The sequence below is a fragment of the Cannabis sativa genome, chromosome 8 (assembly GCF_029168945.1).
Source record: "Cannabis sativa cultivar Pink pepper isolate KNU-18-1 chromosome 8, ASM2916894v1, whole genome shotgun sequence".
NCBI lineage: Eukaryota > Viridiplantae > Streptophyta > Magnoliopsida > Rosales > Cannabaceae > Cannabis > Cannabis sativa.
In genome coordinates, this window is record NC_083608.1 from 14,979,123 (window position 1) to 15,051,211 (window position 72,089).

Consider the following 72,089-nt stretch of genomic DNA (forward strand, 5'->3'; position numbering starts at 1 on the left):
GCTGATTTTTTTAGTTTTTGGTTAAAACAATTTCAATTTCAACGGTATTCTGTAGATCGGTTTTAACGATTTTTTCAATTTTTAAGATTTATATAACTAAAAAAGATAGAAAAACTTAATTTTCGTTGTTTAAAACGGGCAGGCCGCGTGGCGCCCATGTCTTTTAAGCATGCCCAGGAATTTCAAGATTTTTTGTGAAACCACATTTATATGAAATTCATCCAGTTTTCTTCTCATCTATTCAATACGATTAAAATTATCAAAAACATAAAAACTAACATTCACTGAACTTGCAAAATATATACAAAAATGCTCTTATCAACATCTCTAAAGAATTACAAAGTTTCAAGCTATTTGAGATGCTTGAGAATCTCCCCGAGTAAGCTTTACTCAATTTGTACAAATCAATTCTTATCTTATACAATTCACCAGCCCCTCTATTTTTATACTAAACATAATTAGCAGCTCTAAACCAACATATTAGGACAGCTTATTAATAGGAACTGCCGCCTCCGCCTTGCTGTTATTACAGTTAGTTTTCTTTGGCCTCTTAGAGTAGGTAAGCCTAATCGGGGTATATCATTTAGCTTCTAGAAGAATTGAGGAGTAAGGAGCAACATTGTAAGTGCTTCCAATGCCAGGTACTCCTTCCATGACAAAGTCATCAGGGGATTCAAGATTAGTGTCCACCTGCAGAATTTGGACAACGTTTGCAGTTAGTTTCATTATCTTCCTAATTATAACCAAACAATATTATCAATCATTATCTGCCAATATTTTAAATGTATAGAACAACTTGAAGATTTGTCTATTTGTCTTAGTTACAACGAAAATGAATCAAGTGAGGGTAGAACTAACCACTCGAAACCATCTCTTGTTCGACGGTGGTGGAGGTATAGTGACCTTGATAAAATAGTCATGCGCATTGAAAGCCATATAGATGTCTTCTCCCTCACTGTCATGGAATCTGCGAAAGGAATTATTCGGTTAAAAGTGCTTTTGAATTCTTCAATGTTAAATGAATTATTCAATTCTGAAATTCTTGGGCTCCATGTTATGCTTTAATTTCATTTTGGTTTTAGTATATTCTTCAGTACACTCGCATGGCTCTAGCATCATTTTTTTTTACCGCATGGTCTTATTTTATTTTTATCAACTCATAGTGAATATTACATGCTCAAAATGCTAAAGACAACATCATGTACAATTTTCAAAAGCACAACCATGTTTTCCTAAGTAAACACCAAGCATTCATAGAATATCGTAAATGCTTAGAAAATGAAAATGCGATGAGTAAATATTGACATGCCATTCTATTTTTGACAGGGATGACAAAATCTCTTATACATAACAATAATATAATACAGTAGGAGGATCATATATTATATTCAGTTGTTCAATATATTTACTTACGTAAATGCGAGAAATTTGCTCTCGTAGTTGTCCCAGTTGTCTTCATGCCATGTGACATCATTCTGCATAGATGATATATTGTATGAGTCTCTTCGTAAATAAATACTTGCATTAAATTAGTGATATATAACATAAAGAAATAGAAGTCAAGAATTATTACTTTGTTGAAAAAAGTATCACGTCTGAAGACACGTCGAGTGTGTCGAAATCTTATCACCTCTTTGAAAAATCTGAAGTGATTATTCCTCCGTGCTTCTAACTGGCTCACCAAAATAAATTATTAGAATTAAGTACTACAGGATTATATATTAAAAGGAATATCGTGAGAAATCAAAACCATACCAAGCCCCACTGGAAGTGATTAAGGGCAGCATCATGTCCATAACTGTTGTTATTTCCATAGCGAGTATGTGCATATTCATCCCCCATAAGCATCATTGGTGTTCCCTAGTCATATTCATTAAATAATAATATCAATAAGAGACATGGATCAAAGGATGTGGAAAAAAAAAGTTCAATAATATGTGACTTTGGCTATAATTAAATTTACCAAAGATATTATTAGTGCCAGGTGAAAATTTTTCATTTGTCGAGAGCGTAAAGCTTTGATGGAATTATCGTCAGTCTCTCCTGTTCAAATCAACACAATAAATGAATCACCAAAAAGTTCAAGTAAAAAGTAGCATAAACATTTGGACATACCTTCATAACCACAGTTCCAACTTAAGTTATCATTACTTCCATCATTACCACCTTCTCCATTAGCATCATTGTGCTACAGAACAAAAAATTAGAAAACATGCCAAATTTAGATGGATAAACAAATAAATTGACAAGGATAGGACAAATTAAATTTCGATGGATAAACAAATAAATTAACAAGAGTTTTTAAGTACCTTGAAATTGTACGAAACAAGATCATATAATGTGAAACCATCATGCGCAATCACAAAATTAATGCTGTGATAAGGTTTTCGTTTGTTAACCTGAAAAATGAACACATACAGCTTTTAATAATATTATAGCAATGACAGTATGATAATATTCATGCATTATGATGTAATTGATTAGTTTCAATAATAGAAAGCATAACAAACTCTAGTTGTCTTCCTATAAAAAGTTTGGACATCCACATGTTTTATTAATTCTGAAATATTATAAATGGTGGTCATGTTGCTAAACAAAATGGTAAGTAGAGATAAATATAAAGAGGCTTTCACCAAGTCAATACAATACTTGCAATACTACTTTGGTACTTAATCTTAAATCTGATTCATGCTTACTTTGTAAAGGTCAGCAGATCCAGAAACACGAGTAGCAAAACTTCCCTTCATCCCGCAGTCACCCTATATAAAGTAAGTTTAAAACAAAAGATTAAGATACAGAAAAGTGGCAACTAGTTGATAACAAACATTTTTCTTTTTCATAAACTAAGAAATATTATATTCAAATCAATGAATAACAAATTTAAAAAGCAAAAGAGAAAGAAGAAAAAAGAGCATGTTTCTTTTCTTTCTTCTTTTCCCTATATAAAGCGAATTCTGTTTCTCTATTATTTTTCATTAGTGAAATTTATTCATGTATTTTTGTGAAGATCTATTTAAAATCTGTTTTATAACAGGAGAAAAAGAGCATGTATTGAGTACTTCTATGAAAGAAGAAAAGAGAAAAGAAAACTAACGACCTTACAAACATTGTGTATATTCATAACATTTTCTTTAAGCCCTACCACATTCCAAGAGGAAAGAAAAGGTGGGAAGTCACAAATTACCTTTATAAATCTTCTCATGTCATCGCGATATTTTCCATTCCATTCGGCCCACCTGTATTGAAGAAATTTTTGAGGGAGGTGAGATGTGCAAAAACAATGTACTTAGAGAAATTAATATAGTTCCTACAAGATGTGAATGTCAATGGTGTTCAAGACAAATAAAATGAATATGTAAAGGAATTGGGAGTATTGAGGGAATTAATAAATAAAAATATAGCCACAACTAAGGGTGAGTAGCTCAAATGGTTAAGCGCTTGTTTTGCTCCCACAAGGTCTGAGATTTCGAAATGACAAGAATAAAAATATTGCCACACCAGAGACAAAGCATGCAATGCATCGTCGTATTTGTTAACTTTCCAAATTTACAAATTCTTTTATAATTCTAGTACTGCTAACCAAATTAAAATGAGACTAGATGGAAAATCATTTCAAAAAGAGGAGATCAATGGCAAATTGTCAATTGACCAAAAAATAAAGGGCCTCTCACAATAATATAGCAGGAATGCACATAACAACATCATCTCCATTTTCAGCAATTAAATAATTTTCCCCAAACATAAAAACATAATGAAGTAGAGTGTGTAAATTCTTTTCATTTAATTAATAAGGGAAAGTTGAATATTGTTACCTGTCCCAATTTGGGAAACTTCCAACAAGATAAAGGCCTCCACAATCCCAAGGTTCTGCAATAATCTTACACCTTGACAGAACAGTATCTTTAGCAATAGCCTGATTCAAGAGAGATAAATAAGTTAAGAAACACTATTCTATAATAGAACAATAAATAGAAAAAACCTGAAGGCTCCATACCCATAAGCCTAATGTGTAAATATAAATAAAAGAAACAGCCATACAAACATGCTTGCATGCTTCCCAGGATAAATGCCTCAACCCCTGGCTAATACAATCAAACCTATTACAATACTAGAAGAGAGATAATTGTACCTTAATAAGTGGGGGTGCACTAAGAGGAGTACCATCTGTTCCTCGACAAAGAACACTAGCAAGGTCAAATCGGAATCCATCCACGTGATACTCCAACACCCTATATATGAGCAAAAACAGAAATGGATCCCAATATAAGCATAATACACTTAGCAAATTATTAACTCCCCTCGTACAATACACTTCATAGATGTTTATACATTAAGGTCCATACCAGTGTCTTAAGCTATCCAATATGAGTTCCATGACAACAGGCTGATTACAGTTTAATGTGTTTCCTGGACAAGAATTTGAGATGATTATAAAATGAACTTAGAACCATTGTCAACTAAACATATAATGATTGTTATACACTTTGATACCAAAAAAAGAAAAAATCATAACATGTGATTGTACTTAAGAAACACTTAGCAAATTTATAACATAGTAATTAGATAAATACAATAAATTATTCTAAGTAATGTTACATCTCCATCTTTGTGAATTTTTTTAAGACTGTTTATCAGGAAAACATTTAGCCTCTTAGGTGAGAGAGCAAGTACCAAAAGAATAAATAAGTATATCTGTAGTGTTTAAAAGCTCGAATTCCATCTTTCACACAAGAACCCAGTAGCCATACAAAGTTGTCCCACATGCACTATTTACTATCTCCATATTAAAGACTTCTTTTATAAATGAATTATTGAAAGAAAAAAATATTCATATAGAAAGAGTTGTAAAGTTTGTTTAATGAAAACAAATAGAAAAGTAATGAAATTACCACATCCAGAAAAGTTAAGCAACTGGCCATTGTTCTTTTCATCCAGCATGTAATAAACCTATATGAAAATATGCATTAGAAATGACCAAACACCTTTTATTATGCATTAGAAATGACCAAACACCTTTTATTTATGAGACAGAAAACAAGATTCTCCACAATTATTCTAGAGCACACTTATGAAATTACCTTATTATCTATGCCTCGAAATGAGGTAGTATAAGAATTGGCATCATCAGCCTCATTGGTATGATTGTAGACAACATCTAAAATAACCTGTTGAAACACACATTACAAACACAAACATCTGAGAGTCCGAGAGAGAAATAAAACAAATACAATGAAGATCCGTTTAACACACCGTATTTTTTTTCTTTATTGAAAAAGAAACAAAGGTCAAATGTTTTTTATTTTATTTTTTTTTTATTAGTGATCCTCAATTCACACTTATTCCAGAGGAAAACCAAAAACATGTGCACCAAGTTTTATGTCTTAGTACTTTGTTTTGGTATTATATAGTACTACTGTACAATTCCATTAAATTGTATAACATAGTATTATATTGCATTATATTATATTATATAGTAAGATATTAAATTGTGTTATAGATCATATTTTTAGATTTTATATTATATATATATCTTATAATAGAATGCCTATAATACTATATAATACAATACATTGTACCAAACACACCCGGGAAGAATTGTGCATAAAGTCAGAAACATGGTTACCTCTATTCCAGCATCATGCAGAGCTTTAACCATTTGTTTGAATTCTTGAGAAGCTTTAAGTGGACCACCACCAGAACTAGCATAGCGGCTCATAGGAGCAAAGAAGTTTAATGTTGAGTAGCCCCATGTATTTATCTAAAAATAAAAAAATCCAAAACACAAATGGGTTCAAAAAGTACAGCTAATTAGACAAGAAGACCACCGAGAGAAATAAAAAATGAGATTAAGGTAAAATTAAAAAGAAGAAAAAGCATGAAATGAGTATAAGCAACAAAAGAAAATTGAGCATGCCAATACTATCCTGTCTATATCTCTGCACGACATTAATGTACAAATCAATTTCCTTCTAAATTCAAAATAAATCTAGTAAAAAGTTTCTAACCAATATATTTATAATCAGCTGTGAACCACAAATTCACAACCGACACAAACTAATTTGCACACATGTAACCATTTTGTGTTTGAGTAAACACAATAAAATATGATCTACTGTTACCTCATTGTGCACCTTGATTAATTAATATTGCTTTTACCAATCAAAGAAAAAGAGTTTGCAGACATCCAAATTGAAAGATCAAGAAATACAAAAGAAACTAAAAAATTAGCAGAATCAACACACAAATGTTTGAAGATATCCTTAACAAATGATACGTATTAATTTATCCATTTACAAATAATCTTTATTTACCATGTGATCTCTAGGGTTTGGTCGCCTTTGAAGCTCTAGCTCATCAAATTCAAAAACTGGCAGCAGCTCTACCGCATTGACACCAAGCTCTTGAAGATGTGGAATCTTTAATTGAAGAAAGCAAGGGAAAGGTCAGAAAAATTAAACACAAAAATTAATAAGATAATCACAATTACAAAATAATTATCACACAAGATGATATCTCAAACTTAAATAAAAGTTCTCAATTTGATGAATTTGTAACTTAAAAAAATAAAACTACAGATTCTAGTAAAACCATTTCAGTATTTTTTTTTCTTTAGGTGCATTCTTCTAATCGGTTCACTAGAATAATGAGTGACTAACTTCAATATAATGAATAGTTACCTTCTCAATCACACCAAGGTAGCTTCCGCGTATGTCTGGGTCCAACCCGCTGGATTCATCAGCCGTAAATGCACGAACATTCATTTCATAGACAACAAGATCTTTCTGAGAAACAACAAAACATAGATCAAATTACAATAGGACAAGTTAGCATATATTCACTATCATCTTGGTATGCATGAAAGATGTTGAAATTCTATTTGTAAGACAAAGTGGTGAGAGTGAGACAGACAAAAAGAAAGGTTATCAAACTTCCATAATATTTATTATTTTTTAAAATCAAAACAGCAAATAAGGTGACAAAGTACCTCAGGAATATCTGGAAACTTATAGTTGTCTCCCCAGTCAAAAGGTGAGCTATCAAAATCATAAGTTCCAAGAAATTTAGAGAACTTTTCGTTGACATCCCCAAAGTATTTGCGACCATCAACTAGCTTTGCATAAGGATCTACTAGCACAATGCTACTATCAAAACGATGGCCTTGATGCCAATCTTGTGGACCGTCAATGCGATAACCATAGTGAACATTGCTCTTCGGTAAATCCTGTAAAGATGATCATTCTTATTCTTGTGATACATTATATAAGAAGGAAAAACAAAAATCGAATATACCAAAAGTAAAGCTAAAAGAGACTTGATCATATTTATGCATAAACTAATATGTATTTTAGATTCAAATCCTAGCTATAAGGGTTGCTGGTCTTTTCAGTACACTATGTGGGGAAAAGAAATTCTTTAACAAAGACTTTAGTAGATGGTGAAAAGAAGATAGAATTAGGGAGATGGGAAGGGTATAAATTCATGATCAAATGAAGTGAAAAAATGGAACAAAGAGGTTTTTGGCAGTGGAGCTTTCTTCAAAAATGAAAAAGGCAATTGAAAAATACTATAGATCTAGACAACATTGCACATAGTGCTAGATGGAGTTAACAGTTCAAAGAAGATAAAGTTGAGGTAAATTCCAGCTAGAAACTGATACTTTTTGAGGAAGAAAGATCAATGAGAAAAAGTTCAAAATGGAAACAGGATTAAACTCTCTCACTTAAATCTAGTATGTGTATGGGAAAGTTTCCTGTGAAAACTTTAATGTTTGTTATTGATCGTCTGTATAGGCTTTTTTTGCGTGCGGCACTATTTTATTACAGCCAGGACTCCTTAAAAAAAAGTCAATGAGAATACCTTTACACATATGTGCCAGACATCTCCAGTTCTATTCTGGTGAGGATCCAACGCCAGCTCCACCATTTCACCATCCTCAATTCCATGTGCTTCCCTGAGAAAAGCATCAAAAGGTTTATAGTAGGAAAACAAGGGAAAGAAATCTTTGAAATCTTAATATAATAGGAATTGCAAGCAATTCTCCCAAAAGAAGATTTCTCTCAATAAACACGAAAGGATGTAACAACAACAGGTAGCTTCTCCTATTTAATCTTCATAGCAAGACAATATATATCAAACATCAGCATTAATGAATTTCCTTGGTTCTTCCCTAAACACAAAAAATATAAGAAGAGTAATAATGCTCAACAATAAGGCTTCAAACATGAATGAGAGAGATTAAGCAGAGTCACCTCTGTGGAAGTGATAAGCAAAGTGTGACTGCAGTAGCATGCTGAGAAAATATTGCAAAATTGATTCCATTATCAACTTCTGACACACCAAGAGGAAAATGTTGACCTGGTAAAGTTCTCAATGATGGGCTGTTGGTCTCAGAATCTTGAAGGGCACCCATCTTGAATTAAAACAGTTTTCATATTGACATGCATTTTGAATCAATATTATGCAAAATATTACAATGCAATAAGCAATAATCAATATTATTTATTAAATCTGTAAGAACAGATGTATCTTTGTGACTCGTACCCTTAGCATTTGTCTTTATTTATTTATTTCATTCAATAAAAACAAAAATAAAAAGAACAAATAAGTACATATTAATTGCAAAGGCTAGGCAAGTACCTGAATTACAGTCTCCTGCTGAAGGCGAGGGGCATTGGACATCATCCTACACTTGAGTCGATCCCCAGACTGTCAAAATTGGAGACAAATACTTATCATTCATTAATAATGAATTTAAAAATAAAATTGAAATTGAAATTATAAGCAAATGTAGAATAGAAGACATGCCTTACTAAACCAATGTAGCTGAAAAGGAAACGATGATGCTTGTTTAATCTTCAATCTAATAATAAAATTAAACAAAAAGATTTCTTTTCAGGCACATATATTCATTATATCTTAGTTAACAAAACAACATACAAATTGAAAATTAGAAAGAAAGAATAAGGAGAATAGAGAATGACGTTACCCCGGAGCAGAGAAAGGCGGAGATCGGTAAAGAGAAGGATTAGTTTGGAGAAAGTTAGCGGAGCGGAGCATGTTTGGTTCTCTGGCCAAGGATATAATCAAATGAATGAAAATAAATAAATAAATATTTTGGAAAGTTGAAGAGAGAAATGCTGGTTTCAATGTCTGCCACGTGAACGGACCCAAAGAGAAAGACTGAGCAAGTGAGATTTGAGAGTGATGATATCACGTTTTTCTCAACTCTTCTATTCTGATCTTTCAATATATAATGACTATATATAAATAAATATCGTCTACTCCTAATGTAAATATAACACATAAAATAAATATTTAAATTTAAATTTTCTATCCTTTTCTTTTTTTAATCTTGTTTAGCAAAAAAAAAAAAAAATTAAATAATATAATCTTGAATATAAATTTATGAGAATTTAACTAGGGAATAGTAATAATTATGATATATTTGTAATCTTTATTTTATGCTCGTTGAGATTAGATAATAATAAAAATAGTTTTTGTTTTAAAAAATTAAAGTTCTAATTCTATTGAAAATAGGTGTACTGACTATTGCATTTAATTTTTATCTTATTTGAATAAGTAGTGATATATACAATTAAAGAAAAAAACCGTAAATGTATACACATTAAAGAAAAAATATCTATGCCCTTCTTCTTTACTAATTTATTTTTCTTTTTTTTTTTCTCTTTTTATTTTTTAAAGGTACTCGTTAATATTCAGTTATTCACACTGTAATAGAAACTTAAGTAGTGTTATTTTTTCTCTTTATTCTGCTCTAATATTTTTCTCAATTTTTAATCACATTAAATATTAATTAATTCAATAACTAATAAAAAACTTTTTTAAAGAAAAAAACCTTCCACGTTTTTAAATTATTATTATTATTTTTTTTTATCACGAAGAAACTTTATTAATCAACTCAACTCAATACAACCAAATGAACTTCTACAAAGAGAAGCAACAAAAATATCACGTTTTGCTTTTTTTGTTTTTGGCTTTTTGGTTTTTTGTTTTTCTTTTTTTTTTTTAAAAACATAACATTTTTAAAAATATCATTTTCTAAAAATATCACATTTTGCCTTATTTGTTCTATTCTTAATTCTCTCATTTTTTTTATTTTTTATTCAATTTATAAATATTAATTAACTAATTTATTCTCTCATTTTGCCTTTTATTTTATCTCCACTTTTTAATTGGAGTATAAGAATTTTTTTGTTTTGTTTCATCATAAAATTCATCTTTCCCAAGTAAATTCTTAAATTTTATTTTTTTTTTCTTCACAAACTTAGATTTTTCTTTTATATAATTTTTGGTTGGAGCATATGGGTTTTGTTCATATTTTAAATTTAAGTTTTTGATTAGTGTAAGTTTTTGATTTAAATTTTATTTTATTTAGAGTAATTTGCGGCATAAATACTTAAGTTTAACTTTCAGTTACAAATAAATACATAAGTTTAATTTTTGACGGTAATAATACCTAAGTTATATTTCTAGAACTCTGTAGGTACCTAACCGTTAAATATTAAGCCATTAAATCCACGTGTCATTTTGTATTCGTATATTTGAATTAATTTTTTTAAAAATAATAAAAATTTAATGAGTTGGACCAATCAAAAATTGTCACGTGGCAATTTACTTAAGTAGGTACCTACCTAAGTTCTAAAATTATAACTTAGATATTATTACCGCCAAAAATTAAACTTATGTATTTATTTACAACTGGAAGTTAAACTTAGGTATTTATGCCGCAAATTACTCTAAATAAAATAAAATTTTTTGAGTTTTATTTTTAATAAATAATTCGTTAGTATAATTTTAAATTATTATATATTAAATTAAGTTTTTAAGTTATTATTTATTATTTTCATAAGTAATTTTTTTAATTATTATCTTAAAATAAAATTAAAATAGCCGCGCGAAGAGCAGCTATATTGCCTAGTTTTATTTTAATTTGTATAGTTTAACATAAGTTATTTATTTAAATTTTTTAATTAATCTAAAATAGAAATTAAAAAAGAAAATGAAAATAAAACCTCCTATACTCTCACTAAATCAGAAATTATATATACACTTAAATAAAAAAAATAAATATTTATATATACATATTTTATAAAAATATATTGAATACTAGTTAATTATAAAAACTCCACATAAGAATTAATTAAAATCCCATATATACTAAACTAAAATTAATTTTAGTTACAAAATTATATAAATTAACTATTAATCAAATAATTTGTCAAAAATATTTTAAATTATTACTAATATATTTTGTGGCATAAGTAGGCATTTATCTATGGTGTTTGTAATTGAGTATGTTATACTATCATTATCTTTATCAGCTTGTACCTAATATATGTTATCTTTTGAAAAATAGTCTCCAAAGTTACCAAACAGTTTTTCTATTGCCTAAAGTTAAAAAAAATATGGTGTTTTTTTAAACTTTAGAATGTTAAATTATATTTATGTTAATAATTACTGAAAAAAAAATAAAGATTTCGATAAATAAATTTATAAAAAAATAATAAAAATACGAAAAAACTAATAATTTTTATTGAGATGTAAACTTTATGAATAGAATTTAAAATATATATATTTCATGTAATCTATATGTATATATTATTTTTCATGTTTATAAAAATTAACTAAAATGAAATCTATATTTAACAAAATATATATTATTTTTTATGTTTATAAAAATTATTTTATAATTAATATTTTTAAAGACCTTTTGATTTTTTAATCTAAAAACAAATTAATAATTATAATAAAATAATAAAATAATGATGTTATATTTATAACTTGCATAGAGGTAATCTCGCATATAATATGTTTTTGGTATTGAAATTGTAAATATAATACCAAAATAAGAATTTTATTTTATAATTAATTTTTTAAAGACCTTTTGAATTTTTAAATCTAATGTCATCAAAATAATTATAGTAATTAAAAACTTTAAGACATGTCTTTTGAATTGTAAATCTAATACTGAAATAATAATTATAAAAATTAAAATAATTTAACACCAATTGAATTTGTAAATAAAATACCAAAATAATAATTATAATAGATTAATAATGCTATTTTTAATTCTAAATAAAAAAATAATAATACTATATTTATAGTTGGTATACAGTTAAAAAACTAATCATATTAGTAGACAACTTTTACATATACAGATACAACATTTTTTCTTGGCTAGCCTTTTTTCTTTAAAATGTTGAATTTGTAAATCTCTCGTCAAAATAATAATTATAATAAAAATATATGTAATGTAACAATATTTGTTAATTCAATTTATACAATAGTTATAGATTAAATAAATTTATATCAACAAAATAAAAATAAAAGCGCACTATTTTTTAAAAGTAAATATATATATACATATTAGATTAAATGTACGTATACTTAGTTATATATTTAATTTTTTTATAAAAATTTTACACTAAAACAAAAATTACAAACTATAAACTCAACAATAGTATTTTACTTCTTTTTTTGCAGTAAGTAAAGATTATTGAAATTAACACGACAAAAATAAAATTGTTAAAGAGTGATTTTACAAAATAATTTAACTTAAGTTTTTTTTTTCTAAATAATAAGTACTTTTGTATATTCTTAATTATAAACAACATAAATTTATAAAATTAAAAAGCAACAAAAAGCAAAGTCTTAGATTTTAATTTTCAATAAAGTAAAAATTAAAAACATAAAATAAAACTTATAGGTTGAATAAAGATTAATAATAGAACAAAGAAATATTAAACAGTAATAAATTCATAATTAATTAATTAATGAAAGTTATCCACCCACAATATAAAAAAAAAATACAACAGAAAAATTTAAAATCACTAAACAATATAATTATTATGAAAAAAAAAAACTAAAGATAGAAGAAATAAATATTTATTGGTTTCCCACCACAAGTTGAAAACTTTGTGACTATTAAACACTCATTCATGATCGATAATGGTTTAATGTTTCACTATAAAGCACATTTTATCATCTATCAATTAATCATGATTACAATGATTCCTTCAATAATATTTTTAGCTTCTAAGTTGAAGAAATAACGGTTAGATATTTATATGTATAAAGTGAAACATATGTATGTGTATATAACATGCGGAATAAATAAACATATACACTATATGAATATAGGATCAAAATGCCTCCAACCATTGAATCTTTGAGCTTTAGTTCCACATAAGCTTGATCTGCAAAATAAACCGATTGATGTGGATAATCGGGCTTCCTCGCTCTCTCAACTCTCTTTAGATAGAATTTGCTGTTATGAACAGAATGAGTGAGGAGCTCGGGGACCGAGACCCTATATTTATAGGTGAGATACTCCATCAAAATCTGTGCCACATTAATTGTCAGAATATTTTGACAATTAATTCAGGAAATCAAATCGGGTAATGAATATAGAAATCTGACCATAGAATATTACATAATTGATTTTGTCTAGATTCAATAAATATAAAATATTCATTTATCACAAATCAATACTTTATTTTATTTCCTTAATTAAAAATATTCTAATAATAACATGAATACCTTAGATATTTCCTCACCACATAAAAATAGATTGTTTGATAGCACTCCATGTTGGTTGTAGTATTGAAAGAATATTTGTTGCTCCATATTCCCACACTTGTATATATATTCTCTAAGGAATCTCTCTCTGAATTCTCTCTCTCATTCTACCTTACAAAAGTAAAAAGAGCAGTCTATATATAGGTATAACTCACACTAGAAAATAGGTGCATAACCGGTACCAACTAACTAACTAACATAACAGAAAGTTAGTTAAGTTAGTTGGTGTAGGTGAGTTAGTTCATAAGTTGGTTTAGAGGATCACTTCCAAAAATTGATCATATTAGAGTATGTTTACAAAATGTTATTCAAAAATTAGCTTAAAGAGGAGAAATGTATGTTTCTCTCAAATAGAAAAACATATATGGTTCTTCTAGTATAACCATTTCAAAGAGTTATATTAAATTATTTTATAGTGTATTCTAATATTATATGAGATGATTTTTCATAAATAGTTAGCTTCATATATATTACTTATTAAATTAGAATTATATTGAACATTGTATCAATAGTAGTATGGCATTTCATTTTAGTATTAGACATTAATGCATTTAACAATTCTCTTAAAAATTAATATTAATGACATGACTGATCATTTTTTAATACAAAGAGAGACCAAAAATGTAAATTCTATTCATCTGAAATATGAATATGTTATTGTAGTCATAATAGACCTTTGATAAATTTTCAAGAGATTATGAATAATTAACATTATCCACATCAAAATTTAAACAGTTTATAACACACTTCTTTATAGGCGGAAAATGATTTATTTTAGAACTCACGTGTACATAATAAATTAAGAAACAATAATGGAAAATGTTATTGGAAGATTAATTTTCACCATTTTTAATGTCATTTTGCAAAATATTAACTTTTTTTCAATTAATCTTTTGTAAAACGACCTAATGTAAGATGTAACCATTTTTAGTGTCAATTAAGATATATCAATTGTGTTTGGAATTAGTTTTTTTTTACAAGGAATTAATTAATTAAGAACAAAAGATTAAAGTGCATTTTTAAGAAAATAGCTATTATATTTATATCTATAGCATTGCTAGGGTTTTAAGATTCATTGGTTGGCAGACTCTCACACCACTGAAGCATTCTTGTGCAAGAATCTTATAAGCTGCTTCAGTCGTGTGAGCTGCATCAAAGAACACGTGTGAATTTCTGTCTTTGCAAGTCACTTTACTCGGATCGCACGTGCCGTATTGTGTAAGTCCACAACATGTATTTGTTCCATCTTCTAACCCTGAAAAAATAAAATAAAATAAAATAAATCACAAATTTAAATATGTCAATTTGTTGTAATAAAATAAATAAAACATAAAAGTAGTTTATTACCGTAGCTTTGAGGATTCTGTACCAAATTCAAGATGTGTTGATAATTATTGCCAAGAATGAATGCAGATGCTGGAAGTGTACGGCCTAATTCTTGAATTTTCAAGGCAAGTTTTCCATTGAATTTTTGGACCATAGAATTTAATTCATCCACACATTTTGAGTTTAATTCATTTTTCTGGTTTGTATATGAGGGTAAACAACCCATTGCTTCAATGTCGAACACCACAAATTTTCTGGCTCCCAAATTGTACAACTCCTACAAATTCATCATGTATGTACTTAAAAGTTTCTATTATATTTTCGATCAAATACTTGGCCAAACAATGGAATAAAACTAGAGCTATCTTTAAGATAGAACTGCTGGGGTCGTTACTTAAGGCCCCTCAACCTAATAGGCCTTTCAGTCTCTTTTTCTTTTAAAGTTTTAACATCAGTCTATAAGGCCTTGAAAAAAAAAAATTGTTATAAAACGATTTAAAGACTTATTTTGAATTTGATTTTATTTTTCAAATAAAACACTCATTTTTATAATCTTGCCCATGACCCATAAAAACTAGAGATGGTTCTCTAAAAGCAAAGAAAAAACTAGTGAAGCAATTGTTTTGAGCCAACTGATTTATGTTCCAAAAAAATACAATCAAGATCACCACTATAGTTACTAGAAGACTATGTTTCAATCAATTATTGAATACACTACATTATAGGTATTTCAACCACCAAAAAGAATCAGAACAAACGCGCCAAAGCATATTTGGCAAAATTATATTTATTTGATTTATTGTCCTCAAATTGCTAATAATAATAGAATTAATATGTTGTGAAATGTCAAAAAGTAATCTTGTTTTAAAAATAAAAATTAGATAATAACATTTTGAACTATAATGGTGACACCATTTTACTTTAGTGACTAACATAGGTGTTATTTTTTAGTACTTTATTATGACTCTAGTTGGTTGAGTTTCTGTTCTTTATTTTTAGCTATTTAGGAAGTTTTGTATATATGAGAAAGCTATTAAAATTAGCTTATGTTTAGAAGAAAAATAAACTTTTTAGAATTAATAGTTGTGACTCAATATTTACCCAAAGTATTTTTGGAGCTTCATAAGTTCAAAAACACATTTTAAAAGTCCATGATCAGAACCTATATATATACAGTATCCAAGAATACACTTGGGACCAAGTAAATTATATTCTAATTGGGAGGTTATAACTAAATAGAGTTACACTAGAAAAAAAAATTAAAAAACCAAAAAATATCAATGTAATAATAATAACAATAAATAATCATTAATACTATCGTAATAGAAATATTTTAGAGTAAATATAATTTCATACATGTATTATAATTTAAAATAAAATTATTAATTTTACATAAATAAATTTACAAAATACATGTATATATTTTATTAAGATGTAATTATTCTTATATAGAGGTATACTTTGTTAATACGGGACTTAGAAAATGTATAACTAATTACAATTTAGAGGTTATTCTTATTTATAACTGACCCAAATTGGGACTTGATTTTTTTATAACAAATTAGAGGTTATTCTTGAATAGAGTATTCTTAAATAGAGGTTCTACTGTATATATATATATATATATATCTGTGTGGTTTTTTTTTTTTATAAAAGTAGTTTTTTTTTGTAAGAATTATAAAAGTATAGTTTACATGTATATATGAAATTACTAAAAAAAATGAAGTTAATTAGTACTAACCTTTAAGTGATCACCATAATTGGATATAAGGAGTTGAGCAAATGCTTCATCATTGGGTGGAGCACCCATAGTAGTAGTGTTGTTTTTCTTAAGGAAATTTAGGGCATAGTCATTAACTCCAATTACTAAAAGAAAAATGGACTTGGACAAATGGCCAGACACACCATTAACACAGCTAATGTCTTTCAAATGTAATGGCAAATATTCTTCTACAGTCTTCTTGAATAGTGAAATTTGTTCTCCTAAGCTCAAACTACCTTTCTACATGCATCACAAATTAATATTAGATATTTATTATTATATAGTATAAATATTAATTAATTAATTGTTATAAATTCATATTTCTTACAAAGCCTGACTCAGGAAGTATCCCAGCTGAAGATGAAGCATAATTGAAACCTTCAATGCTATTGTATGAACTAATTTCAACAAGTCTAATAGCTGGTGGTGGAGCTTTTAGTCCAAGTGATTCAGCTGCATTTTTATACATGAAAAAAAGAAAAAGAGTCAATCACTCCATTTTTTTAATATTGATTTAGCAAAAAGTAATAATTTTCTTTTATTAAAAAAAAAAAAAGTTCAATTTAAGGGTAGTTTTTTTTTGAAAAAAATAAAATAAGTGTGCATATATAAATACGATTAACTATCTATTTTTTTTTATAGATTGATGATACTAAACATAACTTTTATTCAATTAGTAACCTTATGGGATTAAGATTAGAAAGCTAAAATGTAATATAAATCTCACAAATTACGCACACGCCAGTAATAAATTTTCAATCCATTTTAATGCATACGTGACACATAACACTTTTAATAGCATACATACAAGATTAAGTTAATATTTGGATTTTATTTTCGATAATTTTTTAAAGTTAATCAAGATCTTTACTATAATTATAATACACTATCATATAAAAATAATTATAACTTACACTTAAAATTACTTCTACAATAGATTAGATTTAACACATCCTCCTTCTTAAGAATTTTATGTATCTATATAAATATATATATATATATGTAATGATATGAATAAGGTAGATAATACCAAAAAAATCAGGGATTGTGCGACCATTGGTGGGTCTTCCTGATGGTCCATCAGGAAAATCTTTGCCATAAGGCAGAAAGTCATATTTAGCAAAAGTCTGGATTTTATTGTTATTCCCAGCATCAACAGTTGAGTCTCCAAACACATACAATGCTGGTGCTAATAATAATTCACCTTCACACCTCTTCATCACCAATAATACTACACAAAAATTAGTAATCAACCAAACAAAAACAAGAAAACACCACCTTATTGATACTAATGATAATGATGAAGAATTCCCCATATCAATCTATATAAAAAAGTTTAAAATTATGTATAATAGTTATACAGATTTGATCTCTTCTTCTTATTATTATTAAAGTCATGTTGGTTGTTGTTGTTGTTTCTCTTGCTGCCAATGGATTGAACCCAATTTCGGTTTTAAAACCAAATAGACTAAACTTGTCACATTTATTGTTGCTTTCTAGTGGTGGGTTGTTTATATAGTACTGGATATTATGACAAATATATGTACATCGATATTATATTGTGGTTGTATATGTCTTATAATGTATATGCAATATTTTTGGCTTTTAGATTTATTTGAAATTGAAAGGGACTATTACATCTAATTTTTTCATTAAATTTGTGTAAATTAAAACTGTATATTGATAACAAAATTCATAAAGATTGAAACAAGGTAATATAGTTTTAAAAAGAAACAAGGTAATGTTAATTTAAGTATAAAAACAAAAAGTAATTTTGAAAATATTTATGTTAATTTTCACATGCACTCCACTAATTTTCATTCAAGAGTTTTCTACTCTAATAGGGTGTGTTTGGTTGGGAATAAAATGATAAAATGGAAAATAATTAATTTTTATTCCATTCCCTTTTTTTTTCTTTCTTTGAAACAAAGTTCAAGACTTCAAGTATTTCCTTTTTTTTTTTATTTGGTTGTATTTTCAAATATTAAAATAGCTTTTACATCATTTAGATGTAGAATGATTATTCTATTTAAAATTGAAAAGAAAGATCATTATATTGTAAGATTAAAAGGAGTAGTTTTTTTTTTTATTTCTATTCTATTCTTATGTATTTATATATCAAAAATAGCATAAAAAATTCTTCTAATGTTTTTTTAATTGTCTTAATTGTGGGGTGTTCATAAAAATACCTGATTCAATTCAATCCGTACGATCCAATCCAAAAGAATTTAATATTAAAAAGTTACCAATCTAAAATAACCGAACCAATCCGCACTTTTACAGATAAAATTAGATTTGAATTATTAAGATTGGATTGAATCCAAAATTTAAAATCCGCACTTAATGCATATCAAATACACTATAAGCAAAATAGCGTAAATTGGATTAGATGAACACCCCTAATTATTATGTGGTGTTCTCAAACACCAAAGAGGATAACAAGACTAAACAATAACCGTGAACCGTTAACACAAACTATAATTAATTTGCAAAGGATTGAATACTCAACACAAACTATCAAAATATGGCAACTTTAAATAGAAAATAACAAAATACTTTTTAGTAATCTATAAAATCAATTAACATTTAATTTAATTTAATATTACAGATTTTAAAGTTTGATTTTGTCATGATCACCTCAAGAAGAGTGAGCAATGTTGATTTGAGCGTAATTTTATAGAAAAATATTTTAAGAAATCCGAGTCCTGTGGTAATTTTTTCTTGGCTAATTAGTAATTTTTCCCCCCAAACTTTGACATGTACTAAATCGTGCTCTCTAAACTTTTTTGACCGTTAGAAATTCCCCTAAACTATTGAAATTGTTACATTTAAAGACTTTTGTCTAATTTCATTCAATTTTACTTTTCAGTGATTGTTTATGTACTAAATCATGCTCCCCAAACTTTGATATCTACCAAATCATGCCCTTCAAACTTTGATATATACTAAATCATGTCCCTTGAACTTTCATCCATGTTAGAATTTTTTTATTAAAATTAAACAAAAATCCTTAAATTTAATAATCTCAATAGTTCGAGAGAATTTTTAACGACCAAAAAAGTTCAAAGAACACGATTTGGTACATGTCAAAGTTCGAAGAAAAAAATTACTAATTGACCTTTTTTCTTACTATTATATATTTTTATTGATTTAATGTTTTGTAAAGTAAGTCCTCTATTAATAAACCAGAAACATAAATAGATAATACACTAAACTCATAAATAAATAATATACAAGAGAAAGAGGGAAAATTTTGCTATAAAAGCACCTACATTTAACATTACAAGGAATTTTGCAAGCAGGCTATATTAGATTTTTCACCCGTCCAAAAAGGATGAAAGAAGAAAAAATATTCTCTAAGAATACATATCCCAACCCAACCCATCACTTACCTTGGGTCTTTTTCCCCTTTTTCCAATATGAATAAATTATTCTAAAAAAAAAACACCCAATAATATTATTTTTCCCCAAAGCCGAATGGTGATTTTTGCCTGCTTCCACCTTCTCCATATTGTTCATTCCATTTTCTAAGTTCATTCATCGTTGTAGCATCATATGCAACTGAAGGCCCCACCTATACACAAAAATTCCACAAACATAAATAATATATATATATATAACTCATTAAAAACTTAAGATAGATAATGACTTTAAAAGTACTATTGGTGTCTGGCACCCTTCTCAGTGTCATACTGTTACTGCTTTAGGAAATATCGCCAACCAATTATAAAACGCCACCTATTTTTGTGTATCGGGTCCCAAGAGTATGCTTTTGTATGATATCAAAAGCATACTCTTATTCACTCGAGGTCACATACTACCAACCATTTGGCAGTGTCTCATTTGAATAAAGTTATGCTTAAAAGTTAAAACAATTAACAAAATCAGTTGTTCTCTTATGTTTCAAGCATGGCTAAGCAAAGTGAGTACCATTAAGGTTATTTCAATAGCTTTTTATTTTATTAATTACTTTCTCAGAGAAAAAAATCTTCATAATGCACTAATTTGTTTGCCTCAAATTTCTTTCCTAAGAGAGGAACCCTTCCACTCACTCCATTTTACTTATTTTTTAACTTCAAAAAGCTGTAGAATGGCTGAAGTTAATATTGTAGTAGAGAGGACAACACAAAATAAAGAAGAAGAAAAAATGGATTAGCCAAAGGCCTAATTCCTCAAGACATGCAAAAACTAACTCTTTAAAATATACACAATTATATAATAGGGAATAAATATATTCGAGTAGAATAAACAAAATTATCTTACCTTGGCTTTTGACTGAATAAAATCATCCACATTGAGACGCCTTAAGTTTGGTGCTGCACCATTTATACTTTCCTATAACAGGACAATTCAAGCAACGTCAATGGGCACAGATCAATTAAACCACAATCAGACATTTAGGAAAAGTTGAAAATGAGAAACAAGAATAAATACAACAAAAACTTTCAAGAATTAGAAAATTGCACTACTAATGGTAATCCCCCAAAATATGTCAATAAATCAGAGCTTTGTATTGTGTACTAGTGAAATTAATGAGAGTAAATCATAGAAAAATAGTGATTTTGAGACGCTGGCATAAAGCTAAATTGTAAGTATTGTGGTCTGAAAAATGTTTAAACACAATAATCTTGTCTTTAATTCATAAAATTGAAATATTCCTAAAAGAACCGATTCAAAGTTCAATAAAAGTAAAGAGAAAACAAAATTAAAAAAAAAGAGCATTCTAAACACCTACTTAATTAATTGTAGTTTTAAAATGTTCTTACTTCCCAGGCAGCCACTTTACAACGCGTATTCTAATTTAACTTCATAAACATTCAAAGAACTTACCTTCTTTTCCTCCTCTAGAAGTTCTTGTACAGGTCTATAAGCAGCAGCGATACAAAGGTTCTGTCGGAGAAACAGAAGAGAATGAATATTGTAAGTATGAGATACTAAAGAATCACATTAAAGAGAAATGAAATTAGCTACGTACCTTCAAATCACTACCAGAGTATCCCTCGGTTGCAGAAGCTAGTTTATCAAACTCAAAACCAGGTTCTAAATTCTCTTGTGAAAGAAATATCTTCAAAATCTTCAAACGATTTTCAGCATCCGGTAAGTCTACATATATCCTGCACAACAAACAAAAACTTGGTAAACATTTCAAGGTTTTTGCTTCATAAACCTAACACCTGATCCAGGCCCCATACCATCTGCGTTATGTTGAGATATAAGAAGTAGATAAAACATGTCTACTCGTGTTCAGATCTCACAAATGACAAAACCACCAAAAGCATCAATATGCATGCAGAGTAACAAAACCATAACAATACAGACCTTCTCGGTAATCGACGAATTACAGCATCATCAAGGTCAAAGGGCCGATTTGTTGCCCCCAGAATCAGGATTCTTTGGCTATCTTTTGACCTCAATCCATCCCAAGCAGCCATAAACTCATTTCTCATTCTTCTGGTTGCCTCATGCTCAAAAGCACCACCACGCGCACCAAGCAAACTGTCCACCTACGCAAATCCAATATTGATGTAAAGAAAACCATATCAGGGAGTCTAGAGCCCAAATATTATTTTCCAAGGCGAAATTTTGTTTCTCTTCATAATAAACAAACTATATAAACCAATCAAAACATTATACAGCAAAAAGGAGGACCAGCAGATTACAAAAACTACTTCAGATGTACAACCAAATGCATTATCAATGCCAACCATGTGTAAACCCTAAGAAATTTTAGGTATGCAATACGAATTGAGCATTATGCACTTCAATTTTTACAATTAATGTCTTTTAGAGCGAGAGAGATAAAGAGCTTACCTCATCAACAAATATAATGACAGGAGCAAGCTTGCTGGCAAAGGAGAAGAGAGCTTTCGTCAACTTTTCAGCGTCACCGAACCACTGTCACAGAAAGATGCAAGTTTATAACAACTCCCAAACAAAAACATGAGTACACAATTGCTTCAATGCTTCTGGTTTTCTTCATCCAAAAAAGTAAATGTAAAATCAGTCCTTTCACGTTAACATTGGCAATATGACATTTCAATTTTTCAACCTATCACAGATTGACAAAACAGTACATCACTCTAGTACATACAAAAATATGCAGACACCAAAGTATCATCTGGCACATGTTTAATGCAATATGAACACGATCCAAAGCTACATAAAAAGCACAAGATATTACATGGATGGAGCACATACCTTTGATGTAAGTGTTGAGCCAGTTATACTTATAAAGTTAGCTCCCGCTTCGGTTGCAAGTGCCTTAGCAAGAAGGGTTTTTCCAGTTCCAGGAGGTCCAAATAGTAGAATTCCTTTGCAAGGCTAAATAAAGCTTCACATAATAAGCAACTGACAAAAACAAGGAACAAATATCATCCTATATCAACCAAGAACAACAAAGAAAAAGATATAATACCCGCAACAAATTTCCTTGAGAAAAAAGTTCCGGTCTCCTCATTGGAAGTATAACAAGTTCCTGCAATGCCTTCTTCACATCTTCAAGAGCACCAATGTCATCAAACTTAACACCAATTTCACCAGGAGCCACCACTGCTGAAACAAAGTTGGTCTCGTACTCATCCTTTGCAAGATTCTGTAATGATATATGTACATTATAAAATATTTCTTAATGATTTTCCGGTAAATTTAGTAAAAGGATACGAAACATACCTTCAATGTCTGTGACGGTTTCCGAGATATAGCTTCCTGCTCCTTCATCCTCAGAATTGCAATTTCAATGCTTTACAGAATAAAGAGGGATCAAAATTAGAGGATTTCAATTTCAAGACTATGTGAGGTGTGCAGTCTTGCATAAGTATTTAGTATTACAAATAGTATAAAAATAAGACTACATACCTTTCACGAGGAATATGTAGTCTTTCCCCTTTTGTGGAAGGAAGCGGGCAAGATGACAAGTAATGATTTTTAGCCCAACCAACAACTTTCTCAGCTTCTGCAAAAGTACAAGAAAAATTAAAATAAATAATACATGACACATTGTTTACATGCTTCAGGAGTAGTTTCCAGATTAGAAGATGTTCTGAAAGGTTTTGTTCTTAAGACCATTAGTTCAGTTCTGATGGCTACCCATCCTGGTCAAGTTGGTTGTGACTTGTTCACTGAATTGGACCAACTCAACCCACGCATACACTGAATCACTATGTGAATTTATCCTTAAGATTTACTAAGGTAGCTAAGCACTTTTTACTATTTTGTCATCCTTCCCTATGGGATTTTGACGTTGGAGTATTCTATAATCCCACAAATTACTTGCATCAAGTGTTTTTTTAAACACAAACTTTAATCCTATCCTCATTACCAAATCCAAAAAGCTTCTTGAGCATCTAAGTATTTCCTCTCACTGAATCTAGAACAGCAATAGGCTATTTTTTATTTTCTTTTGTTGAAAAAAAGGGAAAGAAAATTATTTGACATTTTTCAATTAATCAATAGTACAGTAATATCTTACTGTGCTTTGTTAAGATCACACCATCAGTGTTTACATGCAATAAGTCCATGCAAGACAGCTCATGCTCCTCAAGAACCTGCAATTCAATAAAAAACAAATAAGAATAACATTATTAATAATAATAACAAAGCTAATTGCGCCATTGAACCCATAAAGAGTATTGCAAAATACCAAATCTAATACATTCAAGTCCCTTCACATAAACAAGTCGAAACTCCCAATTCCAGTTAAACATAAGAAGTTCCCAAATTTAGGACTAGTACCTTGTGTAATTCATTTATATTACTCCGTGATATGATAACTCTCCTATCTTCCTCCACCTGTTTACAAAATGTTCGAAGGTGATCCTCTTCCTGCAAAAAGCACATACAAAATATATATGAAACAATTGTGTATATATACAATAATGTTTGTATAAAAAATATTTGATATAAAAATCTACTATCCTAAGTAAATGACAAATTGAAAATTCATAGCCAGATGTTTTTGACATGTAACTCTAGTAACGAACTTCTCAGCATTCTCATGCTGAGAATCATGTAAAATGTTTAGCATTTGATTAATTTTCTCAACTCAACTCTACATCAACATTAACACATACAAAATTTATTTGATTCCTAAATAATCCAATCTTATTAAGGATTTTTGCTAAGATACCAATATATATATATATGGAAGAGGTTTCAATGGTTACATTTTTATTGTAACCACCATGGTTACATTTTTTTAAGCCATTGGATTACAATTAAATAGTTGTGATTAATTTGGAAATTAAATAAAAACAAATAATAAATAACTTGTAACCTGAAAGTAACTGATAATTTATTTCCTTATAAAACTTTAATTAAGATTAATTATATTTTAAAATTAAATTAATTATAATTATTAATTATTTTTTTGCAATTTATTACTTTATAAGGATCTTTTAGCAATTTACTTTTTTGCACTTAAATTATTTAAAATTTTATAACAAAACTTTTTATAATTTTATAATTTAAATTTTATTATACTTGTTATCTTAATTTTAAATTATTTTTTTTTTGAAAAGGGAAAGGGTCCGCAAGTCATAGACAGGACCCTTCCAAAAGTAAATTAATAAGCCTCGCTTGTGGCGGAGGAAAACCATATTACAAGTGATACAAGGGGTAGATACCCCTTTACAACAAGGCATTCCAATCTCTACTTAAATCTAAGAAGGATAAGTCCTCGAAGAACTTAGTTTTAAAAACCCAAGTAGCTGTCCAGAACTTAGTTTTAAAAACCCAAGTAGCTGTCCAGAACTTAGCTTTCTCCCACAATTCCTCTGCTGAACACTCCACCCCTTCGAAGATTCTAGCATTCCTTTCCAACCACACAGCCCAAATTATTGCTAATACTGCCGTTCTCCACATCTTTGTTGTGCGTTTGCTGCCCTTTAGCTTGCTAACTAACAGTTGTGGTACACATCTTGGCATAACCCATGACAACTTAAATTCCTTTATCAACTTGATCCATAATTGACTGATGAAACTGCACCCTAAGAATAGATGCCCCACATCTTCCCCGCTAACTTTGCAGCAAACACACCATCCAGGTGAGATGGAAGAATATGGCCTCCTTTTTTGCAACTTATCATGAACGTTCACTTTTCCTAGAGCAACAAGCCACCCAAAAACTTTGACTTTTGATGGAACACAACTTTTCCATAAGGGCCTTACCCAATAGACTCGTCTGCCATTCGGGTTCGCCGTAAACCAGGAGAAGGCTGACTTGCAAGAGAAAATTCCTGACGAGTCTGGTTTCCACAATCGGCTATCATTTGAGATAGTGAGTACTCTAACATGTTCCACCTTTTGCAACAGCGAGGAGAGACTTGGGATCTCCCGCTCCATTAGGTTCCTTCTAAATTTGAAATCCCAGCTTTCTACTCGTCCCCCAGGCTGACCCTCGTCAACAATCAGATCTTTTATTGACACATTTCTATCCTTGGAGAGCGCTGCTAAGTCGGGGAGGGATCTCGATAGGGAGGAGTCACCAAGCCAAACATCTTCCCAAAACCGAATGCTGGCTCCATTGCCTAACTTGAATTGTACTAACCCAAGGTACTCGTCATACAAATCAGAGATATCCCTCCATGGGCCTTTGGGAGAGAGACGACTTCCTTTTTTTGTGTCCCAGAAGTTATCAGACTTTCCATATCGACTCAGCACCACCTTGTGCCACAACGAGTTTGGTTCTAGGGAAAACCTCCACAACCATTTCATAAGCAAGCCCTTGTTCCTCATCTCCAAGTTCCCAATTCCCAGGCCACCTTCCTCTCGAGATCTGCATACTTCACCCCAAGCCACTAAATGATCCCCGCCTGACGATTCGCAGCCTTCCCAAAGAAAATCCCTCATCAACTTCTCCAATGCTTTAGTTACAGCTTTTGGAACTTTAAATAGGGAAAGATAGTAGATTGGAAGGGAGGATAGGACTGACTGAATGAGAGTCAATCTACCCCCACGAGATAAAAATGAACATTTCCAGCCATCTAGTCTTTTAGCGCACTTATTCAGAACCGGCTCCCAAAAAGCCCATTTTCTAGGCGAGCCCCCCAGGGGCATACCTAAGTAAGTCAAGGGCCAACTGCCAACTTCACACCCTATCTGAGATGCCAACCTGGCCACCTTTTCCTCTTCCGTGCAAATCCCCAAGATTTGACTTTTGTTCATGTTGATTTTAAGCCCAGAAATAGCACAAAAGGCCTCCACTAATCGTAACAGCTTCTGCAATGAGTCATCATCTTTGACAAAAAATAAGGTGTCATCTGCAAATTGAAGATGGCTGATATGAACCTTCTCTTTTCCAATCTCGAACCCAGAAAAGTTGCCTGAGCTTACTGCCTTAACCACCATCCTTCCTAGAACATCCGCTACCAGAGTAAACAAGAAGGGTGATAGTGGGTCACCTTGTCTAAGGCCCCGAGAGCTAGAGAACTTCCCTCTTGGTCTTCCATTAATGAAAACTGAGAATGAGGTAGAAGACAAGCATCCTTTGATCCATTTTCTCCAAGTGACTCCAAAACCCTTGTTGCACAATACGAGATCCAAGAAATTCCAATCCACTCGATCATAGGCTTTCTCAAAATCTAACTTTAAAACCAGCCCGCTTTTGCCTCTACTTCTGTAGTCTTCTACCGTTTCATTAGCAATGAGAACCGAGTCAAGAATTTGTCTACCTTCAACAAAGGCAGATTGAGTTTCATGTATGGTCTTCTCCAACACCCCTCTAAGTCTGATGGAGAGCATTTTCGCAATCATCTTATAGACGCTTGTTATAAGACTGATTGGCCTGAAGTCTTTTACCCTACAGCTGTTTAGTTTTTTTGGGATCAAGCATATGAAGGTCTCGTTGATGCTGCCTTGGATGATTCCTTCTTTCTCAAATGATTTAACAACTTCCATAAGGTCTTCCTTAATTACCTCCCAGTGGGATTGAAAGACAGCCAAGCTGAAACCATCTGGTCCTGGAGCCTTGCTTCCTTCGCAACTAAACACTGCCTCCTTCACTTCCTCTATCTCAAATGGCCTCTCCAGATCCATGGCGGAGTCAAGAGGGATCCTTTGCCAGTCAATACCTTCTATGCTTAAGCCCCGTCTTCTTTCAGCTTTATACAGGTTTGTATAGAAGGACACTATCTCATCGACTATATCTTCTTCACTATCAATGATTGACCCATCTTCCTTTTCAAGTCTTGATATTGTGTTCCTGGCTTTTCTGGCGTTCAAGAGGTTGTGGAAGAATCTTGAGTTTGCGTCACCCTCTTTAGCCCATTTGCACTTTGATTTTAGCCACACACTTCGTTCTTCTTCAAATGCAAGTTGCTGCCACTCTTTTTTGATAACCTTCCTTTCGTCCATTAAAGATTGATTCCAATCATCAGAGGCCTCCAGTCGATCCAGGATCATCAATCTTCGTTCCATGGCGATCTTAGCCTCGTGTTTGAGGCCATACGTTTCTTTGCTCCACTTCTGGATGTTTCCTCTTACTGTTCTTAATTTGCTCATGAATTTCGTACCAGCCCACCCTAACCCGACTGCCTCTTTCCACCAGTTACGGAAATTATTGGGGAACAATTTATGTTCCAGCCACTGGTTATCAAATCGGAAAGGGCTAGGACCCCATCTAGGCGGGTTTGAGTCTAGAATAATAGGACTGTGATCCGAGACAATCCTCACCAACATTTCTTGTCTCACGTACGGGAAAACGTTACTCCAATTGCTAGTAAAAAGGAAACGGTCCAATCTACAACAAATAGGTTTGTCTCGGAAGTTTGACCAAGTGAAACACCCATTATTTAATTTTGGATCAATTAACTTCAATTCCCGCACTAACTGATCGAACGTCTTCATACTCTTAGTCCAAGAAGAGCTATTTAGTTTTTCTTGTACCGATCTGACTACGTTGAAATCCCCACCTAAACACCATGAATCACCACAAATTGCGCTAAGGCCAGCCAACTCATCCCAGAAATCATGTCTTGTTTTATACGAGCACGGTCCATATATCCCAGAAAACCACCACGGGCTTCTACCTTCTGCTTCTACTAATACTGAGATAGAGAACTCGCCCACCAGGGAGTCCAGCACGTTGATACTTCTGGTATCCCAAGCTAACAACGTCCCTCCCGAACTTCCAATGGCTGGAATCAAGATCCAAGCTTTAAATCGGGATCGCCAAATGCTACCAATGAAGTTCCTATCTACAGTTACTCTTTTCACTTCCTGTAATATTATTAAATCCGGGTTAACTTTGTTGATAGATGCCTTAATTGCTTTTCTTTTTCCCTTGTCTCCGCTGCCTCTTACATTCCACGATAGGATTCTCATAATGATCTCTTTTGGGATCCCTCTTTTTTCTGACCTCTGTCATAGTCAATGTTAAAGGCCAACTTTTTGAGTTCTCTAATGCTCTTCCTCCGAGCCTTTGTCTGTTGTACTGTTTGTTCTTCTTCGCCCTCATTCATTATCAGATTCAGTCCCAACTCCTCCATGGCTCTCACCAAATTGTTTCCTTGAGCAGCCCCTATCTCGCCTATTGCAGAAACTTCTGCTGCCACCTCGCCCACTTCCACACCTAATTCATAACTCACTGGGCATTCTGTAGGCTTTTCACTATCAATCCAAAGAGCCTTGATATCCTTCATAATTTCCTCCTGTTCTTCTCCTTCATCTTCTACTAATCCCGGATCATCATCTTCTTCTGAATTATCGCTCTCGGAGGAGAAATCGAGAATCTCATTTGTCAAGGGATCATCGTCCTCCGATATCATTTCTTCAATACGGTCCGTTCGATCTGAACCAATTGTTTCTTCTCTACTGCGTTTGGATGTGCACTTCCTTTTTCTGGAGTACATTACGACATAGCGTTTGCTTACTGGTTCTTCCACGACTGGGATTTGTTCCGATTCTCTCAACACTGCCTTTGAATAATCTCTTTCTCTTGGTTCGAATTCTTTCCAGAATTGAATGATGGCACTTCGGAATTTTTGTCGTGATTTTGGCTTGACAGACTTGAGGAGACCTTCGAAATATTCAGAAAAGATTTGGGCTGGGTTCTTCTTGCTGACCATGGAAAGAGGCTCCTTCTTGTCGACTGAAGTCGACTTGATTCCCTGAAGATCGTGGTACAACAATTTCATCGTGTAGGGCCCGTGGTGTGTATAAATACTGAAGCCCATGCTACTATTTTTTAGGCCCAAACAGTTCCAATCCATCTTATTAAGGCTTGTAAGTCCATCATCTCTTTGGTTCATTCTAACCCTAAGTGGACGGCCCATAAGGTCTTGGCCCACATCAAAAGACAGATTTTTCCCAACCGACTGCCACAAAAAATTTAAATTTAAATGTCCAGCTGGCATTGAGGGAGCACCCACACGTGGCACATTCAAACTTCTCCAAATACGTTGAAAGATCTTCTGAATAGGAATCGTCCTCCTACAATCACGTAGCTCTTCATTGGGACTCTTAATCGTCGACAAATCCGCATCACTAGGGCGGCTATCTGTCTCGAGGGATGTACCATCATCATCGCACGGACGCTGAGTTTTTGAACTCTCTGCCGCTTTGTTCCTTCCCCAAACCGCCCTACCATAGCTAGCCCCTGCCGTCGCCGGAGAAGGGAGAGTCCCTGGTTCCTTTTGTTGAGAAACCACCGTGAAAGCATCGGTCGATTTCTGAGATTCACCCGCCGCCTGCCTGTTTACAAATTCCATCTCTTCACAAGTTTCTTCTTCCCTTAGAGCTTGAAATTTCCCTGCTTCTTGACTTTTATAGAATTCCGAGTCCTGATGCCATATTGTGTTGAAAAAACCACTAAATCTATAGCCCCAATCATTTAGTTTGAACAGTTTCAAAGGATATTCCTGTCCCTCGTGACTTAACAGAATTGAATTGTTTACGAATCCTTTATCGTCTCCTCTCAATTTGAGTCTCAAGTGGTGTAAAAAGTTCTTCTCTGCTGTGTCTTTCTCTACATCCAACAACCCTCCACATAAACTGCCAATTTTCCCCATCATCTCAAGGTTCCATAAGTTCAGGGGGACTCCTTCTACCCCAATCCACGAGCTCCTACATTCGACTTTCACCTCTCTGTTTTGTTCTTCCCCTGACCACTTTACAAAAGAGACAATTGTGTCACCTGTTCCCGGTATTGTAGTCTTTTTGATCCTCAGTAATGCATCCATCTCTTCCACGTTCTTGCACCATATTAAAGTACGATCGTCAAACATTTGACTAACCTCTAACTTTCTATTAATTTCCCGTGACAGGTTATAGAAGATAGAGCTCCAGGACACTTCGCTGTTATTTCTAACCATGATCACGGCTCGGCTCCAATCCTTATCACAAAACTCTGCTTGTAGAAATTCATGAAAGTTGTTCTGCTCCATTCTCCTTCTTGGAAATGGATTTCGAGGCCTGAAGCTCCCATTACCTTTTGGTAGGAAGTCCCAATATCCCAATCTGTTGGCTTTCCGATTCTGGGATATTTGCTGTTTGATACTGTTTCTCCCACCAAGAGGTTTCGAATTTTTAGTTGGGTCGAAGACTCTATCAACAATCTGTCTTCTCGCAGAACCGGTATTCTGTTTCACAATACTTGCCCAAGATTGCTGAGTTCCTCCTCCCCACTTCTGCTTCTCCAAAGGTTCCTTGGGCAAATTCACTTTGTCGATATTTAGCTGGCAGTCTCGTTTTAACGTTCCTTTAAGGCATCGTGCAAAATCCTTCCATCCATTAGCACGTTCCTCCTCCGGGATGATCACCATTGATATCTTGTTATTCTTAAGGACTGATACTTTCATGAACACCCCCCGGTTGTTATGATATATTTCCAATAAGCAACTGTTGGACCTGTTACGAAATGATCTTTTGTAGTTAACTTTCTGCATCTCCTCCCTGTCTATCAGCTCTTCTAAGATATCTGCCAACCACGAAGCTGCTTCCAATGTAACAGCAATTTCATACCCTGCGAGGCGAGTTCTTTCACATATTCTAACGAAGCCTCCATCATTCGATAGGGTGAGCATAAACACCTTATGAGCAGTACGAAAACTCCAATATTTTTGAGACCCCTGGTCACTACCGGATCCAGAGTGTTTTCTAAGGCCAATACCAGTGGGGTAATAGCCATTTTCCTTCCCAAAACCAGTGGGGTTTCGGTGCTTACCATGGCCAAAGGAACCATGGAACCCCCTCGTGTGCATGGGCACAATTCTCAAGTCAGAGAGAAAAAGTAGGAGAGAGAGTTACTATTAGCAATTATTTTTTTTTCTTAATTTTAAATTATTACACCTACTTATTTAATTTTTTTTATTTAAATATTTAAAAAGTAAAAAGTAAAATAAGTTGAAGAATTTTTTAGAAAAAAAATGGCTGCACTTGTTATTGACTAGTTTGAGGCCTCATACTTAGTGCATCTAATTGTAACAAAATAATTAAATATCATTTGAAAATAATTTATTATTTAAAAATTTATTATAAAAAGAGAATTTTAATTTGTGTCAAAAGAAATTTAATTTTTATAAAAAAATAAATTTTATTGTAAATATTATAATTAAATGGCTTAATTAATAAAATAATTAGAGTAAGGATTTAAATATAAATATTAATTGCTAAAAGAGGTCTTGTTAAATATTTAATTAATTATTTTAAGAAAATAGTTAATTATAATTAATTAATTCTAAAAAAGAAAATTCTACCTATTAGTAACCTGCTATTACAGGTCAAAGAAAAATGTAACCATATGGTTACAATAAAAATGTAACCATTGAATAGTCACCCATCATATATATATTTATATATATATGTATAGTAATCACATAGACATGAATTCTGGAAATTATACAAACAATTTAAAAACTGTTGTGGTTGATTGGTGAGACATGTTTTTTCATTTAAAAACACCTTTTAGATTGTATGCACATTGATGTGATAACTGGTTAAACTATTTCCTTCAGTTATATTCTTCCGTTATGTTTTCTGCCCATTGTCTTTAGAGGATACCTTATCCTCTACGAGTCTGTACTGTGTTATTTTCAATATGAAACACCTTTAAGATGTTTTAAAAAACAAAGAGGAATAGTTTTCCTAACCACTATTCAACTATTGAGACCTACAAAAGAAGATAATAGACACGTACCTTGGGAGGATATACACTCAAAGTATTTTTGAAGAGCTTAAATATTTCGTTTCCATCTGATCTCTTCGTTGCCTTCAGTCCCTCAGTAAGACGCTTCAAGGATAAAGGCTGAAAAATTACATCAAACTTAACTCATTGACACAAGAAAACAACAATAGCTACAAGAATTGCTGATCTTCAGCACAAGAATCAAATAGCAGAAATATCTGAAATACCAAACAAGCTTTTTTATTCAAAAGCAGACAAAGGTCACACTTCCATGAGTGACCACCCAAATTTAGTAGGAACCCTCACTTACGGAGGAAAAAAACATCAAACAATTTTCTTTTCGTTTATGATAGCTAACTGTATAGTTTAAACTAGCAGAAAACTCTATGAAAGAGTTTTAATAATAATAGTTCAGTTCAAAATCGCAAATAAAATTTGTAAGTAATGAAACTTTAGAAGTATCTTTAAAATGCATTATTTTAAATATTAAGTTAGTTTGGTAAAAAAAAAAACCTCTAAATTCAGGATTAAGTTCAGTAGAAAAAAAAAAGAAAAAACCATCATCTTACCAGCTTAGCAAGACGACCAAAATTTGGAAGTATCATCGTCTGTATAACAAAAAAAGTATAATTGTCAGAAAAAAACATCAGCCTAAGAAACAAACATCATTCTAGTCATTCATATACAAGCTTCAAAACAATTAATAAATTAACTTACAAATTTCTCTTTCTCCTTTGATCCAGATTCAACTTTGTTCTGCCCACAAATCAGAACAACAGGACCTGATATCTGATTAAATATATCTTCAACCTTCTCGACAAATTCCTTACGATTTGACTTTGGAACTGCCCTAGACAACCATTGAGAAGAGTCTGGAAAATATACAATAAGAGGTTGCAGTGCATGCAATACCTACAAGCAAAACCAAATGCACTTGTGAAGGGTTTGATTGGTAGGTATTCGATAATTTTGTCATGTAGCACAGCAGCTAGGAGTCTAGAAAAATGTTTTTTATGGGGGGGGCCTGTCTGGGTATCATTTTGAATTCTAGGGTTTTTCGGGGATCTTTCTGGACAGAATGTATCCATTGTGTTCTTGAATTAATTAGATTCATCTCATATCATTTATCCTGTAAATAAAATAATAAAACAAAACAAATACACTTTTGAGACCCAATCCCTGAAAAAAGAATATGGTGTTTTTTTTCCTATAGGAAGCAAAATGAAATAGCTTCAGAGAGCTAAGAAAAGGTAGTGAAAATACCTCCAAGCAATTTTGATAAATGAAATCTTAGCAGAAATTATAGCTCATTTCCCATTTTTATTTCCTCTTCATTCAAAAGTAAATAAATAAAAACTAAATGGCGCAGATCTCTTTTCTATTTTTATCATAACATATGACAATATCAAGGTATACCTCACTAAGTGCCTCCATTGCAACATAACAATCCTCAGCTTGGGTATCAAAATCATGCTCAATATCCTTAACTGAAAGTCAAGGAAAACGTGTCAGTTGTCATAAAAACAAAAAAAAAAAAACAAAACAAAACAAGCAAGCTGCTCCTGCTACAAATGAATCTGAAAATTGCATTAACTGAGAAACACAATAGATAAACAAAACAGAGGATGAATTTTTGATAAAACAGTATTATGGCTTCTGAAATGAAAATTTTTTGTTATGTTAGCCAGCTTGCACATAGTGCCTACATGGCATGTTTTCAAAAAAAGACCTCCAAAACCCACTTTTAAAGGATATGCATGAAATAATAACAGAACTTTTAGTATTTAGAAGAGCTTGGTGGCAAAGCAAGTTTATTACCTTTTCCAAAGAAAAGAGAAAAAAAATATCCATAAAGCCAAAGGAACTTATTTGAGCTTTAATGGGACTTTATGCCTAATCCATTATGTGGTAAAATTTCACCTTTATCTCGATATATACAAGCTAATTTATGCTCCTAACAGCAATTGAAAAAGCATTTGCTTCTTTTCAACCAACACTTAAAGCAAAGAGTAGAAACTACCCCAAAACCTTCATATTACAACCGCATGCCCAAAAAAAAAAAGATTTAAACTACATGCAGTACTTAATGAAACAGAAAATAATAAAGAGCTGTAACTTTGTATGCTAAAAGTAGAGAAATCAACTACTAGACGACATAGTGTATACAGCTTGATAATGTAGCTTCCATAGGTTTAAAAGAAAAAAAAGGCTTACCGTTCATCCAATAAACAGGTGGCTTTGCAGGTTTCTCTGTTTCTTTATCCTCCTTAGTTGCATCACTCCCTTTGTTTTCACCAATATCAAAAATAACTGCAGCTTGATCGCCACTAACCTCATATACCTCCCCACGTTGGCCCTTCTGCAACACCCTGCATAATGTAAGCGCTCTGTCAGAAAATGCTGACAGAATGACATACACACACGAGAGAGAGATATAGAGAGAGGAGGGTAATCTTATTTCTAGAAGTTCAACAGTTGTGGTCTTTAATCACATAAGTAATGGAAGTGCAAGGCTTCACACAGAGCAGAAATAAACTTAAGGGAGTCGGTCAATTTTTCCAGCCAAATCATCATTACTGATAATACAATCATATACAACAATGGAAAAAGGTGGCTAACTCAGAAACAACGAAACCCTTATCACTTTAACCATAACCATATCCTCAAGTAAGGGGGAAAAAACGAACATCATTGTCCAAAGAATACCGGAACTCTTTGCTTAGAGCGAACAATATGACCCAGGGCAAGCAAGAAAATAACAAATGTAACTTCCAACCACCATCCATTCACACTCCCCACATCATCATCTTTATTAGGAATTTTTAGCAAGATCCGAAAAATTCTTTGCTTCTTTTAAATCAATTGCATTTCTTTTAAAAATTTATGGTAGCCTGAAACCAGTTACTGTTATTTGGCTTATGATCTATTAGCTAATTCTGTAAGAAATGAAAATTGTTTTGAGGTCAAGATCAAGGTAAACCAAATGAACCACTGGTAACAAGAATATGGAAGCCGGCCGGGTCAACTTAAGCTCTAGAGAGAAGAGGACATTCAATTCAAGCTTTTCCCTTTCTTCCCTATACATCTGGATGACTTACCAACCCACCTGCCACGAATAATAGTATAAGCATTTGTTGGACCATCAGATGTTGATATCTTCCCCAATATGATCCTGTATTGCATTATGCATGTCAATGTCAGGTGTGGGTTGAAGCTAGAGACACTATTGGATGAGATCAAGCTAAAGGTTTAAGAGAGACCACAAATGACCTCTTCCTCTCTCATGTAATTAGTTTTATTTTTTCATTCGAGTTTGGTGAGAGAAGTTTTTGTCAAGGGATAGAAAAGAATTTCTCCAGGAACGTAAAACAATGAAGGGATAATTTATAAAAAATAAATAAATAAATCTCCAAATTACAATGTAAATAAATAAATTCATACGAGCCTTCACATTTGACATTACAATCTTATTTAAAGGTCTAATCCATTATAATATCACAAAATTTTAAGTAAACTCAAATAAATTATCTCATGACAAAACAGCAATTTTCCAAAAAAGAAAGAAAAGAAATCAATTTAAGAAGCAAACATGGGGTGATGCATTACCTCTTATCAGCTTCACTCTGAGTGGAAGATCCAACATATTTCACACGGTCACCTAAAAGAAAGTGACAAGCAAAAGAGTTATTAGTAATTAAATTGTGAATATATTATTTATGTGATATATTATAGCATTAACACCTTATACAGTTATTGGTGTAAATGAATATCAAGTCCTACATATTTATATTTAAGTTAATTAGAATTAAGTGGAGCACGTTACTTAATTGTACCAATAATAACATGCCTCGTCTTCTAGGATGTTGGGCACCATGGTGCCATATAGCAATGCTCTTAGTTTAATGAAGCAGTTGGTAAGGTTTGGAATGCATAATTTTAATGTATGTGCTTATAAGTAATATTCACACTCCTTTTTTAAGAATGCTGAAATTAAATATGGCTCCTTTTAAGTTGAAATATCAGCATCTAAAAAACACACAGCATGGGGATAGTACGTTCAAATTCTCACCTCTCTTCAATGGCCGTTGGGATTTAGAAGACTCATCAGCCTCAGCATTGGAGAATTCAGTCGAATCAGGTTCACCAGAAACTCTCTGTAACGGAAGTGTTTGTGAAGGGGAAGAAAATCAGACTCGTAATTGATGTCAACTATTTAAATAATATATTGAAAAACTAGGACACAAAAAACTTAAGGAGCCATGAAGCAATTAATTGAGCAACCTACAATAACAAGAAGCTCGCAACCTCAGATACAATTTGATCAAATAAGTTATATATCTGATTTCAACTTTCTCTACAGTATCTAAGACTGTTCAAAACCATATTAATTATAACCATTAGCACAAAACACCAAGAGGACATAGATTATGACAACATGCATTGGCTTCTCTTCCACACAATCCACCAAAACAAATATAAAAGAACAGCACCACCAATCTGGCCTAGCAGTAACACATAAAAGGACTAATCAGATTCCTGGAGACAACAAAAGCACCGACATGGCACACTAGTACAAATCTTCTATGATCTTCATATTGTGAGCTAAATAGGCATGAGACCCAAGGTTAGGACACTTCAACTCAATCTCTAGTTGATCGAATCAACTTGAAGATAAACTTTTACTAATATCCACTTATACACTTCGAAGTTTAAAGAGACTTATGGTATAGCTTGTTTTCTAAAATATATATAACTTGTTAGTAATGAATGTTATATCATGTTACAAGAAACATTTGATAGTGTATGTAGCTTGCTAATTGAATATTAATAGCTCTGCAATGTTTTTATAAATGTTTTCAACCTTTTGGTGGTAATTATTTATCTAAACTATAGTTTTGATGCTTATAAGCCACTGGGATGATGATTCCTAGGTTAGATTTTATACGGAGTATGATAGACTTCTATATCAATTAAAAGAATTTAATCATTATATGGTTATTATATGAATAAAGCTAAGAACACCACTTCCTCTGTTTCTAAAGTAGTGGCTAGGTTTCAAAATCTACAAAGAAAATCAGACGTGATATAAAATCACCATCCACGTGAGTGCAATAAACATGGTAAACATGGTACTAAATCATTAAATCATGTTCGTCTATTATAAACATATTGCATTGTATTATAGCATAAAAGTTGAAAGAACATGACTTGATCCATTGAACCTGCACTCTAACTGTTTAAAGATAAATAGAAACGGGGAAAGGGGAAAATGTGAGTTGTATCATACCTTTTCGAATTTCTCACAATTGTGTGGAACTTCAACAAGCTTTCGGAGGGCTGCTTCAGCAGTTGATACTTCATCAATATCAGTACCGTCTGACTTTGCCTCATTACTACTAGTCCAATCTTCTTCATTTTCATCCTCCACCTCAGACTCCGAAGTATAGTCCTCCCCGCGTTCGGTACTATCATCATCTGATTCACTCTCTGATTGGCAATCATCACCAAAATCCTATTGCAATATTAATTATAACTACTTTACTTTTAGCCATCAAACAAAGCGGAAAAGTTTCCTCATGTGCTAATATATTAAATTATTACAATCTTACATAAGGAGCAAGAACACTGCTGTCGAGCACCAGTAAAGGAACTTGTAAGTCTTGCGCAAGCGCTTTAACTAGTCTCTCGCGGTATAGCTCAGTGCCTGAAGGGGGAGTGTTAATGCAAATAATTAAATCAAATATTGTCACTAAGGGAACAACCAATATACACAGGTAGACGATAATCACTTAGTAGGATCAACACCAACCTGGTGCACTCTGGAGCAGAATTCTGCCACTTGAAGACGACAAACGGGCACCATAAGATGAAGTGACCTTTTTGTGATTCAAATGAGAAGCAGCACATTCCACCAAAAGCTTTTTGGTATGGTCACTGCGATACAAAATAAGTTAAAACACTTTAGCTATTCCTATTATTAGTAAAAAAAACATTGACTGATACGAATAAGCAATGAGCAGTAATTACTGAATATAGTAAGGTAGTGTTTCCCATGAAACAGTTATCTTCTCCCATGGAATAACCCTCCGTAAGAACTCATTTTTGAACTTATCACGTCTGGTCAAGAAAGGTGAGTCCTTTTTTCTACTCTCCATTGAAATCTTCTCATTAATGAGCCATTCTTTTTGATCTTGCTCTCCAAGCCGAGCATGAGCATCACAATTCCTAATATCCTCCCCAACCTTTTCTTGCAAGGTCTTTCCTTTAGCAAAACCAGCCCCATCTTTAACAGGTGCAAGTTTATCCTCACTAGCATTTCTGCCATCACCTTCAGAGCTATAAGCTCGGAACTGAATAGACTTTAAACACGGATTCGACTTCACATCTAAATCAGTATAGCAACTAGCAGACGCAACAGTTCTAGAATAAAACGAATGTAAGAAACTCCTTCTGCCTAAACTACCATGAGAACATTTATTTCCTAAAACTGTTCTACATATCCAAGATTGAGAAGAACCCCGTTCAACAGAGTATGTCCTCTTAACGTATTTCGATGGCAACAACACTCCCCATATCTGATTTCTACACTGTATTCTCCTTGCATACATTGCAGCTTCTTACACACAATTCCCACAACACTGCAGAGCATGATTTCATTTCATTAGTCCAACTCCAACATTGCATTCAATTATTGCAAAACCAACAAAATGACCATATAAACAGCATAAAGCATAACAAACTATACACTACAAAATGCATCAATACAGCAAAAGACTTCAACAACACAATTACCTTTACCAATCTGCTCTCAAACTCAAATTTCTCAATCCAAATACACAAAATAACGATTTAAAAGCTTTAAAAGGAAGATTATTTCGTAATAATTTTCCAACTTCGAAATTTGCAGTCCAGATTGGGGAAAAAACGATTAAAAAACTAATAAAAGAAAAAGCTTTGAAGAGAGAGAGAGAGAGGTCGGTCATACCTAGAGGTGATTGGAAGCTTCGTCAAGAAGAAGACTGGTTCGCGGCCATTAAAGAGAGAGAGAAGGGTGGAGAGAGAAGCGGGAGAGGAGGGAAGAGCGAGATAAGATACGGCTTGATGCAGCTTTGTTTAGAGTTTAAACTAAACTCAACAACACCATTATACATTCCCGAAGCTTTACGTAGGTTTCAACTCGGAATAAACAACTCCAGCCCATGGGCCCTCTCCGCATTTATATTTGGGTTGGGCCCGTTATTTCTTAAGAATTTTCAAATATTGAAAATAAGAAAGTGAGGATTTGTCATAAATATGTGGAAAGAATTTAAGTTTAAGCATAAATAAAAAATGTAAAAATAAATATGGGATTGAAAATAATCAAAGTTTTGAATATAGGAAACTAAACAAAAGACTATAAATATAATTAATAAACTTTTTACCCCTTAAAAATGTTGTCGGAAAAGTCAATGTTACGGGAAGTCAGCGGAAAGTTACTATCGTTAAAAAAGTTTGCGAAAAAGTTATCATCGCCAAAAGAGTCACTGAAAAAATCACTAGAGTTGTCATCGTCATCTAAAAGGTCATTAAAATTTCTATCGTCACTAGAGTTAGATGTCTCAGACATAAACTAAAATGAGGAATGCTAAGGAGACTCTCTTTTGTACTCTCTTTTGCACTCTCTTTATAAATTAGTGACAAATGTCATCCTTTGAAATTAGTGTATTTATACTTAGTAATTAGACATAATATTATTACATTATTATATATATGTTATTACAATAAAATTATTATAAATATTTACTTAGAATTAAATATAAATATATATCTTAAACAAAATTATAACACCATTTAATAAAAAAAAAATTATAACGTATGATTAGAATTTATTTAACAATTTAAATAATCATATAAATAGTAATTGAAGCTATTTTATTTATATGCTTTTTTTACAACACTTTTTTTATTATTATTAGTTTAATTCAAAACACATATATCACTTGTATTTTGTTTCAATGTAAAAAGAAAATAAATCAATATAACTATAAATTAGACAGTAAATAAATTAGGGGAAAAAAAAGAGAGAGAGAGAGAGAGAAGAATATGAATTGTTTATATTCAAATTTATAATAATTGTTTTGACAAAAAAATTATTTAATTAGACAAAGTAAATAGATATAAATAAAAAAAAATATAATAATTAGATAAACTAAAGAAGATTGATGAACTAAAGGGATAAAAATAGAAAAAACATAATAATAATAACATTATGATAACTATTAAACAGCTAATTGGCAATCTTTTAGATTTTGTTTAGGAAAAATAATATAAATAGAACGCAATAAATAAATCAAAAGGATAAATAAATTAGAAAACTACAAAATATAGAAAATAAGATTTTGAAAAATGTAATAATATTTATGTGATATATATACATATAAAAATAATACAATAAAATAAGACTAATTTATTTTTTTCCAAACAATTGATTGGACAAATTATTATATCTTCTCCTTTTATTTTTTTGCTAAAATTTTTTTAGGTCATATTACAAAAACATATATATAAATGCGTATCTCTTAATCTATATTAGTTGGACATGATTTTTTTAATAAATAAAATAATAATCACATATATTGTTGTGATTTGTGACTATTCATTTTGCTAAATAATTGTAAACATTGTTAGACTATAATATAGTGTATGTAATATAGCATATACAAAACGATATGAAATGCGGAAAAACAACTGTAATCATATCTATAATATATGCAATGAAAGGATCAATATACCTCCAGCCATTGATCTTTGAGCTTCAATCCCTACGATAGCTTCGGCATTGGAGTTCGGGCTTCCTCACTCTCTCAACTCTCTTTAGATGGAATTTGCTGAATGAATTCAGAATGAGTGAGGAGCTCGGGGACCGAGACCCTATATTTATAGGTGAGATACTCCATCAGTATCTGCGCCACATTAATTGTCAGAATATTTTGACAATTAATTCAGGAAATCAAATCAGGTAATGAATATAGAAATCTGACCATATATAGAATATTACATAATTGATTTTGTCCAGATTCAATGAATATAAAATATTCATTTATCAGAAAATCAATTATTTATTTATTTCCTTAAATAGAAAATCATTTCCTTAATTAGAAAATAACTTCCATATATAAAATATTCTAATATTCTCCCACTTGGTCAGCATTTAAACTAAAATATTCAAACCCAATGTTCCTCATTATATAATAAACATACGAATCATAGCGACATGTCCTCATTATGAATCGAGTATTATCTTCCATGTATTACAATACATTTATTATATAACAATGTACTTTACGTGGCAATGTACTTAAGTGAATAAACCCTAAACCTTATGTTTATTCAGGTCCTCTGAAATTTTTCTCAACTGTAAAATTAAGATGCGCATAAATATGAGAAAAATCAAAATAAGAGTTTCATTGATAATAACTTTATTTGTACAAATTACATAAGGGAACCAAGTTCCATGTTCTCTACATGATCCTTGAATTTATGAGGTGGCAAGCCTTTTGTCATAGGATCGGCAATCATCAATTCAGTGCTAATGTGTTGAATGACCACTTTATTTTCCTTAACACGTTCTCTAATAGCTAAGTACTTAATGTCGATGTGCTTGCTTCGACTTCCACTTTTGTTGTTCTTAGCCATGAAAACAGCAGCTGAATTGTCACAGAACATCTTTAGCGGCCTTGCAATGGAATCAACCACTCTAAGGCCTGAAATGAAACTCTTTAGCCATACACCATGTGATGTAGCCTCAAAACAAGAAACGAACTCGGCCTCCATAGTAGAAGTATCAGTCATAGTTTGTTTGTTACTCCTCCAGGACACAGCTCCACCAAGAACATAAACACGTAACCGGATGTAGATTTACGTGAATCGGTACAACCACGAAATGCGAGTCCGAGTAGCCAACTACTTCTAGATTGTCGGTTCGTTTGAACATCGGTTTGTAATCCTTAGTACCACGAAGATACCTCATTACTTTCTTTGCGGCTTTCCGGTGGTCTATCCCCGAGTTACTGCGAAATCTTCCTAACATTCGACAGAATAAGCAATGCTCGGGTCTTGTGCACACTGAGCATACATTAGGCTTCCGACGGCGAAGCATAAGGAATGTTCTTCATTTGTTCTCTTTCAAAATCATTCTTTGGGCACTGGCTCAAATTTAATTTATCACCCTTCACAATTGGAGCAACGCTCGGTGAACAATCTTTCATATGAAATCTTTCTAAAACTCTGTTGATGTAGGCTTCTTGAGATAAACCTAAGATACCTCGGTATCTATCTCTATGAATCTTAATGCCTATGACATAGGATGCTTCACCCATGTCTTTCATCTCAAAGTTCTTTGAAAGAAATTGTTTCACTTCACGTAGCAACCCTTTATCATTTGATGCAAGAAGAATATCGTCCACATATAAAACAAGAAAACAGATTTTACTCCCACTTTCCTTCAGGTATATGCATTGATCCATGACATTCTCTTCAAATCCAAAGGAAGAGATGACATCATGAAATTTTAAATACCATTTATCGGGATGCTTGTTTTAATCCATAGATGGACTTCTTGAGCTTGCATACCAAATCCTGACCTTCACTAGAGGAGAATCCTTCTGGTTGTTTCATGTATACCTCCTCCTCTAGATCACCATTCAGAAAAGCGCTTTTACATCCATATGCTCCAGCTCTAAATCAAAATGAGCAACTAATGCCAAGATGACTCTGAGGGAATCTTTCTTTGATACAGGAGAAAAAGTCTCCGTATAGTCAATTCCTTCCTCTTGAGTGAATCCTTTAGCAACAAGTCTCGCTTTGTACCTCTCAGTGTTGCCTAATGAGTCTTTCTTAGTTTTATAGACCCATTTACAGCCAATGGCTCTCGCCCCATTAGGCAACTTTACAAGTTCCCACTCGTTGCACCTCATAGAATTCATTTCATCATCCATAGCATTGTACCACAATTTTGATTCTCTACCGTTCATAGCTTGTAAAAACGTTTACGGATCATTTCCAATTCCAATATCGATTCTAATAAATACACAACATAGTCTTTGTAATTCTTTGGTTTGATAGGTCTAGTAGATCTTCTTAAGACTTCACCAACGAACTCTTGGGGAGCGATGGGCGGATTCGGCGGGTTGTTCAACAGTTGCAGGCAACTCTTGAACATTATGATCTACTGGATTATCATTACCAACTTGTGGATCTTCAGTGATTGGTAATGGTTGTTCAACATTCGTTTGAACTACAGGAGTGTTAACCATTATCAATCTTGCTTTTGAGGTGGAATGTTCTGAAGGATCTTTCTCAGGACCTAAGTCCTTTGATTGATCACTCCCACTGATCAAGGCATTCTCAAGAAATTTTGCATTCCTTGATTCCACAATTCTTGTGCTATGAGATGGACAATAAAACTTGTAACCTTTAGACTTTTCAGCGTACCCTATAAAGAATCCGCTTATGGTCCTTGGGTCCAATTTCTTCTCTTGTGGATTATATATTCTGACTTCAGATGGACATCCCCAAATGCGTACATGATTCAAACTTGGTTTCCAACCTTTCCATAATTCAAAAGGAGTTTTTGAGACTGCCTTTGTTGGAACTCGGTTTAATATGTACACGGATGTCTTTAATGCTTCAGTCCACAAGGATTTAGGAAGGTTAGAGTTGCTACTAAGCATACTCCGCACCATGTCCATTAATGTTCGGTTTCTTCTTTCTGCAACACCATTTTGCTCGGGTGTACCGGGCAAGGTGTAATGGGCAACAATCCCATTTTCTTCAAGAAACTTCGCAAATGCACCAGTGCTTGCTCCATCTTCTCGTGTATCTACCATAATACTCACCTCCTCTATCCGATCTCACTATCTTAATTTGCTTGTTGCATTGTTTCTCTACTTCAGCTTTAAATATCTTAAAGACATTTAATGCTTCACTTTTATTATGAAGTAAGTAGATATACATGTAGCGTGAGTAATCATCTATGAATGAGATGAAGTATTTCTGACCATGTGACTCCATATCTGGACTACATATATCAGTATGTATGATTTCTAATATTTCAGAACTCCTATGGACACCGCTTTTGACGGACTTGGAGGTTTGCTTTCCCTTAATGCAATCCACACAAGTATCAAAGTCAGTAAAATCTAAGGTATTGAGTACCCCATCTTTTACCAACCTTTTAATTCTATCAATGGAGATATGTCCCAATCTCCGGTGCCACAATGTACAGGAATCCTTTTTCATAACACATCTTTTAGTGCCAGCGTGAACATGCATAACATTATTAGTGGTATTATTTTGTAAATTAAGGCAGTAAAGACCATCAGACAAAATACCATTTTCAACACATTCAGATTTATAATATAAATTGAAATATTTGTCTGAAAATGTAAAGGAAAAACCAAAGGGTATAAGTCTTGAAACTGAAATCAAGTTTCTAGAGAAACTTGGTACATAAAAGGTCTTTTCTAACTTTAAAACAAAACCATTACTTAAAACTAAATTGCATGTTCCAATAGCTTCCACATGTGAGCCCATCTTGTTTCCAGATAAGATGCTTTGCTCACTTGCCACTGGCTTCCTTAGATTTTGAATATCCTGCAAGGAATTTGTTATGTGAATCGTTGAACCGGAATCAATCCACCATGTGTTAAGATTAACATTAGCCATATTAGATCCATAACATACTAAGGAAATTGGATTACCTTTGTCATCCATCCATTTCTTGAACTGGCTGCACTCCTTTTTCGCATGTCCCTTTTGTTTACAAAAGAAACATTTGATAGAATCTTTCTTTATGGCAGCCTTGGGAGCCATGGGCTTTTCCCCTTTGTTCTTCTTGAATGGCTTGCGTTTCTTAGGTTAAGTGGTCAGGTGAACACTTTCTCCTTGCTCCTGTAGGAGCCTGGCTTCCTCTTGAACACACATGGTCATCAATTCATTGATAGTCCATTTTTCTTTATGTGTGTTGTAGGAAATTTTGAAAGGCCCATACTGTGGAGGAAGATTGTGAAGGATGTAATGAACCAGGAAGGTATCAGGAATGATAACGTCGAGTTTCTTCAAATGAGCAGTGATGTCCCTCATTTTAGAAATGTGTTCTCGAACTCCTTTAACGCCGGTGAGTTTTGTGGACGAGAACTCTTGGATGAGGTTGATGAACAAAGATTTATCTGAAGTGTCAAACTGCTCATCCATAACTTTGATAAAATCTTTCACCTTCTCAGGTGGCTCCACCGATCCACGCATTCCCATAGGAATTCTGGACATAATGAACATGATGCAAAGACGATTAGATTGCTCCCACTTTTCACGTAGTGCAATCTCAGCAGCAGTGCTAGTATCAGTGATAGCAGCTGGTTCATCTTTCCTTATTGCATAATCCATGTCAGTGCAAGCTAGGTGGAGAAGAACTCGTTCCTTCCAGATTTTGAAGTTGTCACTCCTAAGCTCAGGGATTTCACTAGTGATTTCAGCATATTTAGAGGTGGATGAAATAGCTGCAAGAATAGGATTACAAAAAATTTAGATGTTAAAAGGATTAAGGCTTTAATGAATTCATGTTTTACCAATGTAGAAACATGATGAAGATGAAAATTTTATTAAATCTAAAATTGCCTGTGGGCTAAATTTTAAATCTAATAAAATTATATGAACTTTATGATAGATTTAATGAAGTATTTAATTTAGAAATAATGGAGGAATGAAATCTATCTTTAATTAAAATTTGTGATAACACTATTAAATCAAATCCTCATAACTCCCTGTGGGGTAAATTAAGAGAATTTAACTTAATATATTATCCTAATTAATTATAAAAATATAATAAAATCCCTGTGGGGTAAAATTATTATATCCAAATAATTAATTACAAGTTTTGTCCATTAAGGTGAATTTTAATTAATATATAATTTTATATAATTAAAGATGTTGTGGCTACTCCCTAATTATTTAAAATTATATTTTCACTTAGACATTAGGTATTGGGCTCTACCTAAAAGTAATTTCGTTATTAACATAATAGACAATCACTGAGATTAGTGCTCCTAGTGTGGTCGTCCGAAGATCATTAAAAACCGCTCTAGATATGAGCATTTGTCCCAGGTTCATGTTTCTTATGTCAAACCACAAAATTACTTACGTTTTATTCATATTTTATTCATTTTATAAAGTTTTATGAATATTTTATGAATAATTTTATGAAGTTTTATGAAACTTAATTGCTAAATAAAATATTCAACCTATCTTAATGTTTGAATATTTCTAAATATATCTAGCACTACAAAAGGAATTTACGAATAGCATTTAAATCATACATATCTAAATTAATTGCATTAATCATAAATTTATCAAATAAATACAAAATAATACAATTAATGTATGATTATTAATTAAATGCTAATTCCTTAATATGAAATTAATGGCAGATTTTTCAAAATTAATTTAGACAAAAAATTGCATAAATTTGGTAATATATAATTAAATGCACAAATTAGCACAATTTTTACATGCCTAAATAAATCATGTAATAAATTACCAAATTAAACAAATTTCCATTTTCAATTTATACTGTATATATGTAATAAACAAAAATGGAAAATTAACTAAATGCAATTTATTGACTAAATTAACACAAAAATAGGAAAATAATTAATATTCCAAATAAATAAAAATTTATAAAAAATTCGAAATTTTTTCCCTCTTTTTTTTTTTTTTGAAAAAAAAAACACACTGCCAAACGACATGTCGTTTTTGCAAAAAGCAAAACGACACGTCGTTTTTTCCAATCTGAAGGGTGCAGAACACATACAAAAAACGACACGTCGTTTCATTCACCAAAGGGCTGCCTCAGAATACGAAACACGACATGTCGTTTTCCACAATGTGAAAAACGACATGTCGTTTTTCAACAACGACAACTGCAACGTGGTTTCAAACGACACGTCGTTTTTGACAAACGACACGTCGTTTTTGTGCAAACGACACGTCGTTTTTTGACAAACGACATGTCGTTTGCGTCGTCTTCTTCAGCCAAACCGGGTCGATTTTTACCCGTTTTTCTGCACGCGGGTCCGTGGAACCCGACCCAAACCCGATCGAAAATGGCGTTTTCGACGACCAAATTGCGTGTTTTCAAATCTAAAATGTTCTAAATCAAATAATAAAGAGATCCACATAGATTTTATGCACAAAAACACGTTAAAATATAAACTTTAATATCACGAAGTTAATCGGGTCCGAAAAAGTTTTAACTGAAAATTTTTTCCATCCTTAAGTTTTTCAATAGATTTTCAATGCTTAGATCGATCTATAATACTATACGAATATAGTAATATATTTAGAATTCGAAATAAACACCGAAAAATGAAAAACGGAAAAATTAAACTTTATTTACACCGATAACTTTGTGTGTTATATATATGCATGTATATATCACATAATGAAAATGAATATTATAAATATATTATGTGATAAAACATATATATAATATACAATATATATATATAAACATATATACACGTACATAAATATTCAAAAAAAAAATGAAATATATATATACTGTATGTACGTGTATGTATTATATATATATGAATGTATGAATAAATGTATTGTTGGGTTTTATGCCCTAAATAAAACTCATTTCAATATAATCAGATTTACTTATTAATATAGATCAGAAATAACATTTAATGTTGCATGGTTCACATGATTTATTTCATGATTATATGTACATAATGTATAAATTCATCTGAAACCCTTTTCACATACTTGATCTTGTTTATTGTGCCGTCAACACATTGGAAAGTAAACATGACTATGTGAATAAAGTTTCCTAGATTTATCAGACACAGGGTTTTACTGATATGATAATCTACAACAAGAGTTTACTTGCATTTGGAGAAGTGTCGTGTTCTTTCCAGAGCATTGGTTAAAGTAAAGCTCAGGTTGGATGCATGGAGTATGCATCGGAAGGGACCGATATTGAACTTTGACTTAGATTTAATTAAACTTACCGTAAAATCTATTCAAGCCAATATCGCCTAGTTGATCCTAGATCAAATGTTCTTAATCCTGTTATGATTAGGCTCAATCTCGAGAGGCTATTCGTGTTCTTTGATTTGTTAGTTAAGCCTACTTTTAGGTCAGGGTGATACGTACATTTTGGGAACACGGTAGTGCAATTGAGTGGGAGCGCTATCATAAACATGGAATCTATAGCTTCTATCTGACGAATAGTAAGCAAAGGATGATCTCCTTCGAGCTTGACCAAACGAACATAAATGGTGGAGTACTCATTTCACATAAGCTGAAATATCATTTATACGGGGTCAAGTGTTTTAAGGAATAAATACATTGTAGGGTGTAACGGTAATTTAATCCCTTTACAGTGTAGATCATTCATATAGAGGATCATTGATCACATTAGGATTATAACAATGGATAACTAATGATGTGTCTATATGGTGGAACATATAGAGCATTCTATATACTGAGAGTGCAATTCTAAGTTCTATGCGTGGATTCAACGAAGAATTAATAAGTTAGTGAATTTTAGTGTTAAATTCTTGATCTACTTATTGGAAGCTCGGTTATATAGACCCATGGTCCCCCCACTAGTTGAGATAATATTGCTTGTAAGACTCATGTAATTGGTTTTGATTAATCAATTATAATTCTCAAATTAGACTATGTCTATTTGTGAATTTTTCACTAAGTAAGGGCGAAATTGTAAAGAAAGAGTTTATAGGGGCATATTTGTTAATTATGATACTTTGTATGGTTCAATTAATAAATATGATAAATGACAATATTATTTAATAATTATTTATAGTTATTAAATAGTTAGAATTGGCATTTAAATGGTTGAATTAGGAAATTGGCATTTTTGAGAAAATTAGATACAAAAGGTGTTAAAACTGTAAAATTGCAAAAAGTGAGGCCCAAATCCACTAAGCATGGCCAGCCACTTTTATAGGCAATTTAAACTGATATTTTTATTATTTTAATGCCAAATAATTCAAACCTAACCCTAGTGGAATGCTATAAATAGATAGTGAAGGCTTCAGGAAATTTACACTAAATTTCTACACTTTTCTTCAGACTTTCTGAATCAGAAAAAACTGAGTCTTCTCTCTCCCTATCTTTGGCTGACCTTTCTCTTTCTCCTTCCCTCTTCAATTTCGAAAATCTTAGTGTATGAGTAGTGCCCACACACATCAAGTGATACCTCAATCATAGTGAGGAAGATTGTGAAGAAAGATCATCAGCAAAGGAGTTTCAGCATCAAAGATTCAGAGAAAGAGATCCAGGTTCAGATATTGATAATGCTCTGCTACAGAAAGGAATCAAGGGCTAGATATCTGAACGGAAGGAGGCATTTAATTCCGCTGCACCCAATGTAAGGTTTCTTAAACTTTATATGTGTTTATTTCATTGTTTTAGAAAGTTCATATTTAGGGTGTTAATAAACATACTTGTGAGTAGATCTAAGATCCTGGTAAAATAATATCCAACAACTGGCCTCAGAGCCATGGTAATTGATTTACTTGCAAGAAATTTGGACTTTAAAACGATTTTTTATATGTTCTTTGGATGGTATCATGTTGTATTGAGTGTTATTTGATGATTGATTGATGTTTGTGAAATTTTCGTGAAAAATAATTGCGATTTTATCTCTGGAATTATTTTTATTGGATAGTATGGAAAAAATTAAGCAAGTTAGCCTTTTACAGAACTTAATTTGGATTTTATTTGAATTAGTTATGATTTTTTGAAGATTTGAAAAAATCGGGGGCTGTGCTGATATTTTCCTGCGATCGCAAATCTGTCCGTACAGTTTCGAAATTTTTTGTTTTTCTTCAATTTTTCATGCTTTTTCATGGAATTAACTTCTAATTTTTTGTATAGTTTTGTATTTATACTATTACTATTCCTAATTCAATTCTAATTATCATTTTGAATTAATTTAATATTTTTTAAATTTAATTCAAGATATTAGTGAAATTTGAATTTGAATAGAATTAGTATCTATCTTCTTGCTTAAAAATCTATCTTATTTTTAAATTTGATTATATCTTATTTTTTTTAAATTTAAGGTCAGATTTTATAAGATATTTATAAAATCTTTTAAGATATTTTTAAGATATCTTATCTTTTAAGATATTTTTAATTATATCTTATCTTTTAAGATTTTTTTTTTAAAATTAAATCTTTTTAGATATTTTGACCTTATTTAAATTTAAAGTAAGATATTTATAATCATGTAATTTTAAATAGATATAAGATATTTTGCTAACCTTTAAATTTTGTTATTTTATTTATTTAAATTAAATTTAAAATCTGAAAAGATATTTCATTTATCTATTCTAATTTTTATTTAATTTTTATTTATAAAATAACATTTAAAATTTAAAAGTAGTTAGCAAATTTTTGAAATGATATTTAGGTTGGTTGAAAACTAATTTTTCAAAAATTGTAGGTTTAATTTTAAATTTAAATTTTTTAAATTTTCGAATTTTTTCAAATTCTTTTAAAATTTTCGAATTTTTTTTTTATTATTTAATTAATTATTTTCGAAATTAAAAAAATTTAATTTAAAATTAAATAAATCCTACATCCAACTATCCAACTAACCTTGTTGCAGGAGTATGTGCTTTAGCTTCTGTGTAAGTTTTCAAAACCTATTATTACTTGATTGCAAATAGCCATGGTTACTTTTTGCCAGATCTAATGATCTGATGGCTCCCTTGGTCAAGATAATAATTTGTAACAGGTATAATTTACAATCTTCTTTCATCTGTGTATGACCTAGCAACATGATAGGACCCATCCAAAGTGTGCCTGTGTGAGCCTATGTGTTTAATTTGATTATAGATACATATAGGTTGTTGTTGCTAAAATAAATTATCATAGTTCTTGATAGAATTTATTTAGGCCCATTTAGTTATTGGGCTTATTCAATTAATAACAGTTGTTCTTATTAAGGTTAAATTCCTCTCTTTTGGGCCTTGTGTGAGAGTTGGGAGCCATAGAAGTGGGTACGACATACTGAACCCAACACCCCCTCACACAAATCACCCCAATTGTGAAGGCCTATTTGCCTGATTTGAACAACTGTACTAGGTTAATTACACTAGTTTAACCTAATAAAAATTGATTAGCAACATAATTAATTTCATTTATTTTGAAATTAATTTAAGAAAATTATAGTTTAAAGAATTTTTTATTCTAAGCTAAACTATATGTATTTTCATGTATTTAATTAAATATAGAATTATAACCATCTAGATTCTTTCTGGAACTTAATTTAAATTTTTCATTAAATATTCCTATTTAAGTTGATATTTAGTTATCTTCAACTAACCAACTTAAATCTGAATATCTTTTGAATTCAAAATTTCAAAATTAAGTTGAGGAATTTTAGGCATTGGTTATTAAGATTCTTTAGATATTTTTTAAGTTAATATCTTTTCGAATATTAACTTAAAATGGAATATTTTCAAATTAAGTGGTTACAACTTAATTTTTGATATTTAATTAAATTTAAGTTTGAAAAATATTTAAGTTCTAGATTTTTTCTAATACAACTTAAATAAGATATTTTTTCAAATTTTGTGGAAAAGATACTTAGTCAAATAAGATATTTTCTAGATAGTTATTTCAAGACTACTTATTATTTCTAATATTAAATAAGAAAATATTATAAATTGTGAAATTAATTATTTAATTAATTTTGGTACAATTTATTTTAAGTATATTTTTCCTAGTATTAAACTAGAAATTAATAATTAAGCCTTCTCTACACTTAATTATTTATTTCTTGAATTTAATACATTTAATTAATTTGAAAATTAAATATCTAAGTTGATTTTTATCATCATACTTAAATATTTCTTTTTCATGACATTTAATTAAATAGAAAATTATTTTTAGTTGAAATTTATTTTTTCAACTAAATTTAAATAATTTTCAAAATATATTTTCTTTATTTTATTAATCAATTTTCGAAATTGCATTTCTTAAATGCTAGAATTTCGAATTTTATCTTGAAAAATAGATTAAGTTGTAAATTAATTATTTATTTTAATTAATTCTTGGATCAACTTAAATCAATGATTTTTTCATTTATTGTTTAATTTAAAATAAATTGAATTAAAGTATATTATTAGAAATTGAACTAATTAGTCAAAGGAAAATCTAGATAGATGATATTTTTGCTTGAAGTATTTTTCTAGTGTATTTAATTAAATAGAAAATTAATATTTAAGTTGATTTTCATCATCATACTTAAATATTTGAAATTTTTCTTATATATTTAATTAAATAGGAAAATTATATTTTTTGTTGTAAATTAATTTTATTAATTAATTTTGGGCCAACATTAAATTAGAATAATTTTTCCAGGATTAATTTTTTATTTTAACATGCATTTTTGAAAATTGTATCCTTGAATACTTTAATTTTTCGAAATGCAATATATATTTATAGAAAATTAAATTTGAGTTGTAAATTAATTTAAATTAATTTTGTAACAACTTAAATTGATTATTTTTCTAAATATTTATTGGAAATTATTACTAAGATGGAAATAATTCATGTTATTTTCATATCCATCTAAGTAAAATTTATAAATATTAAATTAAAATTTATATTTAGAATTTTTCATTCTAAATTGGAAATTTTAAATAAATATATATATTTAAAATAAATAAATTAAATAAAGATAATCAAAGAAAATACAACTCACTTTAAATAATGAGCTTGATTATTATTAAGATATTCGATCTCCATTGTGGGTTTTACACCGCGTTTGTTTTAGTGAGTAATCCTCCCTAATGGAGGAACGTTCATTAGCAATTTCGCACCGTTTAACCTCGCATGATAAGTAGTTTGTAAGTGTTTTGTATGGTATGGATCACCCTAATGGTGGCGACCATACTTGACTTGCAAATTATGAAACAATGGTGGAAGCTCATAAGATAGAATTGCCTTGACTCTCGCCTAAACGGGACAACGCTGAATTCCAATCTTGATCGAATAAAAGGTTGCTAGAATGGTTATCATTTTAGATGAGCTGACAACTCTATTCAATGGATGATGCTTTGACTCTCGCCTAAACGGGACACTGTATCAGTTTGTTGAAAAACCTTGGAAATTATTTAGGATTGTAAGTTTTAGTATTTTCACTTGTCATTCCTACTTGCTATATGTTTAATAATTTCTGAATTGTGTATGAATTTATATTGAACCATGTTATTTTCTGTTATTAAGTTGTAGTTTAATTTCGAATCTTCATTGTTGGTCTAACATGTTTGTTTTTCTAATGAGATAAATCCCTAATGGATTTTCACCATTAGACATACATAATAGTGTAAGATCTCGAAAGATAAGTATTGTATATGCGACATCTAACTGTTCATCAATTGATGACACCTTAGACTAGTATTTTTACAATATGAAACAAGAAGATTACATAAATAAGATTACTTTGTCTTTCGCTAATCGAAGCATCGTTGGATTCTTATTTATAAACGAAATTATCCTAATTCCTCTTAGCTTATTCATTTCGAATTAGCTTCAAAACATATCATTGGATGAATGGTCTATAAATCATTTCATGTCATTATATTTTCTCTTAAGAAATTAAATGACGCATATGATAATAATCCCGAAATTCTATTTCCAATTGATATAAATCCTCAATCTTAGAAATCTCCTACTTGTATGGGCAAATCTGACTTAGAGTTTGTATTAGTAGTGGTGGTCCAAGAAAGAATTACTCATTATATTTGGTTGAATTTAAGTCTTTGACTTTAATTTTAGAATCCAAATAGAAATTTTCTTATATTTCTAATTCCAGAATACAATACAGTTACACTTTCTCAAGTGTTTAATATCCATCTTCTATTAATGGATTAAAACTGTATGGAATATGAGTTAGGTATTCTGTGACCAGGATCCACTTGCAGTATTCTAAGAACTCTTTGATGTAACTAAACCTATGTCATCATAGACACTACCACATTTTTTTTTAATCTATGGCATTTGTATCTTGTTCATAGTGGATTTGACAAGATCAATCTCTGCAAAGAGTTAATATGCCAATATCCACTGAAAGTAGTTCATCTCATTCGCAGATGGATGTACATTCAGGGGTGGATATGAGTTTTTCGTTGTATTCTTAAAACGATCACTCTAGATTATACCTTATGCAAAGAAATTTGAAATGTTTGAAAAATTTCATTAATTTCTAACAATGGTTAAAACCATTAAGGTAAGTGGTTAAAGATCTTGCGAACTGATAGGGGTGGAGAAATAGTTAGTAGATATGCAGTTCAAAGATCATTAAATTGATTTTTGAATTATATCCAAACTTACCTCCCCAGAAATTTCGAGTTGCATGTTAATGATTAGTTACTAGTCGTTGCCTAATTCCTTCTATGGTAATACAATTTCAGAATGATGTAATGGTTGGGTACTTAATGTAAATCATTACTAGATTCATGGATGACCTAATCAAAAATCTTAAGAAAAGCTAGAACTGTTAACCATGGTTTGTTAGCTATTCTAAGTGATTAGGGGTGGACCATCCCATTGTCAATAGATAAGAAAGTGTTTGTTCAAACAAATACTACTTTTCTAAGAAAATGACTAAGTCTGAAAAACAAGTAGCAAATAAAGGAGATATTTAATTCTTGATTCCAAAAGTGTTCTATCATCTTATATAACATATGATGATCCCACTGCCTCTGTTGTCTTGTCACAACCGAAGAGATCAATACCATTTAGTTTTCTTAGACATAATTCACGGTGCCTTGTCGTAGTGGGAGAGTTTCTAGGAACTCACCTTCTTATGACTTGGGAGACACTAGTGATTAAAATCCATTGTGAGTTTAAACAAGTAATGGATTGTCAAGATAAGAAACTAAGAAGAAAGCCAATAGAACTATGGTTTAATCCATTCACATGGAATAACCTAAAGTTTTCTATTACAAGGACATAAAAGGAAATTTTAGTTAATAAGTCTATTCTATGGACTTAACAAACTTCCTGTTCCTAGTATTATAGGTTTGAGTTTATCTAAACCTATGGCTTGTGGTATACCTGGTAATTACTTACTCTAATGCAAGCAACTTACTTTAGTAAGATGCTGAAGCATTTTCTTTCTAATGGCAATCTATAGAAGCTTCACAACTTCTTAGGTATAGATTTTATTTATCTAAGGAAAAGTCTTAACTATTCCAGAAAAGATAAAGCCATGAAAGAATTTCTTATATCAACAGTGAGAGGTCTTAGATATGCTTTTGTATGCCTTAGACCAGACACCTGCTGTTGAGTGGGAGTAATGAGTAGGTATTAGATTAATCCAGGAGAAGAACATTGGAAGACAATCAAGTAAATCCTAAGATTAAGAAGAGGAACTATATGTTAGTCTATAAGAGTGTGTTTAAAACTCTTAGACTACACCACATCAGATTTCAAAATTTGCCTATGTGCTAGTAAATATTTCTGATAAGATGGTGGTTACTCTGGGGGTGGAATAGTGATTTTGGAGAAGTGTAAAAACCTATATGAAGTCTCTAGGTCTATCAGAGAGGGACTAAATGTTAAGGTTGCAGGAAAGGTACTTATTCAGTCTAAGGAAAGTTCTATACATTTTTGGCATCATTCCAAATTGCCTTAAACTACTAGCGTTAATTTCCTGATTAACCAAAAGTAGTTGCCAAAGATATAGAATCCAGTATCCCAAGAGAGTAGACATATAGAGAGGAATTTCACATTATCAATGATTTTGTGATTAAAGGAAGAGTAATAGTGGAGAAAAGGTTGTGGTTAATTCAACCTTTCAGATCCTATTACGAGGAGGTTACTACTACTACACTTGATTTGTATATCAAGGTGTTGAGATTATTTGAAACGCACTTTTTGTTTTATATTAGTGCAAGTGGGAGTTTGTTGGGTTTTATGCCCTAAATAAAACTCATTTCAATATAATCAGATTTACTTATTAATATAGATCAGAAATAACATTTAATGTTGCATGGTTCACATGATTTATTTCATGATTATATGTACATAATGTATAAATTCATCTGAAACCCTTTTCACATACTTGATCCTGTTTATTGTGCCGTCAACACATTGGAAAGTAAACATGACTATGTGAATAAAGTTTCCTAGATTTATCAGACACAGGGTTTTACTGATATGATAATCTACAACAAGAGTTTACTTGCATTTGGAGAAGTGCTATGTTCTTTCCAGAGCATTGGTTAAAGTAAAGCTCAGGTTGGATGCATGGAGTATGCATCGGAAGGGACCGATATTGAACTTTGACTTAGATTTAATTAAACTTATCGTAAAATCTATTCAAGCCAATATCGCCTAGTTGATCCTAGATCAAATGTTCTTAATCCTGTTATGATTAGGCTCAATCTCGAGAGGCTATTCGTGTTCTTTGATTTGTTAGTTAAGCCTACTTTTAGGTTAGGGTGATACGTACATTTTGGGAACACGGTAGTGCAATTGAGTGGGAGCGCTATCATAAACATGGAATCTATAGCTTCTATCTGGCGAATAGTAAGCAAAGGATGATCTCCTTCGAGCTTGACCAAACGAACATAAATGGTGGAGTACTCATTTCACATAAGCTGAAATATCATTTATACAGGGTCAAGTGTTTTAAGGAATAAATACATTGCAGGGTGTAACGGTAATTTAATCCCTTTACAGTGTAGATCATTCATATAGAGGATCATTGATCACATTAGGATTATAACAATGGATAACTAATGATGTGTCTATATGGTGGAACATATAGAGCATTCTATATACTGAGAGTGCAATTCTAAGTTCTATGCGTGGATTCAACGAAGAATTAATAAGTTAGTGAATTTTAGTGCTAAATTCTTGATCTACTTATTGGAAGCTCGGTTATATAGACCCATGGTCCCCCCACTAGTTGAGATAATATTGCTTGTAAGACTCATGTAATTGGTTTTGATTAATCAATTATAATTCTCAAATTAGACTATGTCTATTTGTGAATTTTTCACTAAGTAAGGGCGAAATTGTAAAGAAAGAGTTTATAGGGGCATATTTGTTAATTATGATACTTTGTATGGCTCAATTAATAAATATGATAAATGACAATATTATTTAATAATTATTTATAGTTATTAAATAGTTAGAATTGGCATTTAAATGGTTGAATTAGGAAATTGGCATTTTTGAGAAAATTAGATACAAAAGGTGTTAAAACTGCAAAATTGCAAAAAGTGAGGCCCAAATCCACTAAGCATGGCCAGCCACTTTTATAGGCAATTTAAACTGATATTTTTATTATTTTAATGCCAAATAATTCAAACCTAACCCTAGTGGAATGCTATAAATAGATAGTGAAGGCTTCAGGAAATTTACACTAAATTTCTACACTTTTCTTCAGACTTTCTGAATCAGAAAAAACTGAGTCTTCTCTCTCCCTATCTTTGGCGGACCTTTCTCTTTCTCCTTCCCTCTTCAATTTCGAAAATCTTAGTGTATGAGTAGTGCCCACACACATCAAGTGATACCTCAATCATAGTGAGGAAGATCGTGAAGAAAGATCATCAGCAAAAGAGTTTCAGCATCAAAGATTCAGAGAAAGAGATCCAGGTTCAGATATTGATAATGCTCTGCTACAGAAAGAAATCAAGGGCTAGATATCTGAACGGAAGGAGTCATTTAATTCCGCTGCACCCAATGTAAGGTTTCTTAAACTTTATATGTGTTTATTTCATTGTTTTAGAAAGTTCATATTTAGGGTGTTAATAAACATACTTGTGAGTAGATCTAAGATCCTGGTAAAATAATATCCAACATGTATATATGTATAAGTATATACGTATGAATTTTATATATATATTTGGGATTATATAAATATGCGTATATATATGTATACACCATGAACCGAACGAAACAAATATATATATATATGAATAGTGTATATATGTATATATATATGAAACTCAAATAAAATCAAGACAGAGATAAAACCGCTCTGATACCAACTGTTAGACTATAATATAGTGTATGTAATATAGCATATACAAAACGATATGAAATACGGAAAAACAACTGTAATCACATCTATAATATATGCAATGAAATGATCAATATACCTCCAGCCATTGATCTTTGAGCTTCAATCCCTGCGATAGCTTCGGTATTGGAGTTCGGGCTTCCTCGCTCTCTCAACTCTCTTTAGATAGAATTTGCTGAATGAATTCAGAATGAGTGAGGAGCTCGGGGACCGAGACCCTATATTTATAGGTGAGATACTCCATCAGTATCTGCGCCACATTAATTGTCAGAATATTTTGACAATTAATTCAGGAAATAAAATCAGATAATGAATATAGAAATCTGACCATATATAGAATATTGCATAATTGATTTTGTCCAGATTCAATGAATATAAAATATTCATTTATCAGAAAATCAATTATTTATTTATTTCCTTAAATAGAAAATCATTTCCTTAATTAGAAAATAACTTCCATATATAAAATATTCTAATAAACATGTGTTATGATTTTGTTTTAGAGATTTTTTTTAATATATATTCAGGTTTAAAACTATTTTCAATTACACTTTAATTAAAAATTTATATTTAGTGTAATTTAATTCCATAAAATGCGTTAATTTTCTTTTCTTTTTTTAATTAAATATTATGAAGTAAATATTTTATTATATTAATAAAATAACATTATAATAAGAATATAAATTTTAATGTAATTTTTAGTGTTGTGGTTGGAATTAAAAAAAAATAATGCTAAAATAGTACTCTTTTAGTTTGATTTAACACTAAATTTAAAAGTTTACCATTGAAGTTGCCCTCAGTAAAAAATTAGTAAGATAATTTTATTGTGATGGCATAGTTGTAATAAAGTAATAATATTATGTCTAGTTATTAAATACAAATAAAGTAATCTCAAAGAATGACATTTGTCACTAAATTATAGAGAGAGTGCAAAAGATAGTACAAAAGAGAGTCTCCTTAGCCCCCCTCAACTAAAATAGAATCGATTCTACAATAAAAATGAGTAAAAAGAAATTACACACAATAACTAAAAAATCGGGTATAATAGGATCAAACTTATTTTCTCATTGAGCGAAAGGTACGAAATAAATCAGATTGATTTTTCGATGAAATGAGTAAAAATATACAACACACAATAACTTAGAAACCGATTATAATTTTAAAAAATAATAATATAAACAGGGCCGGCCCTGAAACAAAGTGGGCCATAGGGAAAGAAAAATTTTTTGGGCCCTTATGTTAGAAAAAATATGGTATTTTTCAAAATTGGTAAAAAAAAATGTATAATTTTAAAAGAGAAAAAAAAAATTTGGGCCCTTGGGCTGGGTGGGCCCTAGGCACAGGCCTAGCCCGCCTATGCCCAGGGCCGGGCCTGAATATAAATCATATCACATCACAAAAACTATTACACTTTTTAGAAGATCCTTTTGAAACAAATAAATGAATTAACAAGAAACCATTTTGTGCTTCCTAAAAGCTTATACATCATATTAGAGAAAAAGAATTACCTATATGATATTATGTATTAATGAAAATGTTAAAATACTATTAAAATCAACTCACCTTTGGGAAGATTTTGAAAGTCAATAAACAATGATAAGTTTTAATTAGTTATTTGCCAAAAATGGGGGATTAGCCCTTTATTCATTAATACATTATAAAAAAACAAAAAAAATTGAGGGCATGTGTGTTGTACGTGGTATTAGTTTTTATAGTCCATATCAAAGTTAAAAAATCGGAAACAAATTTAATTAAAAATAATTTAATTCAATATGAGCCATAATCATAAAGAACTTAACGTAATGTATATAGGTTAGATCTATACTAATGAAAAGAGAGACAATAACTCTTGTAGCCTATCAAGAGACCCTCGTTATTTTTTCGTATTATATCGAATATCCAATTCAAAAACTTGCTGAAGATTTCACATCACAATCTTTCAAGCCAGCCTCAACACTTAGGAATAGAGTAGGCTATTAGATTCTGATGAATGAGTACAATTATATAATCACAGTATATTCTCAACTTATAAGATACTGTGAAGAGACATGGATGATCACAAAACTCACACCACACTACAGTGAGTGTGGCATGTAAGATGAGGAGAGAGAGAGAGAGAGGGGGCATACAAGTAGGCGAAAGAGAGTGAGAGCGAAAAAGTTCAATCTTATTTTCTCTCAGAATGTATTATATATTTTCTCAATTAACTATCTTATTTGTTATTCTGATATATATCATATATATAATGTCATAAATAAACATTTTAATTAATTATTTAAAATAGAAGATAATGACTAATTTAATTAAGTTCATAATTCAAATTCAAATATAAATATCATATAACTGATTTACATAAATCAGTTAAATTCTTTTATTTTATTATTATCTTTTTAATTAAATAGATTATCTAATAATATATTTAATTCAATAATTAAAAGATAATTAAATAGTCATTTCGCTATCATTTGAAAAATTGTCACTAAAAATAAATAAAAAAATATTTTGAACATTATTAAATTATTTATAATAATTATTATTTATTAAATTAAAAAATAATTTTATGGCATTTTATTAAAATATATATATATATTACTAGGTGAATGTACGTGCCGAGCCACGTATTGCTAATTTCATTTAAGATTTTAGTCTTTTTAAGATTTTAAATATATTTTATTTTTAAAGATTACAATTTTTTTTTCTTGAAAAAATTAAATATTTATATTTGAAATATCTTTATGTATTTGAAATATCTTTATATTTGAAAAAAATTAAAGATAGAAATGGTATTTCTGCTAAACCATGACACTTGAATCATCGGGGGCGAATTAACACCAACCAATAAGAAAGAAAAAAAAATAGAGAACGGTTTCAAGGTGGAGTATTGTGTTTAATATATGAGTTTGCACGATCAGATTTAGAACAATTACAAATAATGAGAAAGTAGATACAAAATTAAATCTAATCAAATTTAAATTTAAATGGTATATGATTTAGATATTTTTAATTAATCTATTTAATATTTAATAATTATTTAGTAAAAAAAAATATCTACAAACATCATAGTGAAAAAAATAATAACAATAAAAAAAATAGTTATCCTTATAGGATAGAAAAATAGAAAAATTAAATTTTATCATCAATTAAAATTAATAATTATACCTTTATAATTAATAGGTTAAAAAAAAGAGTAATGACCTATATTATAGATAGATATATAGATTATGGAGTGCAAACACTTGGACTAATTTGATGACTCTCTATTGCCAAAAATTTATTCACATTAGAATAGAAAAGAAATTAATAAAGCAATTAATATTCTCCCTATATAGGTTTGTTAGAGAGATATGTGGATAAGATGATTTTTTAAATTTAAAAATAGATTATTAATATTTAAAAGATTGTTTAATTTTTTGGGTTTAATTATTGGGTTTATTTGTTAACGGGAGATCAAACTAATCGTTAAATTTAACAGAATATTCTTTTATTTTTAAGTATATTCTGTTAAACCAAGAAATGCCGTTAGATAAGCACTTTTAATATATAAAGATATAGATAAGGAGAATGTTTTTCTACTAAAATGTGCAATGTGAACAATTTAATAAAATAATAGCTTATAAATTTTACTTTGGTAGTTGATAAATAAATACAAATTAAATACCTTTAACTCATTTTACATTAATGATTAAAAAATCAAAATTAAAAATATGAATTATTCTAATAAATGATATAAAAAATAATGCTCCTCAATGGATGCTTCAAAAGAATTGTCAAGTGTTATAAGAATGATAATAGTTGAGGTGAGGTTTCCCAATGAGCATAAATAGTATAAAAACTATGCTGCAAAGTTCATAAAAGATTCCCTACACAATTTGCTGACATTCTTGGAATTACATCTCTTTTAGGATTGTATAATTGTATGTCTGCATAAAATTATGTTGACAAAGTAGGCAATCCTTGTGTACATAAATTATGTATAAGAGAACCCAAGAAGAAGAATAAGATTCCTTCACATTCTAATATGGGCAAATCTTCAATTTCATGTGTTGTCCTTGTCCACATATCTGAAAATAAGATTCTCAATTAAGCATAATAAAAATAACAGCAAAGAGTTACTCATGCTCTCTTGTCATATTCCTATCAATTGTCTTAAGCTAAGATACCATTATGTCTTAATTTCAATCTTTTGTTTTGTTTTATAGAGATTTTACTATTGAATTTTCTAATAAATGTCATTCAAAACTTTGTCCTCAGCAAAGAACTGGCATCTGCTTACATTAGTTATTTCCCTTATATACTCAAGTTTTTCCATCTAAATTTCCTCAAAACAAAAAATGTTGAAATTCTTATTCCAACCATATAATCATTCAACAATCTTTGTAGTGACCCTTGTTCTATTATTACCAACCATAGTATTATCCTCAACATGCACATGTGAAACACAACTTGAAGACCATAAAAAATCAGAAGCTCTTTCATACAAACTCATTGCCATTGGCTCTGTCCTATCAAGTGGTGCACTAGGAGTATGTCTTCCATTTTTGGTGAAGAATTTGCCTTCTCTAAACCCGAACAACGACATGTACTTCCTCATCAAGGCCTTTGCAGCCGGTGTTATTTTATCAACCGGGTTCATCCATGTACTTCCCGATGCATATGAGAGCTTGACAAGCCCTTGCCTTAGTGAAAATCCATGGAGGAAGTTCCCCTTTGCAGGGTTTGTGGCTATGCTTTCGGCTATTGGTACATTGATGATGGAGTCCTTTGCTACTGGCTACCATAAGAGGTCTGAGCTCAATAAAGCTCAGCCTTTTAGTTCTGATGAGGTAATGATCACTACTGATCATGATCATCATGTTCATGTTCATGGCTCTAGTAATTCGTTCGAGTTGGAAAGATCGATTTCATCAGAAATTATTCGAAACAAGATCATCTCTCAAGTAAGTAAAAAAAAATACATAACTTTGATCTTTCTTTCAAGAAAATGAAAAGAAGAACAAAAAAGGCTTTTTACTTTTGTTTCTTTGTTAGGCCAGTCATGTTTATTTCTCTTTATGAAACTTTTACTTATCTTATAATAGATTCTTATGTTTCTTGCTTTTTCTTTTTGTGAATTTAGTATTGGCCTGCCTGAGGTTTCAAATTATATCCTTCTCATTTTTATTTTTGATAATAAATGTCAACTAACTTTATATGTTAAATGGTGTTCAACAGTTTTTTTTATGAATAAAAACAAAAACTTATGCTTTGTTTTTTTTTTTTTTAAAAAAAATTGTAATTGTTAGTAACTATATGAGTAGCTGTTAACAGGTTTTGGAGATAGGAATAGTTGTTCATTCAGTGATAATTGGGGTGTCACTTGGTGCTTCTCAAAGTCCAAAAATAATCAAGCCTCTTGTGGCAGCTCTTAGTTTTCATCAATTTTTTGAGGGCATTGGTCTTGGTGGCTGCATCTATCAGGTACTTAAGAATATTCTTAGTAATTTATATTGTTACATTGTTTTTAATTATTTCTCCTAAACTCCTACCAAATTGGTGCTACATAGCAACTTATGAAATTAAAAATTAAAAGAGGAGTGATACTGTAACTTCTTATTACAACCTTTTAGTTAACTTTCATGTTCAAAAATACATGTTGGGATATTTTTTTTCAATTTTTTTTTCATAACGGTGTTAGTTATACTTACAATATCATTCATGCCAATTTTTGAAAATTTTAAAGTTTTTTGAACGAACGTTGTAAACTGAAATATCAGGAAATCTGTTTTTAGCATTGTAAACTATTCAAAAATTTACAAGAATGATACAGTAATTATAACGAATACTATTATGAAAAAATTTTGAAAGAAAAATATTCTGACATGTGATTTTAGACGTAAAGTTTTAATTAGCACTCCTCAAATTAATAATTGGGTGAGCTAAGTCCAAAGTGATGCTTTGATTTTTTTTTTTTAAAAAAAATTAGATTATATTCAATTTTTTTAGTTTAACAAGAAAATATAAAGAAAATGGAATTACATGTATCAATTATGATATGCCCCATTAAAAACCAATAATTTAGTTTTATATTAGGGGGAATTTTTATTTTTTATGTTTTTTTTTTTGCAAAGTTTACAAAAATATAGTTTTTTTTTTTTTAAAAAAAAAATTATTATGTGGGAAAATTAAAAAAAAAGTTAAAAAAATATGGAAAAATAGTTTTTCCTATCAAAATATAAATACTTTTTTTTAAAAAAAAAAATATTTTTTTGGGCACAAAATATATAAAAAAAACTCATAATATGTATAATTTTCACTTATATTATTGAACAGGCAAATTTCAAGTGCAAAACAGTAGCAATAATGGTGGTATTTTTTTCACTGACCACACCAATTGGGATAGTAGTTGGGATTGGAATATCCAAGAGTTACAATGAGAAAAGCTCTTCATCACTAATTATTGAAGGTCTTCTCTTAGCAGCATCAGCTGGAATACTAATATACATGGCTCTTGTTGATCTTCTTGCCTCTGATTTTATGAACTCTAAAATGGTATGCAATTTCAAGATCCAAATAGGGGCAAGTTTCTCACTCCTCTTAGGGGCATGTATAATGTCACTCTTGGCCAAATGTGATTGACAATCTTAATGCATTATTTATTTATTAATTTTATGCATTGTAATTTACTAACTTATTTCAATATCACCCTTTTTTGTTGATGTTTTTCTTGTGGTTTAACAAAATACATAATGAGAATTCAATAGCAAAATCATAACCAAATAAAAGCAAAGTACTTAAACACAAGGGTGAGATGATCAAAAGTTTAAACACATAACAAAAATCAGAAAGAGTACATTAAAACAGTAACCCACAAAAGATAGGCTTATTTGAATATATGTCATTTCCTACTCACTTTGAGTCACCTTCAAAACTTAGCTTCACTTCTATGGCTTCCAGAGAATGGTGGTCTCAGCGATCATTGACGTGACAATGTATGGATCCATGTTCGATGATGGCCTTCTGTCTTCGAAGTAGCCTGTCACAAATCAAGAGCACAAAAGAAAAAAGTGATGAAGTTTGTTGTCATAATATGCAGAGAGAAATTGGCCACAAAACAAATTAACTAGATTTAAGACTTGTGCTCCCTAATCAAGAGAGTAGTAAGACTCAAATTCAAGAGATTACAATTCAATGGAGCAGCATGGTGTTTTTAATCTTGAACAAGCAAATTTATGATTCCCATATTGTGTGGCATAGTCATCAAAATGATTTAATGATGGTTTTGACTTAAGTTGAAATTGACTTGTTTTTATAGTACTTTTCTCTCATCATGTGAAGTTCTAGGCCAAGATGACATTTAAACTAACCTTTTCCTGCTTTCTCAGTATCACGGCCGATACGAACAGATGCTCCACGATTCGCCACACCCTGTTAATTTTAACAAGTTTTGTTAAAGAAAATGAAGAAAAAAGAGTAACTTTTCTGTTTTTTCTTTTGACAGACTTGTAAAATAACACAAATTTGTTGGATCCTATTAAGGTAAGCTTGTCAAAACTAGAATGTCAAGAATTTCCAACAGGATGTAAAGGGTGTCTTAAGGCCATTTCTGCAAAGAACTATAGACTACATACCCACGAAAACGAGCTGATGTCAGCCGTCTCATGGCGACCGGTCAATCTCCTCTCATTTCCTTCACCATATGCTGCAATGTGCTCCTTGTGGCGCTTGCCTAGTTTCTCAATAGCCTTCTTGATCACATCGATCCCACCATCATGTCTCATTGATTTGGTACTTTATTTAGAAAAAAAAAACAAGATCAAGAAAAATAGTCATACATCATACCAAGAAAATTTGTTAGAATCTAAAAAGAACATGATAAGTTTGACCAAAGTAAACTAAAAGTACCTGTAGTTAGTATGAGCACCAGCACCATTCCAATCACCCTAGAAATGGCCAATGAGGTAATAATATGACATGAGAAGAGAAAATGTTATAAGAACATAACTCAAGTAAAGATTTAAGCTAACCGGGATTGGTTTTGGATCAAATGAGACAGTAACTCCAGCAATTTCTGCAATCCTCTACCACATTATAAAAAAATGAACAATATTAGGTGATCATACTCATAAGATTGGCTCAAAAATGAGTCCAAATTTGTAACATTCTCATATCATGCTATGCTAAAGATACCTCGAGAATGTATCGCGCAGCCCATAATTGATCTCCAGCAGCAATACCAAGAACAGGTCCAACTTGAAACTCCCACTGATCCATTTGTAAAGCAAAATTGAAATGAGTAAAAGCCATTTTGGTTACTTTTATGCTCTACTAAACTCAAATTTTACCTGTCCAGGCATAACTTCTGCATTGATTCCGCTGATGTCGATTCCAGCATAGAGGCAAGCTTTGTAATGGGCATCGACGATGTCTCGGCCATAGGCCTTGTCTGCTCCTACACCACAGTAGTAAGGTCCCTACACAAACACAAAACATAACACACCAATTTAGTTCCTATGCTGACAATGATGATGAGTTTTTGTAGCCATTTTAAGAATGGTATGTTATGATGTTTAAAACTAAAATGGCATAAGTTAACCTGAGGAGCAGGGTAACCACCAACTGGCCATCCAATTGGCCATTTAGTGTCCTTTTGAAGAAGTGTGTATTCTTGTTCAATGCCATACCTGAACATATATATCAATGCATATGCTTATGTTAAAACTGTAAAACAAAACTATACATATTTATTTATTAAAAATAAAGCCACAATAATTTTGGCCTTCACATTAGTTATAAATACTTTTCTAGCCGAAAAAAGTTATAATAACTTTTCATTTTATATAGTTAACGAGTTCTCTCCACTGTTAACATTCACCTCTTCGTAAAAACAAAACAAGAATGATAATTCACTAATACTGACAAATACATTTACTAAAAATCATCATAAAACATAATAATTATTATCTGTACAAAAAAACCCTTGAAATGTTGTTTGATATTTTGTGCTTTTAGCTTGATCCTAAATACAAAAAGTTATCTGCCAAAGAAATTCTTTCTTTTAGAGTGTCACTTTTTTTTACGACAAAAATGGGGTAAGTAAGAGAACACCTAAAGAGCAAAACGGTCTAAAAGGATCGAGGGCTAGGAGTATTACTGAATCATGGCATCATCCAAAATAAGGTTTTTGATACAATTTAGATAGTCAGCCACCAAAACAAGGCTGGCGGTAAGTAGTTGTTACGATATATTTGGCTAGAAACTATTATAACAATGAAAAATAAGACACAAAAGACGAGTCGTCCAGGTGCACACACTTGTTGATCTTGTGAAGAATGCTTTGGCAATAGGTACATTTAGTTGGTAGAATGAAAATACTGGAATAGTTTCCTTACTATTAAAATAGTAAAATAACCACTCTATCAAAATGTAACTAAAAATGAATGACATACATGAAAATTCATTCTTGTCTATTTCTATTTCCATTTCAACAAATAGCAATCTCAATAAATAAAGTGTTATTATTAATACCAAGGCTCCTCAGCAGCAACATCAGGGTGACTGAAAATCTCGGCAGCACTGTGTCTTTTGTTGGTAGGAATTGGGTCGCCACCTGGCGTGTATGCATCGCAAATAACCTATTATTTTCCATCAAACACAACATTATCATGAAAATCACCAAATTACCCCTTCACCAAATCAATCAACAATTCTCATTCATTCATTCATTCATTCATTTCTCTCACCACTCACCAGTATGTTCTTTCCTCCCCGGAATGGATCCCTAAACACTGCTTCAGGACTGCTCATCATCATCCAGTCAAAAAAGTAAGCAAATCCGACGGCTTAGTTTCAACACAACGTATCAAATGCATTTAATCACAACCGTTGATATATATTAATTTATACTTATAATTTACGTACTGTAAGATAACTTCACTGTTGTCCCCAGTTGCTTGGTTTGTGCTTGAACCATCGTAGTTCCACTTAGGCAGTTTTGCTGGCTCTGTCACGTGTGATGGCAGTGTCTGTAAATTACACACCACAATTTTATTTTTTTTTCATTTTCCATTAAATATACAGTTTTGGGCTTAAAAAAAATTATACATATAAGTGAAAAATTAGTATATATATCGCACCCTTGCTTTGCTTCTCAGGTCCATACTAGATCCACCACCGATCCTGAAAAATAAGAAAAATATTGATTATTTACGTGTACTCAAAAAATATAAAATAAATAAAAATATATTATTATTATTATTATTGTTGTTATTATACATACTAAGTTACTAACCATATGTATTCGGCGATGATCTTTTCATTGGTGTTTGAGAGGTTTATTTTGGCAAGATCAGAGAGGAGAGACATGGCTGAAAATGAGAGAGCTAGAAAGAGTTTTCTTTGTTGTTGTTGATATTAATAATTTGATTTGATAATTGATTGTGATTATATAGATAGGAAAAGAAAAAGTCTGTAGAGCATACAATAAATTTCCTATGAAAGAGGAGAGCAAGGCATGTGGAAGATACTATATCTAACTATCATACACGTATATCAAGTATAAACACCTCAATAATCAATATCGTATAAAATATATAAAATCACGGGATCTCTCAAATTCTCAGTTGACTAAAATGGAAATTTAATTAAATCAGAATTTTATTTGTATTTAAAAATTTATGAAGTAAGCCCATTTTAATAATTTTTATTTTGTTTTATTTATAAAATGTAATTATGTAAATGAATTTTTAATTTAAGGGTAATTTTTTTGTTTTCTCTATTAACTTTAATCAAATATACTATTATTTAGAATTCAATCTATATAACAATTTTTAGTTTTTATGCCTTTTACGGCTATCGTGTCATTTTTTATAGCTTGCCCTTAACTGTTTAGAGTAGTTTTGTGGTACAGTCAATGGATAAGAGAAGTGATCCATATTGTGCTCTTGGCTTCTATATCAACGACCTTTCAGTTTTGACAGAGAAGTATTTCAAGTCTTTATATTTATGAATTGTTTTATATTATAATATGGATTATTTACTATCTTAATTTTATTTTAGTTATTTTTTCATTAAATTATGTAGTAATAGAGTTTTATTTATTGTTGTTTTGTAGGTCAATTTTGTGGAGGGCCTACGATTATAGAGACTTTGTCGGGTAAGTTTAATTCAAGGATTGTCTCTTCTAATACTTGTTATTGCTTGGTGTTGTTTGTTTTTTAAGCTATCAACAAAGGAAGGGTGTTTAAATGAGCTGTGGGTGCTGTTTGAGGATGTTATAGCTTTATTGTCTAAATTTTCGGGAGCAGTTTTGTCCCATGTGGCTTGCAATAAGAATAACTGCAGCTCATGGTTTGACAAAGCATGCCTTTCGGTTAGACGATGAACTATCCTGATTCAAGGTGGTGCTTCCGCCGATTATGGATTGTCGCTTTGTTAATCGTGTGTGATTTTGATCACCGCGTCAAAAAAAAAATACTATTATTTATTATTTAAAATATTAGTACATTCTTCCTTAAAAAATATAATATTCTTAATTAATTTTATAATATTATTTATATATCCAAAAATAAAAACTATCTAAATATTTTTATATGGGAATATTTTAATTTAAATTTAAATACACAAACAATAATATACATATTTTTAATCACATAATACGATATATTTTATCGTATGTAATATACTTTTTCTATAACCATATATTGTCAAGTCACACTTACGTTTTCATTATCTAATTAAAGGATTTGTTTAATTTTTTAATATAATAATATTATTTATTTAAATAAATTACATATAACTTTATTTAATATAACACTTAAAAATTAAAATACATTAACTAATTAAAAAAAATAAGACGTAAGTGTATTACACGTAACATCAACCTAGTATAAAATACTTTATTTTAAATTTTTAAATATGAAATAAAATAAAATATAATTTAATTATTAATAAAAAAAAAATTAAAATAACAAATTCTATAAATTTTTATTAGAAAAATTAAGAAAAAAAAGTATATAACTTAAAAAATAAAAAGAAAAAAGCTAAAATAATTAATGAAATTAACATGGGAAATTTTTCTTTTTTTTTTAAAAAAAAATTGAGAGTAATTCTTTGAAATTAATTTAATTTTTTTTTTAATACTCGGTATATTTAGCATCAGCCAGCCTAAATTACTCTTAATTTTTATTCGTATCTTAGGCAAATAACTTAATTAATAGTATTTTTGTAAAAAATTATGTGACAGTAAAATTATAAATTTTTATCCAAAATTCAATATTTTTTTATTTATTTATTTTTTTTTTTTTTTTTTGGTAAAAACCACTTCTAAATTTGTTGTCTTTTAGAGTAATTACGTAAGAGAAAGTAACTTATTTGAGTTGTTGCTGAAATGGGCCGAAGCAATTCGACCATTAACTGGACCTCGTTACTTTATACATGTTTTTGTTAAACTTTTTCATATTTACAACTAAATCTAATTTGTCAAAAATAAAAAAATATAAAAAACAAAAACCCTAATTCATTTCATTTCCATTGTAACCGACCTTCTCCCAAAACCAAACCCCTACTTCCTTCTCACTCTCACTCTCTCTCGAACCAACAACCAAGCAAAGCCACCATAGCTTTGCACTTTCCAGCTCCGTAACCTCGCCGTCCTGCAGCGGCTCAGCCCCCTGTAGCACCGGCCAACAACCGCCTATTGTGAGTGATTTGTTGTATTGTATTGTATTGCATTGGTTTTGTTTCTTCTTCTTCTTTGGATGCGATTTTATTTTATTTTCATGTGATTTCAGATCTGAGTTTGAGTGTAGTTTGAGGGAATATTGCATTGTGGTTGGATTTTTTGTTGCTGATTTGAGAAATCTGTGACTTTAAATTTATTGTCTTTGAACGGAACTGAATCTGCGAGTTTACATTTTTAACTTTTAAATGTTATAGTATTATTGTCAGCAAGGAGATTAGAGCTTAGTGAAGTTGAAAATGTGCGACCTTTACCCTAACGAGGTTTAGAAAGTTCAAGATTTAATAAGATAAAAACACTTCTGTACCTTCTTTCTACTTAAAATGTGCATTTTAGCAAGAAATAACAGTTGATGTAGAGAGGATGTTGGTTAGTATGATTTGCTGCCATGATCGTGTAAAGATGAAGGATACATAGCATTTTGTCACTAGATATTTGGGCAAAGAGGATCTTG

At 30.9% G+C, this 72,089-nt stretch overlaps 6 protein-coding genes and 1 long non-coding RNA gene across 8 annotated transcripts in view; 2 read left to right on the forward strand and 5 right to left on the reverse strand.

Moving 5' to 3' along the window:
• Positions 1-225: 225 nt before the first annotated feature.
• On the reverse strand, positions 226-9,281 carry LOC115700953 (isoamylase 3, chloroplastic). Its single transcript, XM_030628631.2, has 24 exons — positions 8,987-9,281; positions 8,806-8,860; positions 8,638-8,706; positions 8,250-8,410; positions 7,858-7,951; positions 6,986-7,222; positions 6,678-6,782; positions 6,312-6,416; positions 5,624-5,758; positions 5,079-5,165; positions 4,890-4,947; positions 4,344-4,407; positions 4,130-4,229; positions 3,813-3,913; positions 3,185-3,236; positions 2,697-2,759; positions 2,310-2,399; positions 2,116-2,188; positions 1,964-2,043; positions 1,756-1,860; positions 1,574-1,672; positions 1,414-1,475; positions 859-967; positions 226-690 (listed from the first exon to the last, which is right to left on the reverse strand). The coding sequence occupies exons 1-24, from the start codon at positions 9,055-9,057 to the stop codon at positions 580-582; spliced, it is 2,286 nt and encodes a 761-aa protein (XP_030484491.2). The 5' UTR covers positions 9,058-9,281; the 3' UTR covers positions 226-579.
• A 5,364-nt stretch (positions 9,282-14,645) lies between these two features.
• LOC115699887 (GDSL esterase/lipase At1g71691-like) lies at positions 14,646-17,907 on the reverse strand. Its single transcript, XM_030627429.2, has 5 exons — positions 17,718-17,907; positions 17,016-17,140; positions 16,667-16,927; positions 14,947-15,202; positions 14,646-14,854 (listed from the first exon to the last, which is right to left on the reverse strand). Exons 1-5 carry the CDS (start codon positions 17,905-17,907, stop codon positions 14,646-14,648), a joined length of 1,041 nt encoding a protein of 346 aa, XP_030483289.2.
• Positions 17,908-19,868: 1,961 nt separating this feature from the next.
• LOC115699187 (uncharacterized) lies at positions 19,869-39,954 on the reverse strand. 2 transcript variants are annotated; one of them, XM_030626469.2, is made up of 25 exons: positions 39,790-39,949; positions 38,832-39,442; positions 38,614-38,738; positions 38,414-38,508; positions 38,092-38,316; positions 36,874-36,958; positions 36,411-36,462; positions 35,911-35,976; positions 35,019-35,173; positions 34,221-34,291; positions 33,522-33,716; positions 33,374-33,412; positions 32,817-32,924; positions 24,419-24,508; positions 24,156-24,231; positions 23,543-23,639; positions 23,357-23,426; positions 23,103-23,279; positions 22,886-23,008; positions 22,499-22,582; positions 22,007-22,191; positions 21,663-21,801; positions 21,518-21,577; positions 20,951-21,022; positions 19,869-20,261 (listed from the first exon to the last, which is right to left on the reverse strand). In XM_030626469.2, exons 2-25 carry the CDS (start codon positions 39,410-39,412, stop codon positions 20,145-20,147), a joined length of 3,087 nt encoding a protein of 1,028 aa, XP_030482329.2. In that variant the 5' UTR covers positions 39,413-39,442; positions 39,790-39,949; the 3' UTR covers positions 19,869-20,144. The 2 variants fall into 2 exon arrangements, with proteins under 2 accessions (XP_030482329.2, XP_030482331.2); XM_030626471.2 differs by lacking the exon at positions 35,911-35,976 and having other exon boundaries at positions 39,790-39,954.
• A 5,273-nt stretch (positions 39,955-45,227) lies between these two features.
• Positions 45,228-45,616, reverse strand: LOC133030032 (uncharacterized). Its single transcript, XR_009683937.1, has 2 exons — positions 45,545-45,616; positions 45,228-45,437 (listed from the first exon to the last, which is right to left on the reverse strand). It is a non-coding gene; the product is annotated as an uncharacterized LOC133030032 (long non-coding RNA).
• Positions 45,617-63,083: 17,467 nt separating this feature from the next.
• On the forward strand, positions 63,084-65,613 carry LOC115710741 (zinc transporter 1). The gene is made up of 3 exons (XM_061102430.1): positions 63,084-63,857; positions 64,228-64,377; positions 65,230-65,613. The coding sequence occupies exons 1-3, from the start codon at positions 63,252-63,254 to the stop codon at positions 65,533-65,535; spliced, it is 1,062 nt and encodes a 353-aa protein (XP_060958413.1). The 5' UTR covers positions 63,084-63,251; the 3' UTR covers positions 65,536-65,613.
• Positions 65,614-65,671: 58 nt separating this feature from the next.
• On the reverse strand, positions 65,672-69,433 carry LOC133030166 (glutamine synthetase nodule isozyme-like). The gene is made up of 13 exons (XM_061102429.1): positions 69,188-69,433; positions 69,033-69,075; positions 68,818-68,921; positions 68,647-68,695; positions 68,425-68,531; positions 67,493-67,580; positions 67,242-67,370; positions 67,087-67,161; positions 66,924-66,977; positions 66,802-66,839; positions 66,528-66,687; positions 66,264-66,324; positions 65,672-65,932 (listed from the first exon to the last, which is right to left on the reverse strand). Exons 1-13 carry the CDS (start codon positions 69,259-69,261, stop codon positions 65,841-65,843), a joined length of 1,074 nt encoding a protein of 357 aa, XP_060958412.1. The 5' UTR covers positions 69,262-69,433; the 3' UTR covers positions 65,672-65,840.
• A 1,905-nt stretch (positions 69,434-71,338) lies between these two features.
• Positions 71,339-72,089, forward strand: part of LOC133030167 (T-complex protein 1 subunit beta) — a 5,233-nt gene continuing 4,482 nt past the window's right edge. Inside the window, exon 1 of the mRNA XM_061102431.1 lies at positions 71,339-71,595. The gene's annotated coding sequence lies outside the window, so the exon portion shown is untranslated. The remainder of the gene's footprint in view (positions 71,596-72,089) is intronic.

Bases quoted from the DNA above. Each gene is read 5' to 3' on its own strand.
- LOC115700953 (XM_030628631.2), bottom strand. From the start codon at position 9,057: ATGCTCCGCTCCGCTAACTTTCTCCAAACTAATCCTTCTCTTTACCGA. The intron at 8,411-8,637 runs GTACTTGCCTAG...TTTTAATTCAAG, and splicing joins AGCAGGAGACTGTAATTCAG to ATGGGTGCCCTTCAAGATTC. The intron at 4,230-4,343 runs GTATGGACCTTA...GCTCATATATAG, and splicing joins TTGGATAGCTTAAGACACTG to GGTGTTGGAGTATCACGTGG.
- LOC115699887 (XM_030627429.2), bottom strand. From the start codon at position 17,907: ATGAAGAGGTGTGAAGGTGAATTATTATTAGCACCAGCATTGTATGTG. The intron at 16,928-17,015 runs GTAAGAAATATG...TGATGCATGTAG, and splicing joins TACTTCCTGAGTCAGGCTTT to AAAGGTAGTTTGAGCTTAGG. The intron at 15,203-16,666 runs GTTAGTACTAAT...ATGAATTTGTAG, and splicing joins ATTATGGTGATCACTTAAAG to GAGTTGTACAATTTGGGAGC.
- LOC115699187 (XM_030626469.2), bottom strand. From the start codon at position 39,412: ATGTATGCAAGGAGAATACAGTGTAGAAATCAGATATGGGGAGTGTTG. The intron at 38,317-38,413 runs GTAAGATTGTAA...ATATTGCAATAG, and splicing joins GCAGTGTTCTTGCTCCTTAT to GATTTTGGTGATGATTGCCA. The intron at 32,925-33,373 runs GTAAGATGATGG...GTAATTTTTCAG, and splicing joins TTGGTCGTCTTGCTAAGCTG to CCTTTATCCTTGAAGCGTCT.
- LOC115710741 (XM_061102430.1), top strand. From the start codon at position 63,252: ATGTTGAAATTCTTATTCCAACCATATAATCATTCAACAATCTTTGTA. The intron at 63,858-64,227 runs GTAAGTAAAAAA...AGCTGTTAACAG, and splicing joins GAAACAAGATCATCTCTCAA to GTTTTGGAGATAGGAATAGT. The intron at 64,378-65,229 runs GTACTTAAGAAT...ATTATTGAACAG, and splicing joins TTGGTGGCTGCATCTATCAG to GCAAATTTCAAGTGCAAAAC.
- LOC133030166 (XM_061102429.1), bottom strand. From the start codon at position 69,261: ATGTCTCTCCTCTCTGATCTTGCCAAAATAAACCTCTCAAACACCAAT. The intron at 66,325-66,527 runs GTATGTAGTCTA...TAAAATTAACAG, and splicing joins ACATCAGCTCGTTTTCGTGG to GGTGTGGCGAATCGTGGAGC. The intron at 65,933-66,263 runs GTTAGTTTAAAT...GATTTGTGACAG, and splicing joins TACTGAGAAAGCAGGAAAAG to GCTACTTCGAAGACAGAAGG.